A 71,537-nucleotide genomic window follows, 5' to 3' on the forward strand; every position below is an offset into this window, starting at 1 on the left:
TGCCTACGTAAAGTTCTGGGAAAATCATGTCTGAAATATGAAGAAATCGAAACCATTCTAATAGAAGTGGAAGCAGTTGTTAATTCCCGTCCCATCACTTTCACCCACACCAGCAGCGAAGAGCCTGTCCCTCTAACGCCATCCCATTTTCTAATTGGTCAGCGTCTAACAGCGCTCCCATCTGCTGGCAACGTAACCGCAGCGGCCCCCAACACAGACCAACGTCAGTTAAACAAAAGGTGGAAATACAGACAGTGCCTAATCAATACATATTGGACCCGCTGGAAGAAGGAATATCTCCTGGAGCTACGATCTGCACATTGCTCATCTCATGTAAAAAGATGCACAGAGTTAAAGCTCGGAGACGTTATCCTAGTGAATGAAGACAAACTGCCCAAACATCTTTGGAAAATGGGAAGAATCAAAGAAGTTTATATCGGAAGAGATGGAAAGTTACGCTCTTGCCTTGTTATGCTACCTTTAAGGAACCTAATCAGAAGACCAGTACAATTACTGTATCCCCTTGAACTCGATGTGTAATGAGAACCAGAAGAGTCTCATTGGCCGGGAGTCTGTTGCAGCTTTAAAGGTGCTAAAAACAAGCGCACCTTAGTGGTGACGTCATGTCACACACAGACAATCGTGAATTAATTGATTAGCGGGGTGTAAGGTTATATAGGGACGTTGTAAATTGTTTGATTGTTGATTGTTCATGATATGCGACCCAGTGGCATGATGAAAAGAGAGAATAAACGAAAGCTAAAGAGAGATCCAGTTTCTGTCATTCCTGATCGAATTGTCCTGCAATACATTTAATGAAGTCAAGCGTTACCTTGAGCAGGTGCGGACACACTGCAGTCTGAATTCAAAGTTCTGGACGGGGCAGATGTAGCTGGGTGACGTGAAGGTCTCCTGCAGGGTCTCAACTTCCAGCTTCATCTTCATGAGGACGAGGAGCAGGAACTCATGAGCATCCTGTCAGAAACCAGCAGCTCAGTTGAGATTTGTTTACTTCTCAACCACTGCATTATCCAAGAGATAAGGATTCATCAGCTGTACCTGCTCAGAGCAATGCTCTTACTGCTCATTGAACTCTGCCAGACACCTCGTAATAGACCACTGGAGTCGGTGCTTGCCTTTGGGGGAGCCCTCACCCTGCCATGATTTATAGAGCTCCCCCAAGCAGCTGGGGAACAGCATACCAAGACCAAGGGCATTCAGTAAACTTAATATTTTACATTGGAACATTCCATTTGCAAAGGGTCTGGTTCTCTGGAGTGAGGGATAAGGGTCTGGTTCTCTTCCAGTGTGTGGGCAAAGGGTCTAGTTCTCTAGTGTGAGGGCTAAGGGTCTGGTTCTCCACTAGTGTGAGGGCTAAGGGTCTGGTTCTCCACTAGTGTGAAGGCTAAGGGTCTGGTTCTCCTCCAGTGTGAGGGCTAAGGGTCTGGTTCTCCACTAGTGTGAGGGCTAAGGTTCTGGTTCTCCTCCAGTGTGAGGGCTAAGGGTCTGGTTCTCCTCCAGTGTGAGGGCTAAGGGTCTGGTTCTCTAGTGTGAGGGCTAAGGGTCTGGTTCCCCTCCAGTGTGAGGACTAACGGTCTGGTTCTCTAGTGTGAGGGCTAAGGGTCTGATTCTCTTCTAATGTGAGGGCTATGGGTCTGGTTCTCCACTAGTGTGAGGGCTAAGGGTCTGGTTCTCCACCAGTGTGAGGGCTAAGGGTCTGGTTCTCCTCAAGTGTGAGGGCTAAGGGTCCGGTTCTTTAGTGTGAGGGCTAAGTTTCTGGTTCTCCTCCAGTGTGAGAACTAACGGTCTGGTTCTCTAGTGTGAGGGCTAAAGGTCTGGTTCTCTTCTAGTGTGAGGGCTAAGGGTCTGGTTCTCCACTAGTGTGGGGGCTAAGGTTTTGGTTCTCCTCCAGTGTGAGGGCTAAGGGTCTGGTTCTCCACTAGTGTGAGGGCTAAGGGTCTGGTTCTCTTCTAGTGTGAGGGCTAAGGGTCTGGTTCTCTTCCAGTGTGAGGGTAAGGGTCTGGTTCTCTACTGGACCTCAGCAGCTTCAGCGGGGCTCTTCTCCGGGGGCTCCAGAGGTCCTCCTGCCCCATGATGTCCCTGTTGGGCAACCTGGAGAAAACACATCCCTTAGTCAACTTTCCAGCCTGTAGTTTAAGTAGGGAAAATGTGGTTTTACAGAAGATACAACCAATGTGCTAGAAAGCGTAAATCTATAAACTATGGACTGTAAAGGGGTGAAGGTATCAGCGGCCCCGAACAGAGGCTTCTTGTATTCATGTTTATTCTCTAAAGAAGCAGCTTCAGAGATGTCCTTCCTGTATATAACCCGAGGGCCTCCTTGCACTGCTGATTTTTTCTTCTACCAGAGGAAGCCCGCAGCCGGCTGGTCTCGGCCCTATGGGGCTGACTGCACCACACAGGGATGAGGGGAACAGAGAGGGAAACACAGCCATGAGTAATGTCACGTATTAGCAAAATTAAGTAATTCATTCATCGATATCTATCTGATGTCCAAGCCTGTAATGATGGATCTCCTTGATGCGATCAACAAAGGTTGGCTCCTGCTGATGTACCGCTGCATAGATGAGAATCGACAAGGCCGGGAGAACTCTAAATACAGACCACCACAACAGTTAAGACAATTATATTTGGTCTATGAGACATGGAGTCTACTCAATGGAGGTGTTCTTCAAAGTACCAGTTGTCTGGGCAGGAGGCCCACTGGTCAGCTCCCAAGTGAGGATGGGAAGTGATGTTTTAAAGGAAAAATAAAAAGGCAGGAATACAAATTGAAATGTTACAAACATGGATTAGTCATTTTTGGCATCATTGCACCGGTGGTGAACTTAATGCTACTGGTTACCTACATTTTATTCCCCAATACATCCTCATCAGGCAGGGGGGTGTCTGAGTTCCCTGAGCTGCTTTGCTCACTGACATCCGATGACCATCCTGGTGGGGAGGAGACATCACTGCTGCTGGGGGTGATGACATCTGGAAGACCAAGGATTCCTGTTGGAGGGAGAGAGGGGGGGGGGGGAGGGAGAAGGAGACACAGTTGTTGGGGAGATACCAAAGGACAGAAGAACAGGAATAGGGAATAGAAAAGGGAAGGATGTGGCACTGGAAACAGGAGAAGATGGGGACGAGAAGAGAGAGGCGGGGAGATGAGAAAAAGGGGGGGATGTAGTGGGGGAGACACGAGTAGAGGGGAGAGATTTAGTGGGGGAGACAGGAGAAAGGGGAGGGATGTAGTGGGGGAGACAGGAGTAGAGGGGAGAGATGTAGTGGGGGAGACAGGAGAAGAGGGGAGTGAATTAGTGGGGGAGACACAAGATGAGGGGAGACATGTAGTGGGGGGACAAAATAAGAGGGAAGATATGTAGTGGGGGAGACACGAGAAGAAGGGAGAGATTTAGTTTGGGAGACAGGAGAAGAAGGGAGAGATGTAGTGGGGGAGAAAGGAGAAGAGGGGAGGGATGTAGTTGGGGAGACAGTAGAAGATGGGAGGGATGTAGTGGGAGAGACAGGAGAAGGGAGGGATGTAGTGCAGGTGTAATAAGAAGAGGGGAGGGATGTAGTGGGGGCGACAGGAGAAGAAGGGAGGGATGTAGTGGGGGAGACAGAAGTAGAGGGGAGAGATGTAGTGGGGGAGACAGGAGAAGAGGAAAGAGATGTAGTGAGGGAGACAGGAGTAGAGGGGAGAGATGTAGTGGGGGAGACAGGAGAAGAGGGGAGGGATGTAGTGGGGGAGACAGGAGAAGAGGGGAGAGATGAAGTGGGGCAGACAGGAGAAGAAGGGAGGGACGTAGTGGGGGAGACAGGAGAAGAAGGGAGGGATGTAGTGGGGGAGACAGGAGAAGGGAGGGATGTAGTGTGGGTATAATAAGAAGAAGGGAGGGATATAGTGGGGGAGACAGGAGTAGAGGGGAGAGATGTAGTGGGGGAGACAGGAGAAAAAGGGAGGGATGTAGTGGGGGAGACAGGAGTAGAGGGGAGAGATGTAGTGGGGGAGACAGGAGAAGGGAGGGATGTAGTGGGGGAGACAGGAGTAGAGGGGAGAGATGTAGTGGGGGAGACAGGAGAAGAGGGGAGAGATGTAGTGGGGGAGACAGGAGAAGAAGGGAGAGATGTAGTGGGGGAGACAGGAGTAGAGGGGAGGGATGTAGTGGGGGAGACAGGAGAAGAGGGGAGAGATGTAGTGGGGGAGATAGGAGAAGAAGGGAGAGATGTAGTGGGGGAGACAGGAGTAGAGGGGAGGGATGTAGTGGGGGAGACAGGAGTAGAGGGGAGGGATGTAGAGGGGGAGACAGGAGAAGAAGGGAGGGATGTAATGTGGGTGTAATAAGAAGAGGGGAGGGATGTAGTGGGGTATACAGGAGAAGAGGGGAGAGATTTAGTGGGGGAGACAGGAGAAGAGGGGAGGGATGTAGTGGGTGAGACAGGAGAAGAGGGGAGGGATGTAGTGGGGGAGACAGGAGAAGAGGGGAGGGATGTAGTGGGGGATACAGGAGGAGAGGGGAGAGATTTAGTGGGGGAGATAGGAGAAGAAGGGAGAGATGTAGTGGGGGAGACAGGAGTAGAGGGGAGGGATGTAGTGGGGGAGACAGGAGTAGAGGGGAGGGATGTAGAGGGGGAGACAGGAGAAGAAGGGAGGGATGTAGTGTGGGTGTAATAAGAAGAGGGGAGGGATGTAGTGGGGTATACAGGAGAAGAGGGGAGAGATTTAGTGGGGGAGACAGGAGAAGAGGGGAGGGATGTAGTGGGGGAGACAGGAGAAGAGGGGAGGGATGTAGTGGGGGAGACAGGAGAAGAGGGGAGGGATGTAGTGGGGGATACAGGAGGAGAGGGGAGAGATTTAGTGGGGGAGACAGGAGAAGAGGGGAGGGATGTAGTGGGGGAGACAGGAGAAGAGGGGAGAGATGTAGTGGGGGAGACAGGAGAAGGGGGGAGGGATGTAGTGGGGGAGACAGGAGAAGAGGGGAGAGATGTAGTGGGGGAGATAGGAGAAGAAGGGAGAGATGTAGTGGGGGAGACAGGAGTAGAGGGGAGGGATGTAGTGGGGGAGACAGGAGTAGAGGGGAGGGATTTAGTGTGGGTGTAATAAGAAGAGGGGAGGGATGTAGTGGGGTATACAGGAGAAGAGGGGAGAGATTTAGTGGGGGAGACAGGAGAAGAGGGGAGGGATGTAGTGGGGGAGACAGGAGAAGAGGGGAGGGATGTAGTGGGGGAGACAGGAGAAGAGGGGAGGGATGTAGTGGGGGATACAGGAGGAGAGGGGAGAGAATTAGTGGGGGAGACAGGAGAAGAGGGGAGGGATGTAGTGGGGGAGACAGGAGAAGAGGGGAGGGATGTCGTGGGGGAGACATGAGCAGAGGGGAGAGATTTAGTGGGGGAGACAGGAGAAGAGGGGAGGGATGTAGTGGGGGAGACAGGAGAAGAGGGGAGAGATGTAGTGGGGGAGACAGGAGTAGAGGGGAGAGATGTAGTGGGGGAGACAGGAGAAGGGAGGGATATAGTGCAGGTGTAATAAGAAGAAGGGAGAGATGTAGTGGGGGAGACAGGAGAAGAAGGGAGGGATGTAGTGGGGGAGACAGGAGGAGAAGGGAGGGATATAGCGGGGGAGACAGGAGTAGAGGGGAGAGATGTAGTGGGGGAGACAGGAGAAGATTGGAGAGATGTAGTGGGGGAGACAGGAGAAAAAGGGAGGGATGTAGTGGGGGAGACAGGAGTAGAGGGGAGAGATGTAGTGGGGGAGACACAAGAAGAAGGGAGAGATTTAGTGGGAGGGACTCAAGAAGATGGGAGGGATGAAGTGGGGGAGACAGGAGAAGAGGGGAGGGATGTAGTGGGGGTGAAATAAGAAGGGGAGAGGGATGTAGTGGGGGAGACAGGAGTAGAAGGGAGAGATGTAGTGGGGGAGACAGGAGAAGAGGGGAGGGATGTAATGTGGGAGACAGGAGAAGAAGGGAGAGATGTAGTGGGGAGACAGGAGAAGAGGGGAGGGATGTAGTGTGGGAGACAGGAGAAGAGGGGAGGGATGTAGTGGGGGAGACAGGAGAAGGGAGGGATGTAGTGGGGGAGACAGGAGAAGAGGGGAGGGATGTAGTGTGGGAGACAGGAGTAGAGGGGAGGGAGGTAGTGGGGGAGACAGGAGAAGGGAGAGATGTAGTACGGGTGTAATAAGAAGAGGGGAGGGATGTAGTGGGGGAGACAGGAAAAGAAGGGAGGGATGTAGTGGGGGAGACAGGAGAAGAAGGGAGGGATGTAGTGGGGGAGACAGGAGAAGAAGGGAGGGATGTAGTGGGGGAGACAGGAGAAGAGGGGAGGGAAGTAGTGGGGGAGACAGGAGGAGAAGGGAGGGATATAGCGGGGGAGACAGGAGTAGAGGGGAGAGATGTAGTGGGGGAGACAGGAGAAGAGTGGAGAGATGTAGTGGGGGAGACAGGAGAAGAGGGGAGGGATGTAGTGTGGGAGACAGGAGTAGAGGGGAGGGATGTAGTGGGGGAGACAGGAGAAGGGAGAGATGTAGTGCGGGTGTAATAAGAAGAGGGGAGGGATGTAGTGGGGGAGACAGGAAAAGAAGGGAGGGATGTAGTGGGGGAGACAGGAGAAGAAGGGAGGGATGTAGTGGGGGAGACAGGAGAAGAAGGGAGGGATGTAGTGGGGGAGACAGGAGAAGAGGGGAGGGATGTAGTGGGGGAGACAGGAGAAGAGGGGAGAGATGTAGTGGGGGAGACAGGAGTAGAGGGGAGGGATGTAGTGTGGGAGACAGGAGTAGAGGGGAGGGATGTAGTGGGGAGACAGGAGAAGGGAGAGATGTAGTGCGGGTGTAATAAGAAGAGGGGAGGGATGTAGTGGGGGAGACAGGAAAAGAGGGGAGGGATGTAGTGGGGGAGACAGGAGAAGAAGGGAGGGATGTAGTGGGGGAGACAGGAGAAGAAGGGAGGGATGTAGTGGGGGAGACAGGAGAAGAGGGGAGGGATGTAGTGGGGGAGACAGGAGAAGAGGGGAGAGATGTAGTGGGGGAGACAGGAGTAGAGGGGAGGGATGTAGTGGGGGAGACAGGAGTAGAGGGGAGGCATGTAGTGTGGGTGTAATAAGAAGAGGGGAGGGATGTAGTGGGGTATACAGGAGAAGAGGGGAGAGATTTAGTGGGGGAGACAGGAGAAGAGGGGAGGGATGTAGTGGGGGAGACAGGAGAAGAGGGGAGGGATGTAGTGGGGGATACAGGGGGAGAGGGGAGAGATTTAGTGGGGGAGACAGGAGAAGAGGGGAGGGATGTAGTGGGGGAGACAGGAGAAGAGGGGAGGGATGTCATGGCGGAGACATGGGTAGAGGGGAGAGATTTAGTGGGAGAGACAGGAGAAGAGGGGAGGGATGTAGTGGGGGAGACAGGAGAATAGGGGAGGGATGTAGTGGGGGAGACAGGAGTAGAGGGGAGAGATTTAGTGGGGGAGACAGGAGAAGGGAGGGATGTAGTGCGGGTGTAATAAGAAGAAGGGAGAGATGTAGTGGGGGAGACAGGAGAAGAAGGGAGGGATGAAGTGGGGGAGACAGGAGGAGAAGGGAGGGATATAGCGGGGGAGACAGGAGTAGAGGGGAGAGATGTAGTGGGGGAGACAGGAGAAGAGTGGAGAGATGTAGTGGGGGAGACAGGAGAAAAAGGGAGGGATGTAGTGGGGGAGACAGGAGTAGAGGGAAGAGATGTAGTGGGGGAGACACAAGAAGAAGGGAGAGATTTAGTGGGAGAGACTCAAGAAGATGGGAGGGATGTAGTGGGGGAGACAGGAGAAGAGGGGAGGGATGTAGTGGGGGAGACAGGAAAAGAAGGGAGGGATGTAGTGGGGGAGACAGGAGAAGAAGGGAGGGATGTAGTGGGGGAGACAGGAGAAGAAGGGAGGGATGTAGTGGGGGAGACAGGAGAAGAGGGGAGGGATGTAGTGGGGGAGACAGGAGAAGAGGGGAGAGATGTAGTGGGGGAGACAGGAGTAGAGGGGAGGGATGTAGTGTGGGAGACAGGAGTAGAGGGGAGGGATGTAGTGGGGGAGACAGGAGAAGGGAGAGATGTAGTGCGGGTGTAATAAGAAAAGGGGAGGGATGTAGTGGGGGAGACAGGAAAAGAAGGGAGGGATGTAGTGGGGGAGACAGGAGAAGAAGGGAGGGATGTAGTGGGGGAGACAGGAGAAGAGGGGAGGGATGTAGTGGGGGAGACAGGAGAAGAGGGGAGAGATGTAGTGGGGGAGACAGGAGTAGAGGGGAGGGATGTAGTGGGGGAGACAGGAGTAGAGGGGAGGCATGTAGTGTGGGTGTAATAAGAAGAGGGGAGGGATGTAGTGGGGTATACAGGAGAAGAGGGGAGAGATTTAGTGGGGGAGACAGGAGAAGAGGGGAGGGATGTAGTGGGGGAGACAGGAGAAGAGGGGAGGGATGTAGTGGGGGAGACAGGAGAAGAGGGGAGAGATTTAGTGGGGGAGACAGGAGAAGAGGGGAGGGATGTAGTGGGGGAGACAGGAGAAGAGGGGAGGGATGTAGTGGGGGATACAGGGGGAGAGGGGAGAGATTTAGTGGGGGAGACAGGAGAAGAGGGGAGGGATGTAGTGGGGGAGACAGGAGAAGAGGGGAGGGATGTCATGGGGGAGACATGGGTAGAGGGGAGAGATTTAGTGGGAGAGACAGGAGAAGAGGGGAGGGATGTAGTGGGGGAGACAGGAGAATAGGGGAGGGATGTAGTGGGGGAGACAGGAGTAGAGGGGAGAGATTTAGTGGGGGAGACAGGAGAAGGGAGGGATGTAGTGCGGGTGTAATAAGAAGAAGGGAGAGATGTAGTGGGGGAGACAGGAGAAGAAGGGAGGGATGAAGTGGGGGAGACAGGAGGAGAAGGGAGGGATATAGCGGGGGAGACAGGAGTAGAGGGGAGAGATGTAGTGGGGGAGACAGGAGAAGAGTGGAGAGATGTAGTGGGGGAGACAGGAGAAAAAGGGAGGGATGTAGTGGGGGAGACAGGAGTAGAGGGAAGAGATGTAGTGGGGGAGACACAAGAAGAAGGGAGAGATTTAGTGGGAGAGACTCAAGAAGATGGGAGGGATGTAGTGGGGGAGACAGGAGAAGAGGGGAGGGATGTAGTGGGGGTGAAATAAGAAGGGGGGAGGGATGTAGTGGGGGAGACAGGAGTAGAGGGGAGAGATGTAGTGGGGGAGACAGGAGAAGAGGGGAGGGATGTAATGTGGGAGACAGGAGAAGAAGGGAGAGATGTAGTGGGGGAGACAGGAGAAGAGGGGAGGGATGTAGTGTGGGAGACAGGAGAAGAGGGGAGGGATGTAGTGGGGGAGACAGGAGAAGGGAGGGATGTAGTGGGGGAGACAGGAGAAGAGGGGAGGGATGTAGTGTGGGAGACAGGAGTAGAGGGGAGGGATGTAGTGGGGGAGACAGGAGAAGGGAGAGATGTAGTGCGGGTGTAATAAGAAGAGGGGAGGGATGTAGTGGGGGAGACAGGAGAAGAAGGGAGGGATGTAGTGGGGGAGACAGGAGAAGAAGGGAGGGATGTAGTGGGGGAGACAGGAGAAGAGGGGAGGGATGTAGTGGGGGAGACAGGAGAAGAGGGGAGAGATGTAGTGGGGGTGACAGGAGAAGAAGGGAGGGATGAAGTGGGGGAGACAAGAGAAGGGAGGGATGTAGTGCGGGTGTAATAAGAAGAGGGGAGGGATGTAGTGGGGGAGACAGGAGAAGAAGGGAGGGATGTAGTGGGGGAGACAGGAGAAGAGGGGAGAGATGTAGTGGGGGAGACAGGAGAAGAGGGGAGAGATGTAGTGGGGGAGACAGGAGTAGATCGGAGAGATGTAGTGGGGGAGACAGGAGAAGAAGGGAGGGATGTAGTGGGGGAGACAGGAGAAGAAGGGAGGGATGAAGTGGGGGAGACAGGAGAAGGGAGGGATGTAGTGCGGGTGTAATAAGAAGAGGGGAGGGATGTAGTGGGGAGACAGGAGAAGAAGGGAGGGATGTAGTGGGGGAGACAGGAGAAGAGGGGAGAGATGTAGTGGGGGAGACAGGAGAATAGGGGAGAGATGTAGTGGGGCAGACAGGAGAAGAAGGGAGGGATGTAGTGGGGGAGACAGGAGAAGAGGGGAGAGATGTAGTGGGGGAGACAGGAGTAGAGGGGAGGGATGTAGTGGGGGAGACAGGAGAAGAAGGGAGGGATGTAGTGAGGGTGTAATAAGAAGAGGGGAGGGATGTAGTGGGGGAGACATGAGTATAGGGGAGAGATATAGTGGGGGAGACAGGAGAAGAGGGGAGGGATGTAGTGGGGTGTAATAAGAAGAGGGGAGGGATGTAGTGGGGGAGACAGGAGAAGAGGGGAGAGATTTAGTGGGGGAGACAGGAGAAGGGAGGGATGTAGTGCGGGTGTAAGAAGAAGAAGGGAGAGATGTAGTGGGGGAGACAGGAGAAGAAGGGAGGGATGTAGTGGGGGAGACAGGAGAAGAAGGGAGGGATGTAATGGGGGAGACAGGAGTAGAGGGGAGGGATGTAGTGGGGGAGACAGGAGAAGAAGGGAGGGATGTAGTGGGGGAGACAGGAGAAGAGGGGAGGGATGTAGTGGGGGAGACAGGAGAAGAAGGGAGGGATGTAGTGCGGGTGTAATAAGAAGAGGGGAGGGATGTAGTGGGGGAGACAGGAGTAGAGGGGAGAGATGTAGTGGGGGAGACAGGAGAAGAAGGGAGGGATGTAGTGTGGGAGACATGAGAAGAGGGGAGGGACGTAGTGGGGGCGACAGGAGAAGAGGGGAGGGATGTAGTGGGGGAGACAGGAGAAGAGGGGAGAGATGTAGTGGGGGAGACAGGAGAAGAAGGGAGAGATGTAGTGGGGGAGACAGGAGTAGAGGGGAGAGATGTAGTGAGGGAGACAGGAGAAGAGGGGAGGGATGTAGTGGGGGAGACAGGAGAAGAAGGGAGGGATGTAGTGCGGGTGTAATAAGAAGAGGGGAGGGATGTAGTGGGGGAGACAGGAGTAGAGGGGAGAGATGTAGTGGGGGAGACAGGAGAAGAAGGGAGGGATGTAGTGTGGGAGACAGGAGAAGAGGGGAGGGATGTAGTGGGGGAGACAGGAGAAGAGGGGAGGGATGTAGTGGGGGAGACAGGAGAAGACGGGAGAGATGTAGTGGGGGAGACAGGAGAAGAAGGGAGAGATGTAGTGGGGGAGACAGGAGTAGAGGGGAGGGATGTAGTGGGGGAGACAGGAGTAGAGGGGAGGGATGTAGTGGGGGAGACAGGAGAAGAAGGGAGGGATGTAGTGAGGGTGTAATAAGAAGAGGGGAGGGATGTAGTGGGGGAGACAGGAGAAGAGGGGAGGGATGTAGTGGGGGAGACAGGAGTAGAGAGGAGGGATGTAGTGGGGGAGACAGGAGAAGAAGGGAGGGATGTAGTGAGGGTGTAATGAGAAGAGGGGAGGGATGTAGTGGGGGAGACAGGAGAAGAAGGGAGGGATGTAGTGAGGGTGTAATAAGAAGAGGGGAGGGATGTAGTGGGGGAGAACCGAGAAGAGGGGAGGGATGTCCTGGGGGAGACATGAGTACAGGGGAGAGATTTAGTGGGGGAGACAGGAGAAGAGGGGAGGGATGTAGTGGGGTGTAATAAGAAGAGGGGAGGGATGTAGTGGGGGAGACAGGAGTAGAGGGGAGAGATTTAGTGGGGTAGACAGGAGAAGGGAGGGATGTAGTGGGGGAGACAGGAGAAGAAGGGAGGGATGTAGTGGGGGAGACAGGAGAAGAAGGGAGGGATATAGTGGGGAGACAGGAGTAGAGGGGAGAGATGTAGTGGGGGAGACAGGAGAATAGGGGAGAGATGTAGTGGGGGAGACAGGAGAAAAAGGGAGGGATGTAGTGGGGGAGACAGGAGTAGAGGGGAGAGATGTAGTGGGGGAGACACGAGAGGAAGGGAGAGATTTAGTGGGAGAGACTCAAGAAGAGGGGAGGGATGTAGTGGGGGAGACAGGAGAAGAGGGGAGGGATGTAGTGGGGGTGAAATAAGAAGGGGGGAGGGATGTAGTGGGGGAGACAGGAGAAGAGGGGAGAGATGTAGTGGGGGAGACAGGAGAAGAAGGGAGGGATGTAGTGGGGGAGACAGGAGAAAAAGGGAGGGATGTAGTGGGGGAGACAGGAGAAGAAGGGAGAGATGTAGCGGGGGAGACAGGAGAAGGGAGGGATGTAGTGGGGGTGTAATAAGAAGAGGGGAGGGATGTGGTGGGGGACAACTGAGAAGAGGGGAGGGATGTTGTGGGGGAGACATGAGAAGAGGGGAGGGATGTTGTGGGGGAGACATGAGAAGAGGAGAGAGATGGGAAAGTGTGGAAGAACGAGGGTTCCTTCTGTGGCAGCGATACAACCACAGGAGGGGCCGGGCGCTGGTCAGGGGCTCCTCCATCTTCCTCCGTTGCATGCTGTTTGAAGAAAGGTGAGAATCATTTATAATATTACAATATTTTAGTAGAGGGGAAAATAATTATGATGCATGATTAATTAAAGAAATAATTAATAAAAGAAAACACAAGCAGTAATTATACTTATATATATTCACGTTTGAACGGTATATATACCATTATATATATATATATATATATATATATATATATGTAGACAGTGCTTCCCCAATACTGTATGGTTAAGGCGGCCGCGTCAACAATAGGTTCCTGCCTTGACTGCCAATGTATAAAAAAATAAAAAATGTTTAAAAAAAATAAAGAAATATTAATATCTACATATATTTATTTATTTTAAAGATCCCATGGCATGCTACTTGGATGCTTTAATATAGATATTACTGGGCCCCTAACACAGTATTTGAAGACGTTCCCGAAATTCAGCCATGGTGCAGAATTTCAGCACATTGAGCTTTCCCCAAACGCGCCGTTTCGGTGTCTGTAGCTTTAATGCAAATGAGGCGGAGAGAGGCGGGTCAAGGAAGAGGGTGGGGATGGGGCCCTGAGCAGCTTGCTGACAGGGTAACATGCGCTCTGTTTACAGTGGATGCATCGCAATGGCGAGGCCCACAGACTTTGGCCGTGTTCTGTAAATATTCAACAACACTCTGGGTGCTCCGGCGGGAGTTTTGGAGCTCTATATCTCAATAATATCATATTAAAAATAGATATCCATATCATATAATGTATATTATCAAGGCCAAAAGCTGTGTGCGCCTCCAGACGATATTATGAATCTCAAACGACTGCGTCGGGTTCTCCAACGTCTCTGGTTCTTCCACTTCCACATCAATCTGAAGTAGACTGAACCACGGCATGGAGGAGAAAGGGATTGTTGCCCACGATTGTCTCCCGCTGGAGCCCCGCTGTCGAGGCACCACCGCCTCGGAAGCGGGCAGCGTGCCTCGCGGCGGTGGTGCCTCGCGGCGGTGGTGCCTCGCGGCGGTGATGCCTCGCGGCGGTGGTGCCTCGTGGCTTTGGTGCCTGGCTGCCTGCAGGCGGCGGGCAGCCGGGCTCCGGTGGGAGACAATCCCGGGCAACATCCCTTTCTCCTTCATTTAGCGGTTCATGTACTTCGGGGAGGCAAAGCCAAAGTTCCTTTCCCCCAATTCCTTCTCAACCATGGCTGAGATAACCCCCAACATACGAGTGTCGTTGTGGGAATACAAGAGACGTCAGAGAACCCGACGTGTTATGTGCCGTAATACCTACAGCAGAACGCTTATCCATATAACAAAGAAGTGTACAACACTTGCGTTACAGTGTGTGTTATCACACACGAGCACAAATGTGGAGCTCGCACAGTTGTAGCTCATTGTCACATTGGCAGGCCAAATTCTCTGGGCGGACAAGGCAGAGAAAGGGGAGTTAGCTTGGCCCCTTATGACGACATATGGGGCCACATTCCAAATCAGCGCGCCTGAGCGTCCATTTTTTCAAAGGCAAGCAGGATACCTAGTGCTTGTTTTACACCGAAAGCAACTTTTAGCCACTGGGTGACCAAAGGCAGGCTAGGGGAACTCATATTAATGTTAGAAAACCTCATAAAGGGAGAATTTCATGCCATGGGACCTTTAATAAATATTTTTTAATCATTATGGATTAACAAAGTACAAAACTCTCGTAGGGAAAGAGAACATACTTCCATCAGGTATAAAAAATAAAGATAAAATATAACTGCAAGCGGTGATTAACGGGGTCTGAGCAAAATTAAAAGTCAAGAACACACTAATGGAAGATATATAAATGTAACATATAGTTGTCATATTTAAGGAAAGATGTTCCACTTATAAACCTGAACTGCAGCCTCATTCACATGGTCAAAATGTCTATTGATAAGCACACAACATCCAGAAAATTCAAAGCATACATTTCTCAAGTGAATTAAGGGCTTTCTTCAAAGCATATACCTGAAAATTCTTTGAAATTCTGGGGAAATTAAACATTTGTAGCACTGTAACACTAACAGAAGAAATATAAATATGACAGTTGATTATGAAGTAAAAATGGTTAACAGAGATGTCCCCTTAATGCCATACTGTGTCTTGGCAGACCGATTCTTGGAAACTAATGAGCCGGAATGTTGATTGCCTGATGAATTTCAGGTGCTGTTCAATGTTGTGTTTCTTAAATGAGTAGCACTGACAGAATGTCATGTTCAGCTTGTTCATAATGCTCTAATCAGGATTCGAACCCTCAACCTAAGGACCACCAGTACATGGCATTATCCAGTTGAGCCACTGACATTCCTGAACTGCATGAAGCCTCATTCACATTCCGAAAATGTCAATTGATAAGCACACAACATCAAGAAAACTCCAAGCACACATTTCACGAGAATTAAGAGCTTTCTTAAATGAGTACAGAACTGAAAATGTACACTGTTAATGGTATCCACCTAATGATAGCCGTATGGTACAATAACAAAATGGTTACATAGGCAAAATGGGTTGAGACTGTGGACGTTTGGCTTTTCTATGAAATTGTGGGAAAAGTAAACATTTTAACAGCAGAAGACCAAGAGAAAAAGATGCATCTGATTTTAGAGATTAATATGATGAAAGAATTTTGAGACCAGGTCAATCTCGTAAGGAGAAATAAGGCTAGTTCATATTTTTTTTAAATAGCGCCTCCTTTGGGTGCAGTACCACAATTTGGGTTTATTAGTAGTGGGGGTAATTGGTATCCACCCAATAAAATTTGTATGTTTTTTTATACAATAACAAAATGGTCATATAAGAAAAATGGGCTAACTGCTCCAACTTTATCGGCCAATATTTCTCAAATTCTGTTCGATGATTTTTGTGAGGCTTGGTCTAAAGATTTTATGGGGCGATTTTGGTGAATTTTTGATTATTTTTGTAGCCTGTGAATCTTTTTATCATGTTTAGCTTTAATATACATTTTTAGGGCATAAGACCAGGATTTTATAAATGCGTCTGATTATAGAGATTAATATCCTGAAAGAATTTTGAGTCCAGGTCAATCTGGTGAGGAATGGATGAATAAGAATATGAATAAGCCTAATTCATGATTTTTTACAATAGCGCCACCTTTGGGTGCAGGGGGTTATTGGTAACCATACCTGAACATTGGTTGTGACAGTGTTTTCGACTTACGGTATAGGCTGCAGTATGACTTTTACAGAATTTGAGGGAAAAAAAGAAAAGTCACAGAAACAATAGGGGCCAAGCAGCTTCGCTGCTCGGACCCCTAATAATGCATCAGTAATACTGTTCACTACAATAGTCGTAATAGTCGCCATAAAGCTTTTTTAATGGAATTTAAACGGCGGAATCAGGTGGTTGTATATTATTGCAAACTAAAACCCTCACCGAAGATCCAGGGCTACGAGACAAACCTCCCCCCGCTCCTTGACCAGCAGACATTTTCTGGGGGAATACTCGATTCTGATTTGCTGCAGGATGTGCATTAACCCCTGACTTACGGACACCTGATAAGTATTTCCAGTCAAATTGTCTGTTCAGCCTTCAAAACGAGAGCTGTTAAATTGTGAAAAATTAATAAAACTGTAATCAGAAAACGCGGTTATATGCTATAGACCCTATAGTATCTGGTATAAAGTCTGGGACGAATTTCAAATTATAAATATGTACACTTTATGTTGAAAGTATAGGCCGTCGCGATACCCATTGAAACGAATGGTGCTGTGATGCGGTCTTCAAACCGAGAGCTGGTAAATTGTGAAAAATGAATGAAACTGTAATCAGACAATGCGGTTATATGCTATAGACCCTAGACCTAGAGTATCTGTGTTATAAAGGCTGGGACGAATTTCGAATTATAAATATGCATAATGCATAACGTTAGCTCTCTGGCTCATAGCTGGGCGGACTAGAATACCTCCGTTGCCAAGTCGTAGCTAAGGTCCGTCCTATTTACTGGAGGGGTGAACAATGTTTCCGTTGCATAAGAACCTTACGGGAGGGTAATGATTGTTCAAGGTATTAGTCAAACAAACCCTCAGGCGTTACCAGAGAAACAATGGAGTACGCGGAGGCCTTAGAACCATCCGACGCGCAGCGGAGGACATTTATATGAGGGATAATGCATAAAACGCCGGTCATTATCGGGAAAATCGGGGAGAACCGGACACCGAAGCGAAGCGGAGGTGTCTTGCTGTCGGGGCTTATTTTCGATTATGTCGGCGTTCTATACATTATCCCGCTTATTACACGGCTACTTGTCAAGTGGTGGTGATCAGCAGAGAAATAGTTCGCCAAAGACGTTGACGTCGCTTAGCAACCGAATACGCTGGGGTACCAGACTACTTGCGGAGTGGTACGAAAGTCGGAATCAGGCAAAAAGTCCGCTTTCCTTTACAGCGGTCATTATATGCTTAGCAACGTCAATTATCAAAATGTATTTAACCACCGGAAGTCGGGAAGGCCCATTCAAGTAAAATGGAGCATTCTACAGCATTAAGAAGAGCCGTGCAATATATATATATATATATATATATATATATATATATATATATATACACACACACACACACACTACCGTTCAAAAGTTTGGGGTCACTTAGAAAGGGTCAATGCAGCCTGCGGCCATCAGAACGTTCAGGTCGCTTACGCATGGTCAAAGCCCATGGTTCAAAGAACAACAAATAAGAAGTTGGCGGCAAAATGTGTTTTAAGAAAATAATTTATTAAAACAAGGCTTCAGTGTTGGCCGTAAATATCGGATTACTAATCGGGATTATTACATAAATGCCAATAATTGTATTGTTTACGTTTCATAATTTGGTTAAAGGTTTCTATCGCAACCTGAAGGAAAGATAGCAAGGTGTCACATTCAAGAGTTATGATTAAGATTCTATTTTACCTGTCTGGAGCAACAGCCACCCATGTTTTCTTTCCTCTCGAACAAGTAGAGTGAAGTACAAATAATTATAAATTTAAGGAATAATTAGCAACAATTAGCGATTAAAGACTACTTCGTGAAGCGTGTGTCCGCGTAGCGTCTCGGTTGAACGAGGCACTGATGCGGTCGTCAAGGTGACCAGGGTCCTCAGAACCTCTTAAAACAAGCCTTATATGGTAATGTGATGGATGTCGACATCACCGTCTCATCATAGATAATTTTGTCAGTATATCTATCTATGACCGTCTCAGACCATCACATTTAGCATTCAAAATAAATCGAAAGGGATGGATGCAAGCCTATCGTTATTAGTATGCTTTTTATTGTATGATTATCGCTGTACATCAACCATGATTGGCCATGCTATGTCACAGTCTGTCCAAATAACGATAACAAATTGAAAATGATTGAAAAAGAAAGATAGCGTTTGATATGAAACATTGAGGGCCAGATGTCTCACTGTTCTGATCCCAGCAAGGGGGCCCGATCCAACTCATCTGCTCGACTACTAGAATAAGAACCCTTCTTGCTAGGATTATTTAGTTGACCAACAGGGGGCGCTATTGCCATTAAATAATATCCCAGCTAGTTGGGATAGTAGTCCCACATGATTGAACATTTGCAAACATAATCGTGCCGCTCTTTACAATTAATATCAAACTTATTACATTGTATGTTCAAACAAATGTGGAATATCGCTCAATACACACTTGACCGTATGCTACTTTTCATCTAGAAACTTACATTTAGATGCTTTGAATACATAAGATATACATTGAGTATATATTTTTATATCCATGAAAACATTATATATACATTGAGTATGTATCTATATTAAAGAGCCACTGATGGTTACAGTAGTCCTCCGTGAATACATTAGATATACATTGAGTATATATAAGGGCCACTGATGGTTACAGTAGTGCACCATGAATACATTAAATATACATTGAGTATATATATATATTAAAGAGCCACTGATGGTTATAGTCCTCCATGAATACATTAGATATACGTTGAGTATATATCTATATTAAAGAGCCACTGATGGTTACAGTCCACCATGAATACATTAGATATACGTTGAGTATATATCTATATTAAAGAGCCACTGATGGTTACAGTCCACCATGAATACATTAGATATACATTCAGTATATATCTATATTAAAGAGCTACTGATGGTTACAGTAGTGCACCATGAATACATTAAATATACATTGAGCATATATCTATATTAAAGAGTCACTGATGTTTACAGTCCACCATTAATACATTAGTTATACTTTGAGTAATATATCTGGTCGGCTCTGATTGGTCCACAGCACAGCAGCGGCTCCCTGGTTGGCTCTGATTGGTCCACAGTGCAGCAGTTGCGCCCTGCGGAGACATTCAGATCAACCAATTATCAAAGAGGTTTGTAATACTATGCCGACCATTTAGCCGAGGTAAAATGACAGATGTGATTTTTAATAAATGAGCAGTCCATGTTTTTTTTTTTTACCAAAACATATTTCAACCTCACTTTGCACTGCAGCACTCATCGCATTTTCTTCAGGAAATGCAATTTGTAGTTATCTTTTGTCTTTGAGGATAGTTGGACTAGCCACAATTGAATTGTGCAAACATCCAACCGTTGTACCTGTAGATCTATGTATTTCCTCACTTCCTCTGCATTGCAGACTGAAGATGTGAAATAGGTCTACCCAGGGCCCACCCAATACCTAACCAGGGCCTAACCAGGCCCTATGGCCTACCCAGGGCCTACCCTGCAGGGCCCACCCATTGCCTACCCAAGTCTCACTCAGGGCCTACCCAGGGCCTACCTAGGGCCTACCCAGGATTAACCAGGGCCCACCCAGGGCCTACCCAGGGCCTACTCAGGGCCTACCTAGGGCCCACCCAGGGCCCCCCCAGGGCCTACCCAGGGCCTCCCCATGGCCTACCCAGGGCCCACTCAGAGCCCACCCAGGGCCTATTCAGGCCCTCCCTAACAAACATTTATTTACAGAATCCAAGATTCTTGACCTAACAAACTGATACGTTAGAAAAGTAAGGTTAATAATAAGTCAACTCAAATTCATAGGAAGTTCATTCACTGAGGTCCTCATCACCCCAAGCCCTCGTAGGCTACCTGTCCGTCAGCCGCTGCACACCTCAGAATAATCCACTATTCATATCCCAGCTGGGGGTGCAATGGGTGTCGGGTGGGCAGATATCATAGCAAATTAAAAATTCATTAACCGTGTGCTATTAATATGACCAGCCTTTTTGAAACCGAACCCATAGTCAACTCACCAACTTAAAGTTGGTGAAAAGGCTATTTATTTTGTATATCTTATTAGAAATGTAGACTACGTCTTAATGCCTACATGTCTACATTTTTCCCCACCAAGTGGAATACATGAATGGGTAACACTTTACAATAAGTGGTAAATAAATAATTAACTAGCATTAGTTAATGCAGTGATAAACAATAATATAGCATTACCATAGGGGTAGTGGCGGGTTAGGTTCAAGGTTCGGGCTGGTGCGTGTTTAAAATGTCATGGCACTTGGATTGACCGTTTGTGTGTGTGTGAGTGTGTGTGTGTGTGTGTGTGTGTGTGTGTGTGTGTGTGTGTGTGTGTGTGCGTGTGTGCGTGTGTGTGTGTGTGTGTGTGTGTGTGTGTGTGTGTGTGTGTGTCCTTGCTGCTACTGACAACAGTCCGCAAGTCCAAAGGGAAGAGGAAACGTCAGATTTGCCCAACATTTGCCAATCATTAGCAGACCTGACAAACGTGTCCCGCCCATTCGTTGAGAAGCAAAGCGGTAGTAGTAAACCTCCTCCCGGACGGTCACGTCCCTCGACCAAACCCCGGGACGGGAGGCTCACAATGTGCGAATCTAGCGAGAGAGAGGGCGGGATCTACAGTTACATTGGTTTAGTGGCAAGAGGTAGAGAAGGCGGGACTTTTGAAAAAGGGGAATATCCGTTTCCGTTACATGTGTCTGATATTGCCTTCTCAATTTTTTATTAAAAAAACCTCTATATATATTATTTTTGTTGTTGTTATTATTGTCGTGTTGTTATTTTTCTCGTTCCAGCGACTGCTGACGGGCTTACATTGCACATTGGAAGTGTTTAACCGGAAGTTTCATCTAGGCTGACCGGGAAAACGCTACTATTCCCCATCCGCTACTACTTAACCCTCTCACCCTGAATCATGTGTAGACATGACCAGTGTGTCCCGCCCACACGGCTATCAGAGCAGTGGGAGCCGCCGTTGGAGAGGGACGAGCCAGCCAGTAGCATCTCTGCCCGCAGCTAGCTAGCTACTAGCTCCACAGAGCTAGCTACTAGCTCCACAGCAAGGCCACTTCGGGAACATGGCCACGACGGACAAAACCAAACATGAAGGAAGAGTTAAAATCGGTCATTATATCCTCGGAGACACCCTCGGAGTGGGCACATTCGGGAAGGTTAAAGGCAAGTATCTTGAGTATTTTGCGTTGTCCACCTTTTTTAATGCGAATTCAACATATGTCAAGAAGGCAGCATCAGAGCTGTTAGCTGCGCTGCTAGCATGCTAGAGCTAATGTTAGCTTTAACTTGGCACACTCTAGTCTTGGTTGTAACGAGACCCTCTGAATGGAGTGACGTCTGACAACTTTCGGGGTGAAGTTGCGGTCCAGAACCACAGGTGCTTGAGGGCATGTTGTCTTCGGCCCTCTGCACTGGGGATCATTAAAGAGGGGCTTTGCACTGACGCTACCTTCAGTCTATGAGCCCATCAGACGTTATCAGCAAGCAAATCAGTCCAATTAAGTTAAGACTACTAGACACTCCTCGACTGCTTCACCACTGTCATCATAATCCTGTTCATCGGTGGTGTTTCGATCTGTTGTCCGGGTGCACTTTGTGTGTATGTGTGTGTGTGTGTGTGTGTGTGTGTGTGTGTGTGTGTGTGTGTGTGTGTGTAGTCGAATGAAAGGGGGAAAAACACACACCTGTACTGGTTCGGTTTTGTTCCTTCATCAGTATCAAATAGGGTTGCCTGGACAGTTCCACAACGCGCGTGTGGGGGGTGTTACATACGGTCAAGTTCACTTGCGCAAAGTAGGGTGTAGTTTGGCCAGGCAGCAGCTCGCAACTTGTCATTACACGCTGTCAGGGAAGTATCAAGCCAGCCTTGTTTAGGAGCTGCTATGATGTAACACATTGCATTAAGATTTGCATGGTCACTTAAGGCTATTCTCACAATGAACCGTACATTGTAATGTTTTGTCAAGTGTGAATGGACTAGTGTGAAAAAGTTATTGGGACCTAGCCAGTTTGGAACCAAACAGGGCCACACAGGATTTAACTTTTGTAAACCTGGGGGGTCGTCCCATAGTAGTCACTGCTTAGTATAAAAGTAGCGGAAGACCATAGCCCATTAAGGCTTAAGTTCTCAATAACTCATGGCCTTGGCCATGGCGGACTGGACCAAGGCTTCATCCAAACATAAATCAACAGAAGTTTTATCATTCATGTACACAAGGGTAGACTTAGAACATTAAAAGAGAAAATGATCGATATAACTCTAGTTGCTCCTTTTGTTTACTTTGCATTTCTGGGACCGAAATTTGCATTCCCTTTTCACGGCTTCTCTTCCATGCTTCCTAATGAGCCTCTGATTCGCAATCTTATCTTGTCTTCCTTTTCTTGGCCTCACAGTTGGCCAGCATGAGCTGACGAAGCACCAAGTTGCCGTGAAGATCTTGAACAGACAGAAGATCCGGAGTCTGGACGTTGTGGGCAAGATCCGCCGGGAGATCCAGAACCTCAAGCTCTTCAGGCACCCTCACATAATCAAACTGTAAGTCCTCCATTACATCCCCCTGCGCTAACCAATCTTTGTGACCCCCCCCTGCTGCCAGACCGAGTGCCACCCACGGGGCTATTTTGAGGCTTTAATGATATGGTCTGGAAACACATCCCTCTGGAACAGGCTTTGTTTGACCCGGACTCATCTCTTTGTTTATTTATCTTTTGTTTTGTCTATCTTTATTCATCTGAGTCACATGTGGAGATTTGCAGCTTGTTGTGTGGATTTTGTCGTGGTGAGCTTTGTTCAGGAATGAAACAGACGTTTTTCACACTAGTTGGTTCCTTGGTATGCAGCCCAGTTTTGGGGCGGTTAGGTTCATAGTTATACATTACAAGAGTCTTCCGGTGGTCTTGTTTACCGTTTCGGTTCGAGGCTGCTGCAGGTCAGTTTGGAGAGTTGAGTAATAGTTTTAACAGAGGGGTAGCAAAGAAAATTGCTTTTTGTGGTATAGTGAAAAAAACTGCATCCGCGCTTTCTGCCGAGGTAAATAAAAAAATCAGGCAGGTGCTATTATGTAAAATTTGATATACCTTATAATCTGGAGAACAGCGAACCTAATGCTGTTTGCACTTGAACAACATTTGAGCTTGTAGTTGTATGCACACATGGGATTATCTCTACATTATAATTGTAATTTTAAATGTTAGAGACATAAGCTCCCACTTCCAGCAGTTGTCTGCATGCATAGATTTAGGGCTGTAACAAACACACCTTGATATGTGTCTAAGTCCTCCACCTGACACAATTTGTGAAGAAAAAGCCCCACTAAAGGAGGGTTGTGAGATAGTTAATGGTTCGCCCTGGGCCATCAAACTATGACTATTTGAGGTAACTCATCTTTTTCGCTGTATAATGGGGTGACTGACCTCTCCTTTTTCTGGGGACAGTCTCAGGTTCTGATGGCCTGCCCCCATTAAGAGAAACAGGATTTCTAAAGTATGAGTACATTTTGAAATGGCAAAGGTTGTGGCTTACTGATTAATATACATTTTGAGACTCTATGTAATTAGTCTTTTGTCTATAGGATAGGCTATGACGTGACCTCACAGTGCAGCGGTCTATCTATGGACTTTATACCATCATCAGGCATGACCAATCACAAACCGTTGGCTGTCAATATAATATAACGATTCTATATTTGAGGAGCCTACTTTGGGTTGTTTTTGGCTGGTTGACCAAAGCTTAAAACACATCAATGAAACCGTTTGGCATGTTCTGCCCCAGCTAGTTACCTTCATAAGAATAGACTTCATGTAAATGTGTCCCCATTTTCATTCTAGAAATAACAACGTATATTTTTGTTGTTTATATGGACCACTAAACTGCAAATGTCCCCGTATTTCATTTTAGAAATCTGGTCCCCATGCTATATTATGTTCTCCCTGGCCGTACCATTGCTGTCCAGGGGGAGCCACTATGACTGTGTTTAGATGATTTTGATGAATCAATGTTTAACTATAATACACCAGGAATCCACTTTTGAACAACACACCCATTGACTCATTCTCTCTTTAGTTCCCCATAGTGAATAGACATGAATACCATGACTAATAACCATCCATTTGTATTAACAATCTGCTGCAGCCGACTAGGAGACCTGGCAGTTTGGTCAGCACATGTAGTCAAATAGCGTTTAGGGCTTTTATCTGGCCAAGCAAAACATTTGCATTCAGCCAAAGCAAACTTAGATGTCAGGCTGATAATTCATAACACGTCAATGTAAACTATCGTAAAAATGGTTTACAAAGGGAACAAAGGGTTTGAACTTGTTTTCTTCTACTTATCAAACACACATTTCTCCAATGACCGGGACATACAAAAGCTGGTGTATGAATCATGCGTCCCCTAATTTGATTGCTTAACCTGCTGTGCAATAATCAAGCAATCCCAAAACCTCCTTTATTTCTTTTGCAGGTATCAAGTTATCAGCACACCTACAGACATCTTCATGGTGATGGAGTATGTATCAGGAGGGGAGCTATTTGACTACATCTGCAAGAATGGAAAGGTAAATGCATGCAAAGTTTAGGCTGGGGTGGAGTGGGGCTTGGCGTTCTGGCTGTTTTTTGAATGTCAGTGTCAAGCTAGTGGCTCGAGTTGTAGCTACAGTTATAGCTATATCCTTTGGAGGTGAAAGTGAAAAAGAATTAATGATTTATAGAAAAGCATTGCCTGGATGGATTGACTTGTGGTGGAGTTTTATCCTTGAGAACTCTCTAGTTCAAATATTTTTAGGATTAAATAGATGCAGTAGAAATAATGCATTTTGCATACATTGATTAAAGTGTTGTTAAATCCTCACCCATAATAATTTCCTGTTTGATCGACTTATTTAGTCTTTTATAATTTTACCCTGTGATGTTCATTTTTTTGTTCCGAGTGTTCTATGTCTATTTAAACGGTATTGTTTTCTAGCAGAATGTCTGTTCCCAGTCTGACCCCTTGGTTCTGTGCCTCTGACAACACAAGCCCTGAACTCTAACGTACTGTCGTGCTTCTGCGCTAACAGCTGGAGGAGAAGGAGAGCCGGCGGTTGTTCCAGCAGATCATCTCAGCGGTGGACTACTGCCACAGGCACATGGTGGTGCACAGAGACCTCAAGCCAGAGAACGTCCTCCTGGACGCCCAGATGAACGCCAAGATCGCAGACTTTGGTACACATTCCTATCGCTAACTAAGTTTTCTGCCCCTACGTAAACACTGATAACGTGGAGGGCCATGAATGAAAACGCACCGCTTCATACGGCTCGGTAATTCAGTAGATTTTTATCTGCATCCCCATTGCCGCAGGACAATACTTTGTGTGTTGTGTTTTTCAGTTTTTATCCCTCGCATCACTTATGTCCAAGAATAAAACCTTTGTTAGTTTTGCATAAACATTGTGTTGCATAACATGGCTTCTGCTGTGTAAAGCTATTTAGTAAGAGGAAACCATTACTAAACCGATAACGGTTGTTGTGGAAATATCAATCGCAACTATAATATACAATTATATACAAATTATATTTGTATATATTGTTTATAACCTAGTTTATATAATTAATAGGCAATTTAAACTGATATGCCTACATTCTCACTGTACCTAAAGATGGCTCACTTCCTCTCTCTTACTGAGAGATGTTAAGATAGTTTGCATTTGCATTGCCACTGTAGCCACGAAGTCTGATACTAAGGCCATGCTAATCGACTGACTTCTGAGTTGTGTAGATTCATTTAACTGTCTTGCAGCCTTGCTTGCAGACTTGTAGACATAGCCACTTCCCACATAATGTATTGCAGTTTAACTTGGCCTATCCTGCGCCATGGCTGACTTCAACCTTGACCAATCCTAAACTCTCCACGATGGTCACTCACATTCACCTTTGTTACCTTTTCTATTCACTACCCACAATGAAAACGCTTCCCTATAAAAATCTTGTTCACCCATTGTCTGACTGAATGTAGCCTTGGTAACTTTGCTGCCTGTACTTTCCCATGATGATGCCCTATAATATTTTGCTGGCCGATGTGTCCTAAAATTAATTCTTCCTTCATCAACGGGTCTCTACCTCAAAGTCATACTGGTTGAATTGTTTGAAATTCTTGAGACATTTTTTAACGTATAACTGGATAGCTTGGTTGGTACAGGCACTAACCGTTTCCATTAGCACATTTGTTTCTGTAGGGTTGCTGTTCTAATGGATTGTTGTGGTCTGCATGTGCAGGTTTGTCGAACATGATGTCAGACGGAGAGTTCCTGAGAACCAGCTGTGGTTCTCCAAACTACGCGGCCCCAGAGGTCATCTCAGGGAGGTGAGGTCGACCACCCACTCTGAATCATTCTTCTGTGCTGACAGTCGAAGCAGCAATAGTCCTTTTTTCACGGAGGCATCATCGCAAGACAACGACAGGTGTCGTCATGACACTTGTTGCTTTTATGAATAGCCATTTGTCCATAGACGCCACATTGCCTGCCTTGACACATTGCTGCCATACCTCAACACACCGGCGTATTGGAGAGGCCAAGTCTGGCCTGTTAACCAGTTTGAGTAAACTGATGAGCTGTGGTCTTTCCGGATATAAAGCCTTATCACGATTACATCTCATCGGATTACAGTCATTTTTATATTCCTATTAAATCAGATGTGGGCTTATCTTCACTAGTTCAGGCGACGCTCCGCACCCTGTACACAAAAGGAGCTGTGTTGTGTTACCCAGCTGCGTTTGTCCTAGGATTACACACTATTGGCTGCTTGTCTATGAAACTATCTGAACAAAATAAACACGCACGCACACCTGACAATCATTGTCGACCTTTCAAAACCTCCCTTCTCGTCCCTTCTCTAACAGCCTGGCTTCAGCTTATACCTCAGAGCATTAACATTCAGTTTTGCAGACATCTGGTCTTTCTCTGTGTGTTCTGACCCTCTGTCGTCCGTCCCCCCCCTCCTCCCCCCAGGCTGTACGCGGGCCCCGAGGTGGACATCTGGAGCAGTGGGGTGATCTTGTACGCCCTGCTGTGCGGGACGCTGCCCTTCGACGACGACCACGTGCCAACACTCTTCAAGAAGATCTGCGACGGGGTCTTCTTCACGCCCCAGTACCTGAACCCTGCGGTCATCAGCCTCCTCAAACACATGCTGCAGGTGGACCCCATGAAGAGAGCCACCATCAAGGAGATCCGGTGAGCCTCTAGTTCCCGTGTCATCGGCCCCAGATCCTGGGCTACGAGGGCACGGTCTGGATCAAACCTTTACTGCCTGGGCTGGTTTTAACCACTCCTAAAAATAAGATATAGTTTAGTAATCCTAGACAGGGAACTTGAGTGTTTCAGCACTAGAACAGGCCAGCAGTGACAATTATAAAGGATAAAAATAACACAAAAGTTAAGAGAGATCTACTTTTAAACAAAATTAGGACACAATTCTTATGTTGGCTTCATTACAGGCTAAGAATAGCAGTGTTAAGCAGTGTTGACTATCAAATAGATGGGTATAAATATAGAAGCATTTATCTTTTAGATGAGTTTAAGGACATGGATTTATCTTTTGTCTTGTTAGAGGCTCAGAACAACAGTCACCGGCAACTACCTATTGAGGGCATAATGTGCAAAATGGATCCAATATTCTAAATATCAAAAAATCTTAAGTCTGTCAAAATAAATATCAGACTGCTGACTTCCCTAATCGACCAATCAGACTCACGTATGTACCAAAGATAAGTGTAGCAGAAGCCTGACGGGCATGGCCTCTCTTGTGTCCTCAGGGAGGACGAGTGGTTCAAGGAGGAGCTGCCCAAGTACCTTTTCCCCGAGGACCCGTCCTACAGCAACAACATGATCGACGACGACGCGCTGAAGGAGGTGTGTGAGAAGCTCAAGTGCACCGAGGAGGAGGTGCTGACCTGTCTGTACAGCCGCGACCACCAGGACCCCCTGGCCGTGGCCTACCACCTCATCATCGACAACCGCCGCATCATGAGCGAGGCCAAGGACTTCTACCTGGCCTCCAGCCCCCCGGACTCCTTCCTGGACGACCAGCACCTGACGTCCTCCGGGGCCCTGGCCTCCTCCTCTTACTACTCCTCCTCCACCTCCTCCTCCGCGGCCGCCGCCTCCCCCGGCGCCCCCATCCTCAAGCCCCACCCCGAACGCGTGCCTTTCCTGCTGGCGGAGACGCCGCCGCGGCCCCGCCACACACTGGACGAGCTGAACCCCCAGAAGTCCAAGCACCAGGGCGTGCGGCGGGCCAAGTGGCACCTGGGCATCCGCAGCCAGAGCCGGCCCAACGACATCATGTCGGAGGTCTGCCGCGCCATGAAGCAGCTGGACTACGAGTGGAAGGTAAGGAGCACTCTAGCCGACGCAATGCTCGTGAAGGAGGCCTGGGCTGGCCACGCCCAGGCGTGGCATCGGTAGTCGCCGCTCTGCCGGGATGATGCTGCGGCGGGCGACGCCCAGTTATTGGCTGTGCGACACACGATGCATCGCCTGAATCGTGCACAAGGCCCGTATATGACATTTGTTTTGCCGGAATGTGCTTTTCACACACAGCGACTATAAATTAGGCTTGAGGAGAGAGAGTATATGTTCAAGTGTAAATTACTTTGTTGGTACTCATCCAGATTGTTCATGGTTTTGGAAGTAAGAGGACTTGTCTCATCATCATTGTCATCCAGAATGATTGTCTAAAAGGTTGAGGGAATGTGAAGATGTCCTGAATGTAATGGTCAGCATCATTGTAGTACTACCGCACTAATTACAACGGTACCCGATGACCCTCACTGTTTATGTGATTGTGGAAAAAAGAATTATGCATTGTTTTGACTTCTTGTTGTTGTTTTCCTCACATCAAGGATCCCGAAAGGCTTAACATATAGATTGCATTGAGAGCGTGTATCCTCCATCCCCATCCATGTGGCCTCTTCACAGGTGGTGAACCCCTACTACCTGAGAGTGAAGCGGAAGAACCCTGTCACGTCCATGCAAACCAAGATGAGCCTTCAGCTCTACCAGGTGGACAGCAGAACCTACCTCCTCGACTTCCGTAGCATAGACGGTAGGCTGGGCTCCACACCTGCATATAACAGTTGTTCACGTACATATGACCTATTTCATAACTATGACATCATATGTTGATCTGACTTATCCAATGTCGTATTTGATTTATTTGATGTTTACTGATCTGTAAACAAGAAATGTATAAAGACCTAGCAAAATCTAATATATTTTAATGCTTGTTATGCTCCATGTGTCAGTTTGAGTATCCTCTTAACAGAATGCCTCTAAGTAATGCCAGGTATATCCAATATCAATATGTATTCTGAAATGATCTTGCGGTAAGATTACTAACCATATTTGATGTTGATATTTTAGCAAGTACATTCAATTCGAAAAGAGCTTTATTAGCTTGGAAAAATAAACATTTAAATAGCCAAAGCATTTAAGAAACCATACAATGGAAAAGTAGCAAAGTGCTAGAAAAAGGTGAAAAGCTATGTTGCCCTGTAGGAGGCGATGGCGAGTGAGTAACCTCTCTTCCCCTGTTTGATGTTCCCAGACGACATGCTGGAGACTAAATCCGGGACCACCACGCCCCACCGCTCAGGCTCCGTGGGAAACTGCCGCACCACCCTGAAGAGCGAGGGCGACGGGGCCGAAGGGAAGGGGGAAGCCCCTCCCACCACCCCGGTCACCACAACCACCTCTTCCACCACCAGGCCCCCTGTGGACGGGTCGCTGGCGACCTCATCGCTGACCTCGTCGGTGGACTCCGTGGGCGGCGGTGATGCCACAACGTACCCGCGGCCCGGAAGCCACACCATAGAGTTCTTTGAGATGTGCGCCAACCTTATCAAACTGCTCGCGCGATAGCCACGCTAACTATCGCTAGCCTTTTTTTTTTTTTCTTGCTATTGTGTCTGTTTCTTTGTTTTTCTTTCTCTCGTTCTTTCTTTCTCCGCTCTTTCTAGTTGTCTCTCGTTTCTCTCTCTCTTCCCCCCTCCCCCTCCTCTGAGTGTCTTTAAAGCAATAAGCATGCAACTGAGCCATGGCTGGGTCCGTCCCCCCTGCTCTGGATGAACTAGTTGTACCATGGCACTGATGCTGGTTCCCCAACACCCTGAACCCATGGAATGTTAATCAAGCTGGAGTAGTAAGGGGAAGGGGTGTGTGAGGAAGGGGGCACGCAGGAAGAGGAAGTGACATGCGACTCAATAGTCACGGCCTAGTCAACGTTTTAAGAGATGTTTTTTACATATTCATGATCAATTTTATTGGCACACAACCTCTTGTCTGTTGAGCGCACAAAAGAAAGGTATAGCCTGCAGAGGTAGGGCGGGGGGGGGGGGGTGTTGTAGTCGCCATGGGAAAGGAAGCAGGAAGCACTTTTGCACAGTTCTGTCCCTCTTGCTGCTCCACTGCTTGCTCTCTTTTTATACATGGAGACCAGAGATGCGGGGTGCAGAAGTTTCAGGGGCGCTGCTCATCCTAGCACTAAACTTGTCATGCCAACCGGCTCATTGGACTACAGATGTGAAATGACCCCCCCTTGGTGACCTCTCATGGAAGAGGGGCTGGAGGAGCAGAGGAGCGCGTCATCATGTTGGCTTGATTTTGTTTTTACCTTTTCTTCAGTTTTTTTTGTTTGTTTCCAAAACTATATTTCCATGGTTTTGTCCTTGTAAAGATACCTGTATGAATATGTATGTCCCTTGCATTTTTTATATATAAAGAATTGAATATATTTATCAGTGCTTTAAGTGGAGGAGTGTAGGTTATATATATATTAAAAAAAAACATTTATTAACAGAATTTCTCTGCATTAAGGACTGTTGCTGGATGGTTATTATTGGTTGTTTTTTTTTGGTTTTCTGAAACAATATTAGAGTCTGGTTTATCGTCAATCACCATAGAATGGAGACCCATGGTGGTCGTTCCATATAAATGTCCATATATTGTTTTGTTGCTACACGAGTAAGTACTCCTTGCAATGATCAATTCTAGAAAATCCTATTTAATTGACAAAAAAAATATCCCATTTTTTTGTTAGCGATTTAAGGTGAGCAGTATTACCGAATGATCCGCCTTTTGCCTACATTCAGTTTTACCGTGTTCTGCACAGGCTGACTCTGGGCACTTCTGTACATTCTGACAATCTCTTCAACAACGCTATTGGGCTCAGGGCTCAATTTGAAAACGTGAATTGTAGCAGTTACATGCAGTGCATGACCAATGTTTGATGGCAGGTGAACACGTACAGCAATGTCGACGTATATCGTGTATGCTTCGTAGACTTGTATCTCGCAGGCCAACATGTTCCCAGAGTGGTGACCGTTGTTTTGAGTTTTCATTTTCATTTTGAAACCTTTAAAAATCTCTGTAGAAAGGTTTGGCTTTGTGTGATCACACCCACCAGATTTTACTAGACTTTGGTCTAGCAAAGTCTTCCGCCTTTTTGGTTTTGTTTTTGGCTGCCTTATGTTTATCATTACTGTTAAATTTCATCAGTATAAGAGAGACCATTGGCATTAGAAATATTGGCATCCCATGTAATGATCACAAATTGATTACTCTTAAAAGTACTCAACATTACATAGCAGCAATTTTAAACATAAAATCTCTATGCAATCGTCATTCTAAAAAAGTGCTGCAAGTGCAAAGTATTCTCCACCAGGGGAATGTGATATTATCGTGCTAGGAATGGGAATCCAAATGATCTAATAACCAAGACCTTCTCAACTACAGCCTTCAGTGATTTAAGGTCTATAGATAAAGCTGAATGATGTTCGATGGCTTGGAATTTTGCCAGTGTGTGAACAGTTGACTTGAAAAACAAAGAAATAGTTAATATGGTTGGATTTTAGCATATCAAAAAAAGTTAATTCAAAGGCTTTGATCAATTGACAAAATCACATTTAATCAAAGTAGCCTTTTTAACAAATAGGCTGATATCCAAATGTTTGGGGGGGAACTTGACTGAATGTAAAGGTGACTGCAGAAAGTGAATAGTGATCCCATGATGATTCTAACACTATTGCACTTAACCAGTGTCAATTCCTAAGCTGTATTTTGTACTTTCACATCGGACCTAACTGCACTCGATCACTTAACCAGTGAAATGGTCCTCAACTATAAACTATACCACGGCCAATGAATGTTTCCACAGCATGGAAGGTAGAAAGACGAATGACAACGTTGCACACAGGTGGAGCTGTGTAGTCTTAGGTTGAAGCTCCCTCAGTATAAAGTGATCATTTTGGTTTACATAAATACAGATTGTTACATGCCAAGCCAAATTATTAGGATGTAACTATAATGAAAAAGTAAGATAGGGGTGCCAATTATTCTCAATGTGTCTGTTTCCTTCTTAGTACAGGTTTGGATGGAAATCTGAACAGTTGACGAGAGTAATTTGGTCACTGTTTTAAACATTATTCCAACTAATTATTACACCAAATGGTCTTCAGAATACTTGTTACTCACCCATGTTTAGTTTTGAGAGGCAGTTGCAAGAAAATATTTGATTTTGTGCCTAAAGTTTAATCATAGTTTGATGAGCAAACATGACAGTGTGTAACTACTTTTGTTGGATGGATCATGTAAAGAGTGGTTAGTCCCTATACTGGACTTTATTCAGGAGATTCCATTTGTCTGTACTTCTTTAATCAAATCTTGTTCATTGTTTTGTTATTTGTTTGGCTGCGTATAGGGACCCTGCCAGAATGACCAATGTAAATCGTAATGGACAGTGTTGAAATCATTTGCATACACAACTGCCTAATAAACAGCTAAATTGCACACATTTCCATTCAGCCCATTTGTTTTTTTTTGTCAGGGAGAGGACATGGGAGGGGAAAGCGCTCTATTATTCAGAATCACAGGACGCAGAGGATATTCTTTACGTCCTCCGGTGGATCTCTGGTGTCATGGAAAAACTAACCAAAAAATTTGTACCAAAGTTCGGAATAATTATTTATTATGAATTATAGTTCATTATTAATAATATATTTTGTACTATGCCAAAGCTTATACATTTAAACTACATTTGTATACTATCAGTAGTTGTCTATTAAAGGAGGTCCAGGAGGAAAGGAAAGTGTCGATGAGTAACATATGGCATTATTTTATTTAGTGAACTCCATGAGGAATAACATTAGTGATAACATTAGTGGTATGATTTATTTTGTTATTTGGTTGAAGATCCCATATCACGTTTTATTAGGGTTAATAATTGCATTTGGGGGTACAACTAGAATAGGGTTAAATGCCTGTATGTTAGAAATACCCCTTATTATTCTCATTTCTGCAAAACCAATTTCAGATCTTTCAAAAACGGTCTGATTGTGTCATCTCGCATTAGGCCCCCCTCCCGGGTAGCCCAGTCTACACGCCCACTCCCCCCCCCCCCCCCCCCCCCCCCCCATAGTTTGAGCGCATTTATTGAGGGGCGTTCTTGGACGGCACGAACTCGCCCTGGCTCAGACTTAGATTGTTCCAGTTTAGCAGACGTAACACATGTATACATACGGCATATAACTGTCTAAAGCAAAGTGAAAAGTCGAACAAGCATGATGTCACCCCTTGAATGTGTATTTATGAAGTGGTTCCTAAAATACGTACTATCTCTTTAACTGTCCAGGACAACACGGTTCTTCTTCCGGGGCAGGATTTGAAGGCTCAAAACATGGCCGTAGTACCTGTAGTATAACTAAAGCTTCAGATTTTGGTGTCGCTGTAGATGTATGTTAATAATTTAATACTTTCTGAGTCATCCGAACACCCCTTCTGCCTTTAGTGTCGGACATGGATGCTTTCCATTAAGCTGTAGCGCTATGCCCAGGACTGCAGAAGACTAGCATAAAGGTTACCGAGCCACACAGTCACAACCGTATGGTTTATAAAGTTTTAATAACCATGAGGGCTGCAGTGAACTAAAGGTAGAACTACAAGTGAGTCTATCAAGTTGCCCCCACTGTCAGCAGCTACTTAATCCTTTAGTCTCTCAAAATGGCTTCGTTTGGCTGGAAGAGGAAGGTTGGGGAAAGGGTGTCCAAGTCCACGTTACAGCAGTTTGAGTCCGAGGCAGAAAAGGCAGGGGACAGACCCCGTAAAGAGGACGGCGTGGACTGGATGCACGCCATCAAGAGACGCCGGGAGGTCTTGCTGGAGGACTGCGAGACCAAGAGCGAGAGGCTGAAGGGTGAAGGTGCTTTGCTGGCCGAGGAAGGCAGGTAAAATCAAAATGAGGATGATATAATCCCCTGTGTGTGTGTGTGTGTGTGTGTGTGTGTGTGTGTGTGTGTGTGTGTGTGTGTGTGTGTGTGTGTGTGTGTGTGTGTGTGTGTGTGTGTGTGTGTTCTCGGACAGGCATTGGAAACTTGCAGGCATTTGTCATGTGTCCCCTTCACAGAGCAGAATCGGTCACTACAAGAGGATACGATATATATCTATATGCGCGAGTAGCTTTCACTGCGTTTACAGATGATGTTAAGTCATCGTCAACAGCGGGTCACTTCGCCTACCTGAAAGGGAAGTTTCACCGTGGTCACTGACCCTGCCTATAAATCAAATGAAATTAATTATAGGATACTAAACTAATTCAGAAAGGGTTTCCTTTTGTACTTTATGTTTTACTTAATCTTTAAGGAACTTCCCTATGCAGCATCATAGCGTTACAGAGAGGGGGTACTATTATTGCAACGGTTACTCCTCATGTAGTTTACTAATGTTAGTCCTCATGCAGTTCACTAATGTTAGTCCTCATGCAGTTCACTAATGTTAGTCCTCATGTAGTCCACTAATAGTCCTCATGTAGTTCATCAATGTTAGTCCTCATGTAGTTCACTAATGTTATTCCTCATGTAGTTCAGAAATGTGAGTCCTCATGTAGTTCACTAATGTTTGCCCTTTTTTTAGTTCACTAATGTTAGTCCTCATGTAGTTCACCAATGTTAGTCCTCACGTAGTTCACTAATGTTAGTCCTCATTTAGTTCACTAATGTGAGTTCTCAAGTAGTTCACCAATGTGAGTCCTTAAGTAGTTCACTAATGTTAGTCCTCATGTAGTTCACTAATGTTAGTCCTCATGTAGTCCACTATTATTAGTATGAGATCTGAAAATTACGTTAAAGTTAATCTTCTTTTAGTTTGTGGTTATGGTTTGCGGTTTTACTCAGATGTTGTTGTACTGTTCTGTTACTTATGGCGTGTTCTAGTTAATAAATAGGTTTATTTATTATTTCCTTTGCACAGATGGATGCATAGGACATAATAAATAATTTACACACAGAGATTTACCTTTTAGAAATTAAACATACTGTGATTTATACGGACGAAAAATCCACTGTTTATGTTTCAGCTTTATTAGTCACACGTAGGTTAACAAAGGGTCAATGGTAAAATGAAAATTGCTGAGCCATGAATTGTGCTCAACTGTCCAGCAGTTAGAGCACTAGTTGCAATAATAGCACTAGTCGTTTAAAGATACAAACTTTGTAAGTATATTAAAATGAGAATTGTGTGTATAAGTGTATTCAGAAGTATTGCACCTTATGTGTGTAGCGGTCCTGAATCAATGTTACCTGAAAGCCGTTTAGGAACAACCATGCGCCGTACCCCGTTTCTCGTCATAGTTTCTAGTACCTCCTTGTGATGAAGAGCGACGCATCCAAGGCTCGCATTTCTGTTTGCCATGAAGACAAAAGGTTTCAGGGGGCTGAAATGGTTAGACATCAGCCACGCTTTGACATTTGATATTTCCTCCAGTGTAAAAGACCTTTTCAGATGTATTTTAGGTCCACTCTTCATGAAAGTCATCGCCCAGTGGACGTAATGTCGTTGCCCCCATTAAGGGGCCCCTAATAGGGTTTTGTGTGATCTAAGTGGATACCGATGTGGAAATGATGTTTCTCTGGTCCTGATGCTTAGACCTGGATAATGTGCTTGGATCAGGATAATGTCCTGAACCCTCCTCAGCCACCAATGTATCGGCTATGTAGATGCATGAATGTAATCAACCGTAACTTGTTGAATGAAACAGGTTATTTTAATAGTGGGGACTGCTGCTGAAACCCTGACACTATTTCAAAGGTCAATTGGTTTTGCAATTGGATGGTCCCTCATCCTCTGAGGAAGAGGTGTAAGAGATGGTCTCTTTCTTACCGTAGATGGGACATGATTGGGACATGAAAGGAAGACAGAGAATATTGCCCACAATATGTGGATGGACTTGATGTGGAAGATTAGTTATTATGTTGTGTAAAGTAGGCCCCCTGGTGCGTTGAATACGTAACAACATGCATAAATCATTTTTGTTTTGATATAAATGGAGCGTAAAGAACTGTCTTTTAGTTTTTAGGAAATACAATTGTCTTATAAATTGTAATACATTAAGTGATATAAACGTGTTTTTTATTTTTTTAACATTACCTAAACTGCAGCCACTGCTTTTAAAAATAAAATAAAAATCTTTTTATCAGGATTTGGATTTCTGAGAACCCCAACTGCCATTTACAGCCGGTTAACTTTTGCATAACTTAACTTAACGCTTTCCGGCAGACCTGGATGCCTGTTCTGTTGGCAATAAAGAGTAACCCTCATGTACCCTATTCTTTCTAGGTCAATGCCTGTGTTTCTTCATTATTTGATTAGCTAAGGCTGAATGCAAACGCAGCACTAATTGTCAAGCACCTTTATGAGCCGGTAATCAATCTAGCAGGGTTATCTCATGTTGTTCTTCTGTCAATATTGACCTGAGGAGGTCTGTGCAGAGGAGCATGTCGCTCTCGGATGTCACCACCTCGGAGAGAAAACTCAACAAGTCTTCTGAGTAGACTGACCCATCGCATGCTGACAAGTTATTCTGATGAAAACATTTACGGCAATGCATTTTTACCAATTATAATATTGGTAACTGTTGAGGGTTCAAAGGTCAAAAGATAACTTGCTGAAACAGCTTATAGCTTCTTTCTCAGTATATGTTAAAATGTTGTAGATCAGAACTGTGCAAGGCAGTTTAGAAGTCGGTAGAGCCACAGTTGACATGCAAAAAGTTGGAATCAGTATTCATTGCACACACACACACACACACCCCTTTGTGTTGCATGAAAAAGCTAGGCCAATATGAAGGTGTGTCTCTATTTAAAGGCATCTAGCCGGTCTTTCTCACAAACTACGGTCAAATGGTTTTTATTCATGGGAAGAGAAAGACATGGATCTGGTGTCAAACGTCCACAGCCGAGCTGTGACATGTCGCTTTTATGTCAGGGAAATGCGTTATGTTAAGTCTTGTTATGTACCAACTGATTAGTCTTGTGAGCTTTAACGGTACAAAAGATACAGAATAAAGGTCACTGATTTACGAGACATCTCTAACAACACAGGGTTTTCCCCTGCTTTGACAATTAGAACTTGATTCTGGTGTCTGTTACATAAATGATTTTGCTAACACTATGCATTAAGGTTAAATAGTTTTAACCAAAAATTAAGCATTGCTAACGGTTTGTTACCTAATGTGTTAGTAATCATTTAATAATGGTGTTCATGTTACTAAGGTATTTATTTCTACATTATTGAAAAGGCTTCCACTAAACCTAATCCCTTCCCTTAAGCTAATACTATGTAACAATACTTTTGAGTCGATTAATTAATGTTAATTAGGTGTGTGTGTGTGTGTGTGTGTGTGTGTGTGTGTGTGTGTGTGTGTGTGTGTGTGTGTGTGTGTGTGTGTGTGTGTGTGTGTGTGTGTGTGTGTGCGTGTGCTCTCTCTCTCTCTCTCCACAGGCATTGGGAAGCCATTAAGAAATGGGACGAGGCCATTCAGCTCACTCCAGAAAACCATCTGCTGTATGAAATGAAATCTCAGGTACAACCGTCACCCCATGATGGGCCTGGTCGTTTTAACCCTGAGCCTCTCATTGAAGGTGCCTGGCCCTGACTGTGGGAGGCGTGGTGTGTTGGTGTTCTGAGAGGTCTTCTCTCCATACACTGTGTTTGTGTGTAACTTTCCCTCACTGTCCTTCACTTTCCCTGTTCCCTGTCGCTCCGGCGTAATCAAATCCCCCTCTCCCACATCCCCCGTCTCCTCACATGCTCCTAATGCACCGCGTTTCTGCCCATTATCCGACATTTGAGAAGGAAATCGCCTTCCGGGAACCAGGCCCACCGATTCTTTTATTTTCTGTTCCCAATGTCCAGTGTCACAGTTTAACGAGAAGACTTCACAACTGTGAGCACTATATTTAATGTTTTTAATGTCAGCCCTGTGTCTGACACGTCGACGTCCGTTGCTGTGAATGTATGTAGCTCTTGAGTTCATTAAATCGTCATGGGAAATTCTGGTGTGAGCTGATATCCTGCTCATACCAGATTGTGCGTCGATTTTATGTTTGAGTTCCTCTTCACTCAATTGAACCCTTGATCTCTTACCACTCAACGACCAACGTAATTCTCCTTTTTTACAATTTGTTCATTGTCATTTTAAAATTAATGAAATGCACAGCCACACAACAGTTTGAGGACAGAAATACCTACATTACATGGACACACACTCCTACATGCAAACGCACTGTGCACAGATATTGAATAGAATACAAATAAAACTTAATCTTTCCCTTTTTTTTACTTTACTTTTAATGTTGTATTATTGATGTCAATCAGTAATTTGTTTGCTGCCAAACGATCCATCATCAATATCTAATAAATTAAGAAACTCAAGATATTTTTGTGTGCCTCAAAGCTATATATATATATATATATATATATATATATATACATACATGCACACGTGGACAAAATTGTTGGTACCCCTCTGTTAATGAAAGAAAAATCCACAATGGTCACTGAAATAACTTGAAACTGACAAAAGGAATAATAAATAAAAATTTACTGAAAATTAACCAATGAAAATCAGTCATTGCTTTTGAATTGTGGTTCAACAGAATCATTTTAAAAAACAAACTAATGAAACAGGCCTGGACAAAAATGATGGTACCCTTAACTTAATATTTTGTTGCACAACCTTTTGAGGCAATAACTGCAATCAAACGATTTTTGTAACTGTCAATGAGACTTTTGCACCTGTCAACAGGTATTTTGGCCCACTCTTCATTAGCAAACTGCTCCAGTTGTCTCAGGTGTGAAGGGTGCCTTCTCCAAATGGCATGTTTCAGCTCCTTCCACAGATGTTCAATAGGATTTATATCAGGCCTCATAGAAGGCCACTTCAGAATAGTCCAATGTCTTGCTCTTAGCTATTCTTGGGTGTTTTTAGCTGTGTGTTTTGGGTCATTATCTTGTTGGAGGACCCATGACCTGCGACTGAGACCAAGCTTTCAGACACTAGGCAGCACATTTCTCTCCAGAATGCCTTGATAGTCTTGAGATTTCATTGTACCCTGCACAGATTCATGACACCCTGTGCCAGATGCAGCAAAGCAGCCCCAGAACATAACTGAGCCTCCTCCATGTTTCACAGTAGGGACAGTGTTCTTTTCTTGGTATGCTTCATTTTTGCGTCTGTGAACATAGAGCTGATGTGCCTTGCCAAAAACCTCCAGTTTTGTCTCATCTGTCCATAGGACATTCTCCCAGAAGCTTTGTGGCTTGTCAATATGCATTTTGGCAAATTCCAGTCTCGCTTTTTTATGATTTGCTTTCAACAGTGGTGTCCTCCTTGGTCGTCTCCCATGAAGTCCACTTTGGCTCAAACAACGACGGATGGTGCGATCTGACACTGATGTACCTTGACCTTGGAGTTCACCTTTAATTTCTTTGGAGGTTGTTCTGGGCTCTTTGGTTACCATTCTTATTATCCGTCTATTCATTTTGCCATCAATTTTCCTCCTGCGGCCACGTCCAGGGAGGTTGGCTACAGTCCCATGGACCTTAAACTTTTGAATAATATGTGCAACTTTAGTCCAGGAACATCAAGCTGCTTGGAGATGGTCTTATAGCCTTTACCTTTTACATGCTTGTCTATAATTTTCTTTCTTATCTCCTGAGACAACTCTCTCCTTCGGTTCCTGTGGTCCAGGTTCAGTGTGGTACACACCATGTCACCAAACAGCACAGTGACTACTTTTCACCCTTTAAATAGGCAGACTGACTGATTACAAGTTTGAAGACACCTGTGATGCTAATTAGAGGACACACCTTAGTTTAACATTTCCCTATGGTCAAATTATTTTCAATCTTTTCTAGGGGTACCATCATTTTTGTCCAGGCCTGTTTCATTAGTTTGTTTTTTAAAATGATTCTGTTGAACCACAATTCAAAAGCAATGTCTGATTTTCATTGGTTAATTTTCAGTAAATTTTTATTTATTATTACTTTTGTCAGTTTCAAGTTATTTCAGTGACCATTGTGGGTTTTTCTTTCATTAACAGAGGGGTACCAACAATTTTGTCCACGTGTGTATATAACATGATCCATAAACATCAGCCCAACTTTGCTGCTCTACAGTTATGCAAATAATAAGAGAAACACGGACACCCTGTTGGCAGTAATCCCCATGCAGTCCCGCTGCCAGCACTGGTTATTAGGTTGAATCCAGTCTTAATATGTGCTTCCTTGTACTGCATTTCAAGCCGATTTTGGATTGGTGGTTGCAGGTGAATCCTGGGTGTTGTGTTCGCTAAAACCAGATTACACTTTCTGGACAATAGAGAGTTTAACATAACATAATGAACAGCCAGTGTCAACTCTTTATTGTTTCTAATTCTTCAATATCATGGGTCACTGAATCAGCAATAATTATGAGGATTTGAAAGTGTGTGCTTTTTCTGCTTGCTTTACATTTACGGTTAAAGTTGCATGAGCAAAGCAAACTATTGTTCAACAACGTCTACACAGAAACCTTTCGTCAGCTTCATGTACCACACAGACACCATTGTGTAGTCCTGTGTGCATATATTGATATTGTAGTTAGTTATTGTGCACTACGCCCCATACTGAGGGTCATATTAAGTTAATCCTGAAGCCGAGCCCTGTACACTACTGTAGACGGTTGGGTTAGCGGTTGAAGCTACTTTATGGCTAAGGCTGGCCTAATTAATTTTTGTTTGACATCAACAATCGAACGATCAAACGAAGAATAGCATCATCTGTCTTGTGATCATCCGATGCTGGCACATGGAGGTGTGCAGCATCTAAAGATCAGGATTAAAGTTTTCTTATAATGTTAAGGAAAAGCAAGTGCACAAACTCGTGGGTGTTACTATCCTTTGACCTGTGCCATAATCCTAATTCTCATGACCAGGCAGCTGCCATGAAAAGGCTGGACAACAATGAAAATATGGGAAACATTTTGCCCTGAGAGATCATGGCTTGTTGAGATCCTCTCTGTCTGTCAAAAACAACGATGAATGGTGAAATAATCACTTGACCCTTTGGATTTTAAATACACATAGAATTTCCAATCCAATTGTCATTGTATGTACCTTTAGGATTGACCGATTGATTATTATCACTAGACGCAAAAAAATCTATGTTGTTGTTTTTTTGTTGGTATTTTCCCTTTAAATTTAAAGTATCCTTAATATAAACCCCTTAAATCACTGTCAAGTAGCCTCAATATGAACCCCCTTAAAGCAGTGGTTTTCAACTGATCCAGCCTCATTACCCCCATGTTTCATTAGTCATTAAGTCACCCAAAAATAAGACGATGCTTTCATGTACTGTTAAAACACACTTAAACCTCATTCATTGTCACCGGCGTGAGTGGAATACGTGAGCCGGCGCAAACCTAAAAGGGCAGCCCTCACTCTGCACAGTCCATTGGGCGATCCATTGTAAATGGACTGTATTTATACAGCGCTTTTCTAACTGTTTGCCACTCAAAGTGCTTCACAGCATTCACCCATTCATTCACAGATTCACACACTGACGGCGGTGTCAACCATTCAAGGTGCCAGCCAGCTCGTCAGGAGCAGTCAGGGTGAGGTGTCTTGCTCAGGGACACCTCGACACTCGGCTAGGAGGAGCCGGTGATCAAACTAGCAACCTTCCAGTTACCAGCTAACCTGCTCTACCTCCTGAGCCACATGCCGCCCATATTGCAGAACTGCACGTTTGTTGTCGAACTGCACATCCACACCAATGTTATGGTGAAACAGCCACTACAAACATCCGGGCCGTTTAGCATGTACACCTTGACATGAACCCCTGTTACCTTATTATGAAGCCTTTGAACCTCTGTCCAGTGACCTGATGTGCCCTGTGGAAGGTGCATGGATGTGAATGGCTTGTGTTGTGTCGTGGCCGTGCAGGTGCTGTCCATCCTGCAGGAGCTTTTCCCGGCGGTGAAGGCGGCGGAGATGGTGGTGAAGCTGAAGCCCATGTGGTGGGAGGGGTGGCAGACCCTGGGCCGGGCCCAGCTCAGCCTGGGCGAGGTGGACCTGGTACGTACGCCTACCCACCGCTACCACCTAGCCTTCCATACCATCTGCCACTCTAGTCCAACCACAGCCCAACCAGTAGTGGTTCCTGCCCTCCTCGGAGCATGTCCTCTTAGAAAGAGAGTCTGTTGTGGAATCGTTAACCGCAGAGTTTGCAAGGACATGTCTTGTGTATGTGTGTGTGTGTGTGTGTTGTTATCGGGGCTTATTACTTCATATGAAAGCCTCAAGACGAACAAGCCGCTGTGGAAGCGCTACCGAGGGGCCCGCGGCATTGGAACACGGAGTAGAGGAGCTCAGAAACAGGCCAGGACCTGAGAAAACAACAAAACCATCCCGCTACCGCACCGCCCCGCATCCCAGGCAGGCCGGGGTGAAGCCAGCCAGCGGGCCGGGACTCGCATAGCATATAGCTGAGGATATATGTAGAACCCGAGGGGCCACGGAGGGGCGGTGCTGTCGGAGTGCCCTACATCAACAATAGGACGTGTTGAAAGTCACTAAACCCTAAGCCAGATGTAGCCACACCCCCCCAATATAAAGGAGCTACGGGAAGAAGAGGTCGAACCAGAAGAGGATAACCGAGTCTATTTTTAGCGGGGCATGTCGAGGCACACCTGGGGACGTCTGTGCACAGACATGTTGTCGGGTAACGCAATAGGCTGAGAACAGAGGTGCAGGCTTTTGTGACGCTTTACCGGGCAGGTTATCGCCAGGCAGGGAACGCTGGGTAAACAAGGACTCTGTCCCTCCGACACGCTCGCACCCCGTTGAGCGATGGTGCTTGTTTAGGGCATTCTTTGTGAAACAAGTCAAGGGTATTTCTTCAACTGACATTCGTCTGTGGATAATGTCCATCGGGACAATGTTTGTTTTTTTGTTCAGCTGCCAAGTGTGAAACCAGTTCTGTGGTGCTGCTGACTGCAGTGGGCCTGGTGCTGCTGTTCTGGTTTGGCCTGATGTCTTTTCCCTGTTCTATGAACAGTTGTACACCGGTGGAGGAAAAGGAAATAAACTTGTAAAGAGAACGGGGGAGGGGGGGAAAGGTGATCTGAAATGTTCTGATGGAGCAAGAATTAGCAGGCTTTGTTTTTAACGGTGTGTTAAATGCTCTCATGACACATGACTAATCCTGGCTACAGGCTGATCAGAGGAGAACTGCCAAGGGCACCGCTCATGACCTCTGGTTCAGCCTAGAAATAATATCTCCCTGTCTAGACTACTTGGTTCTAAGCGGTTTTATTCTGTGTTTCTAATAGAACATTATTGGATGCTTCATTACATCAAGTCATTAACCATACACTTGTATAGTACCAGTGTTTCCGCTAGAAAAAATTGGTGCCGGTCATGTGACCTGGAAGGTTTTATTTTAACGTTTTTAGATCGGCCCCAGAAAATCAAGCCCGACCCGACCCGAGCCCGTGCACGTTCTGTCCGACCCGGCCCGGCCCGACACATTAACTGTAATTATGAGCCCGAGCTCGATTTTAACCCGACATTTGTTTTAATACATGTGTAACTTTTTACACATTTGTTTCTTAGGCCTACTCTGCTAAATATATATGTATGGAATAATGTATAGAACGCCGGTCATTATCGGGAAAATAAGCCCCGACAGGGCGAACAGGCGCGTCGTTGTCTTCCTTCGCCCTGAAGGGGCTTATTTTCGATAATGACCGGCGACGTTCTACACATCATCCCGCTTATTACACAGCTACTTACCAAAACGAAAAAATAGCTTCACATGGTGTGTCTTTTTACAATAATATTTCTGTTTATGGCATAGATTTCTCCTCAGATTAGGCCAATAAAGCAATGATTAAAAAAAAAAACACAAACACTCGATTAAAGGCCCGGCCCGACCTGGCTCGAGGATAGTGGTGGGAAATATCGGCCCGACCCGGCCTGCGGGTCGGGTCAATCAAAACCCTAATTGTTTTACATGAATTGGCTAAACAAATGACCACTGTAGCATATTCAAACACAATTCAAATTGTGCAGAGAGAATTATTTCCATTGGTCATTCTCGGGGAAGGGGGGGGGGAGCCTCTTTTTATATATTAGGTAAAAACATATAATTGCCGAAATTGAGTGATAGGTTATGCAATTAAGAAAAAACAACGGTGGGCCTCTTCATAACTCATTTATATATTTTTTTAATTCAATAATGTAATAATTATTTTTATTTTTTTATTTTTTTTACAAACCATAATTTTTGGTGCCCCCCCCCAGGTACTTTGTGCCCTACGCACTCTGCGTACTCTGCGTATAGGGAGCGGCGGGCCTGGTCATTCTGACAGGAGACATTTAGAATTTTCGGTCCTCCTCATTTTTTTCCGGTCGATGACCGGTAATTACCGGACAACGGAAACTGTATAGTACACCGCCTACATTTGTCAGGATAGAAAATGCGGGGTTGGTACAGAGAATTGATGGCCGTTTATAACAATATGTCCCCATAACAGCAAATATAATACGCAGCTAGCTGCGTCACTGGCATTGGCATCGGAGGAACCACTTTGATTTGAACGTATCGTGGTAGAGGAGGTGGTCTATACTCATCGCCTGTTTAATTATTCAGCCCCGATTTGTAATTTGCACCCAACTACGGTATCACTTTCTGTTGCTTTTGTCATCCAACTTGTCTTTGTCCGTTCAATCCCTTATTCATCCTTTGTCATGTCGATACTGCTCTGTGGGAGGATTGATTTCACTCTGTCGCTGGCAGGAAATGATTGGATCCAAGGCCTGATATATGATCCTATTACTCTTTGGAAGCAATTTGTGCGCTGAATATTGCAACTGGCGCTGAAGCGCCAGGCGGACTGAGTGATAATGGCAGATTAAATCTGATTCATGGCATTGTTTGTGCCCTGTATGGGTAGTCCCTGTTCTATACCATCCCTCCGTAAATGGAATGTGTTATACCGTGATGTTCGCATTTGTTGAATGGACACACACTAAATCATATTTTCCCCCAGTTATTAATCTCAGTGAAATGGAGAGAGAGGACTTTGTGAGAAAGCCTACTGCGATGAATGTCCACCATCATTTAACAGCAGGAGGAAACGCTCCTCAAGGCAAGACACTACATTAGTTACGGCAGAAAGCAGAGACCTGGGAAAGGCCATCCCGAATCTCAAAGTCTGATCTTATTTCAACAGCATCACCTCGTGAACACGTAGCGGTCATCACCCGGTGATGAACAGCTTCATAAAAAGGAGGTTGGATTCAGTGCTAAAACGCATCTCTGACCACGTGATCCCTCCCCCAGGCGGTGCGCTCCTTCCAGGTGGCGGTGCACCTGAGTCCGTCGGACCCGGCACTGCGGGAGCAGGACCTGGCCTGGGCCCAGAAGCTCCAGCGGCAGCAGCGGGCCGCCCAGGAGAGGACCCTGCAGGAGGACGAAGCCCAGCGGCTGGTGCTGGACGCGCCCGAGCTGCGGCGCGACTACGACGACTTTGAGTCGGACGAGGTGCTGGAGGCGTGCACCGCGGTGGCAGAGCGCCAGCGGCGTCTGGAGGAGCTGAGGCGGACCACGGTGGTGCTGGACGCCGACGGGAACGTCAGGAGCATCGTGGCGGGGGCAGAAGGCGCTGAGACGTCCCAGGCGCCGCTGGTCAAAGCGCGGGGGCTCTGAGGCGGTCCGCCGGCGGAGGTGGTAGTACGTAGCAGGGACAACACGAGCAGGGTCGACTTTATTTAACGTAGTGCTCTAGATGTTTATTTTCTTTGCAGGTGGGACCCGGTCGCCCCTCCACTCGCTCAGTCCCAACGCAAGGGTTAATTAGCTGCGGCACTGCAAAGAAAGATTTAAGTGTCATTGTATGTACATATTTGGGCTTCTGCAGCGAGCGACACAAAGGCCGCGGATGCAACACAGGGACTACTTGATATGTTGAAGAAAAGCAGAACGAGAATAATCGTAGAGGCCATAGGTTGTCACATTTCTAATTGTTATTATGCAAAATATGGGAAGTGAAATGAAAAACATTCTTATCTGAAGAAAGACCAAGGCACTTAACATCTTAACATGCTGTATATTCACTGTGAGGCTTCTGCTACCCTAACATCCTACAATAAAATAAAAAACCTCAAAAATATGAATAACTTTGTTTTTGCCACGATCCTATACACCACCTTACTCATTGCCTTCTGTATCATTGCTCCCTTCTCGTCGCATGCCTGTTCAGGGTCAGCAGGGCTTGGTGTCAACCACGCAAGGTGACAGCCAGCTCGTCGGGAGCAGTTAGGGTGAAGGGTCTTGCTCAAGGACACCTCAAAACTCAGTTAGGAGCAGCCGGGGATTGAGCTAGCAACCTTCCGCTACCAGCTACCAGCTCAATTTCCTGAGCCACATACCGCCCCTTATTACTGCATACTACCACACCATTTTGAACTGTTCCCTTGATCCACAACAGTTTCTGTAGTTCCTGTTTCTGGAATGACCTCTGGGTCACTGGAATCTGGCTCAGTAGGCCTTCTGCAGCTTCCCAGTTTGAACAGGAAACCATTTCTTCTTTAGAATCAGGGAAGTTCCTAAATGTAGATTTCACAATAATAGTCGCCCCCCCCTCCCCCCACGATGTTGCTTTGGATAAAGTCTACTTATAAACTTTCTGATAACAGTTACAATATATTAATGGGGGGAGTGTTAGGTCAGGAATCTGCCACTAACCAAAAGCAGGTGACTTGGCATGATTTTATCCCCAGACCGTATGGGACAATAGTCTGGGCGTGGTTCCTCCCAGGGTTTCTACACGCACTGTTAAAACAAGAACTATATTTCAGTCCGCCCAAAGTCCTAAAATAATTTATGTAACCATAGGGAGCACATTCCTGTGTGCTCACCGATATGCTGAAGAGTGTCAATAGTTAGTCATCATTCTGGGATCTCTGCTAACTTGTTGGAGCAATTATTTAGCTTGGCCCTGCATATCCATAATATGTCATGAACCTTCAGAAGATTTTTCAAACTTTACTTTTGTCAGAGAATACTACTAACAGACTAGTAACCACTATATTAAAATAATATTTATTTTGGCTCAAACCAAAGTTTTTTGTGTTTTTCATTTTATACTTAATTTTAAATGCTGATGTTTGACATGAGATGAAGAGATGAGTCACCTCACTAAATTATGCTATCATACAGCAGTTATCTAATGCGATGTGTATGTAGACCTATTGGATTCTTTCTGATTTGGTTATTAGGAAGAAATGTTTGGCAATCCGCGAGCAGCGATCAGAGGGCAGACGATAACAAATAGAACGCAACATCTTTCAATCGTTCTCGCTTCTCTCCAATCCACGAGGTTGCGTGGGTGATCTGACCCCAGACGTGTTGATCAATAGTCAATCTGGCTCATGTCTGGGTCGTTATTCTCTGGATGCTGTCCGCTGCTCGGGACAATTATTTGTCCACTGAGCAACAAGCTGCTCTTCTATTTTATTCTGTTAGAGGAACTCAAATTAAAAGTCACGTCCAAGCGTAACATTTATAGTGGTTTTAAAGGCAATGAACAGACAAGTGCATAATGAAAAGTTGAAGGTGTAGCCTAAGTCTGGTAACGCGGTCTCCTAGTACATGGAGAGGAATTTACACTTAGGACAACGTTTTTAAATGTGATTTAGGCTTTTATTTTATTTTATTTTGGCACAACACAGTTCACTGGAAATGGATAGGCCTATTATAATTTGAAGTGGTCATAAAATAGACAGATTTATATTTGCATGTGTGATCTAACAAGAAGTCAGCAGCAGTTCATGACGTTAATTCGGGAAAAAATATAACGTTGATAAATAGGAAAATATTCACAATGGGATGGAAACAATGGAAACTTTCAAGAAACCAAATGATTTATACTTAAATCAAAGTCTTAGTTAAAATAGCGTTTCATTGAGCGATCATTTAGGAAATACACATTATTTATTAAAATATTATCTCCTTGAAATCATAGATGAAGCCTATAGGCCTAGTTTAAGTTGTATTATGTATGTCTGTCTAGAAGTTACAGTATTAGCTGCCTTAGGAAATGTCGAAGTGAGCTGTTTCCATAGCTTGGGTTGGACTGCATGCTGCCATGACAACCAGTATGGTTTAATAGAAAAATGTGAATGCATGGTCTCAAATTGATGGAAACCTTATGGATCTTCTCACAGAGAAGACAATGTGAAATGCTAAAAAGTTAACATCATGAGACACACATCGACGGTAGTGCAAAGCCAGTCAGAAGAATCAGCCAATGCACTCCGCAAAAGTTAATTTCCCTCCATTCTTTTGGTTTGTAAAAATACAAAGTTCACTATACACAAAGAAAGCAAATATGAAAGTAAATTTAGGCCTAGGCCTAGTTGGTTTTTGAGATTACATTTTTTGGGCGGGGGGGGGGGGGCGGGTATTTTGTAGGAGGCTATTTGCAGGCTATTTGAGATAAAATGCGATAATGATAACTTTGAGTAAAACATTCAGTCTTGCATTTCTCATATAGGCCTAGGCCTGCATCTCAGTAGTCCGATCGCAGCAGTCTAGTCTCCATCCGTAATATTCACTACATCTCAGTAGTTTCATCACACAGTCTAGTATCCATCAGTAATATTCACTACATCAGTAGTCCCATCACACAGTCTAGTATCCATCAGTAATATTCACTACATCTCAGTATACCCATCACACAGTCTGGTAATAGTCACTACATCTCAGTAGTCACATGACACCGTCTAGTATCCATCAGTCATGTGCCCGGTGGATTTGCTCCGTGTTCCCGGTTCAGATGCATTTCTCCCGCGCGCTCTGCGCCACGTCGGTAAAGGTCACGTTAAGCGCGTGGTCCTTAGCGCCCATCACAAGTCCTCCCGCCGATGACATGCCGTTCCCGGTGCGCAGCCCGCTTAGTTCCGATGGCTCCAACACGGACCCGGACTCTGTCCCCTCCGCCGTGCACCCCTCCGCTGTACTTCGCTGCCCCTCAAACAAAAAGCTCTCCGTCGTCATCGATGGAGAGCCGGAGTGGCCGGTGTTAATCCCTGCCGACTGGCCGGCGTGCGAGAAGCTCCCGTCGAGGCTGCTCTCCGACGGGCACTTGATGGACTTGGAGATCCCGCGGACGCGCATCAGCGTGTTGGACGCCAGCGACGGCGAGTCATGCGAGACGATGGACGAGGTCATGTGACCGTCCATGCAGAGGAAGCCACCGCCGCCTGGCCGCCGCGCGCCCATCTTGCAGAACAGGCACTTGATCTTCTCCACCACCTTGAGGACCACTGTCTTCCGGAGGAGGATGTAGATCCAGGGGTCAAGGATGGGGTTGACCGATGCCATGCGGATGGCCAGCAGGTCGGGGTTGATCTTCTGGTCGGTCGCCTCCGGTGTGTACAGCTGGTTCACGAAGATCCTCAGCTGCGTGCAGTGAGACACTAGGTTAGGTTTCTGTAGATTAGTGTTATAATAGTTGAGTTCAAATAGTTTGCATTCATTTCCTTGGTATGGGTTTGGCTGTGGCTGATGTGAAATGTTCACAAGCCTGCTCTGTGACCACAGTCACGCCTGGCCCGGAGCCAACAGCAGTACCAGGCCAAGCGCCTGGTAAGCAAGCTGTTGTTTGCTGATCGAGCGACCTCAACTACATACAAGTTCCAAATGGTGGCATTTTTTTTAATTTAAAGTTTAAGATGACTTTGACTAGAATATTATATTCTAGATTATTGTAAATGCTGTGAAAACAAATGTTGTGCCTATCGAACAACAATATTGCGCCACCTCCTAAAATGAACGAAACTTAACTCCTTACACTTACAGCTGCATATTACGAGGTCCTACTCACCACTAAAGGTATGGAGCAGATGATCACCACGGCGGAGGTGGCGATCAGCAGGATCACCATTTGGAACTCCGCTCCGGCCAAACGCCCGAAACTCCGCCGGCGTCCGAGCTCTGCTACGCGCCTCGGGTCTGCTCCCAGCGACGTGCGCCGGAGGAAGCGCTTGTGCATCAACACCAGCGCTCCGCACACCATCACGTTGCATATGACCGTGGCCAGCACCAGCGCGGAGTTCACGCCCGCGTACATCAGGTTATACGCGGCGACGCTCGTGTCGTTGGTCCGCCAGTCGATGAAGCACCACGTCGGCGGCTTCTGCAGCGCCACCTTCCCGAGCCCCATGCTGGGCAGCGCGCAGAAGAAAGCGTTGGAGATGTAGATGGCCAACAGAGTGAGCGCGGCGAGCCTCTGGTTGACGTGCCGGTTGTAGAAATACGCGTGGTTTATGGCCAGGTATCTCTCCAAGGACATGGCGAAAACGATGCTGAGCTGCACCAGGAAGAAGAAGAGGAGGATGAAGCCAGAGTACTGGCACAGCGGGTCCCCCCCGGGCCATGCGCCCTTCATGTAGGTGCAGATGGTGACGGGGCTGGCCAGCAGGGTGCCCAGGAGGTCCGTCACCGCCAGCCCGCAGATGAGCGTGTAGAAAGTGGTCTCCTTCTGTTCCTTTCGGGATACTCGGAGGACCACGATGGCGGTGACGTTGCCCACCACCCCGAAGATGAACATAATGACGGGAATGGTGAGCTGCCTAGGTGCCGCCGCTCCCAACGTGTTGTTCATCGCTCTGCGTTACCCCTTCAGTCCCCGATCTTCTACACGGAAAATTTGCAACATTCAGATGTCCGCCCGGTTCGCACTTGGTTGCTTGCCACCGTTCAGAAGCATTCTTCTCCAAAGTTATCCAATTACGCACGAGTCTTTTATAGTTCCTACTTTACGCGCGCGGTCATTTCAATCCACAACACATAAACAACCCGTAAGGTGTCTCTCACGACTTGGAGCGGTGCGGTGTGTGTTCTGGGCTTCCTATTTGGCAACTGACAGCATGTATTGGAAGTAAGTCCTGGAGACACTAAGCGCCACTCCTCCTCTGCAGTGCCGTCAGACGCTGAGTGGAAGAACGCGCAAAGACGCATGTGGGTCTTTCTTATGACAGGCAATCATTTCCTGAATACCCCGTCCTAGAGGCTTGCCGTAACAAAAGGTAATATAACGCTTTAAAAACAATTAATCTACAGTGTGTTTAAATTAAGCTTTTGCACACTTTGATTTAAACAAACATTTTGTTTCCTTTTAATCATCTTAGGTTTTGTTTCCTATTCCTTGCATTGTCTTGCCACCCTACATTTCCCCAGTGTCATCTAAATGTTGATATTTATACCTGGGGTAAACGGGCACAGCGGAGAGGCCGTCCCCTTATGCACTCTTCTGCCTGATGAGAACAAAGCCAACTCTGTGTCTTGGGTAAACATTCCCTGATTTGATTATTGACATCTGCAATGTGAGGAGGATGTGCAAATGTTTGAATCACTCTGTCTAACTATATTCTGGACTCACTCTGCTAGAAAATAGTCTAATGTATGCATACATTAAAATAGGTTAATTGTTTACAACCATTGTGAGCTTGTTGCATTTAGAAATCTCATCTGTCCTAGATGCAAAATCTCCGGAGAAATTGCCACGACAACACACAAATGTATTATAATAATTAAATGGACCTCATGGTGCGAGTGAATATCAGCCAACATATAAGTAAGAAGCTGCAGTGTAGGACTCTATTGATATAATGAATGATTAATCATAATTATGTATGAGTGCATCAATTTGAACTATTAAAGAGAAATACGTTTGTTCATGATATCGGTCAAATTAATGATAATCGGCTATCATGAGGAATCCAGAAATTGTGTTCTGAGTGAGACACATCTTTTTACCATCGGATGACTTTCCTCATTCTGGTGACGGTAAACTTGCAAGGTTCATGTCCATATGAAATTCACTGGTCATGTTGTCTCTTTTCATTGGCTGTTGAACCTTCTCCTGAACTTGTTTCTCTCACCAAACCTTTTCAAATAAATCAATATGTGAAACCAAACATCTCCCAACCACACAACTTCAAAAAGTTGCCTTTTTCAAAGAAGTGTTCATAACATGTGCTCTTAAAAAATACATATTTGAAGTATTTATGTAAATAAGTTTATAGTCCAGCAAATATAAATTACAAATATATAAAATATACACATATACTTAAGAACCCCCCCCCCCCCCCCCCCGCCCCCTTTTCTTTAATTCATACTTTGAATGTTCATCATATGGTAAATCCACCGAGGTCATGTTAATCCATTGTGATGAGTGTGGTCCCTGTGTGGTGCTGTAAGCACTGAGCTCAGGTGATGAGTCATGTTGGGTAACCTGGACATCAGTCCTCACATGCACACAGGGGGATGCAGTGTGTGCTGTACCAGCAGCCCGCGTATTGTGAATGGAAACAGCTGTATGGTAGAAATAAGTTGTTGTGTACATCCAGCCGCCAGTTTCGGTTCAGTATTTCTCCACACAAATAAAGTCCAACTTTGCTGGGAGATATTTCCCCATGGGAGGATGTTTATGCTGACCAGGCAAGTTTGTGACGTAAAACCATATTTGTCCCGAAAGGCAATAAAGGTATCACCCTGAGGGTAAGACGTATAATGGAAATATGAAACCCTAAACCTACCAAACCAACTGGATATTGTTTTGATTTGTTTGCGTTTTTGATGTTTATTTGACCAGGAAACAACCAATCCTTTCTCACTAGGAGCAATATGTTGAAACACATGAAATTAATGGTCCAATCCTTTTATTTCATACAAACTAAATAAACAGGACTGCAAATGATGGGTTTGGCCCTCATTATCCATTACTCTCTGACTGGTAATCCACCTCTGTATTTACCTTATGCTCAACAGTGAATAGTGCACAGCGCACATCCTGTTCAGCCTTGCATCGTCTTAAGCTTGAGAGACCCTGATCTGCTCTGGTCGTTAAAGAACCGACCAGCAGCCCCCAAACTCATCCATCCACGCTGTATGTGGGGCAGCCTCGATGTTGCATGACTTTGTTTGTCAGAGTCCATGTTAAACCCTGCCTGGTATTAAGGTGGGCCCTAACATATAAGGTTTTGTGACAGGAGTCCATGTTAAAACTGGTAGTAGGTTGGGCCCTAACATATGACGTTGTGTGTCAGGTAGGTAGGTCGGTATTAGGGTGGGCCCTAAAATATGACGTTGTGTGTCAGGTAGGTAGGTCGGTATTAGGGTGGGCCCTAACATATGACGTTATGTGTCAGGTAGGTAGGTAGGTATTAGGCTGGGCCCTAACATATGAGGAATGTGATATAATAGTGGGAGTAGGCCCTACCTAGAATGCCTCATATCAACCTCCCTAGGCAGTATTGGCGTGGATGGTCCTACTATTATCATTAATAGAGATTTGATTTAAACTTTGGGGACATTTATATATTTTTTAATATATGTATATATTTCTCTTCCATTAATAATAGTAGGACAAAAGTGAAAAATCTGAGAATGGTCAAAGATTCTCATTAAAGTGAATCATTTGAATAGTTAAATGAAAAAAAGAACAATAAAACAATACAATACACATACAATACAATTTTCTTAGCATGTATTTGACTTGCAAAGCTATTTTCTCCTATGACCAAAACAATGCAGCAAACACTGTACATTTCAGCTGCTGTGATCACTGATACTATCTTCACAGTGTTGCTTATACAGACCCAACGATGCAGTCCAGCTGGAAATTAGCATGTTAGCATTCCATATTAGCCTGCTCGCATTCTTGATCAACATCGAAGGCCTTCCACTTGGAGAAGAATGCTAACATGCTAATGAGCATGCTGATATGGAGGTAATGCTAGCAAACTTATAAGCAAGCTGTCACAGTGACACAGGAAGGAATGCTGACGTGCTAATATGGAATGCTAAAATACTAATGCTAATATGGGCAACAACAAGTTTTCCCTGCCTGGGAAAACCATAGAAAATGCACTGGGTTCTCCAGAGAGGGGGGGGGGGGTTTCTGCCAACTCCCCCATTCCATCCTCATGGGTCCAGTTGCTGTGACGAAAGTCCTCCAGACATGTCTGTGACCCGTAGATTCCTTTCCTGGTGGAATCCCTCCCACACATAACTTTGACTTGACTTGGCACATCAAAAATGAGGGTGAATTATTGTTTTTATTTCCCCTCACATCAATACTGCAATATCTGGTTGTGTTGCTTTTGATATCGTCAATGCTCATCCGAAGGCTACTATTGATATAATGGATCATCATCTGTGCTGGAGTCTGTTGTCCTACAGAATAACGTGTGTATACATAGGGGTCTAGTATATGATGATGGGCTCAGGTTGAATAAGTCACAGATACATAACTATTGGCCATTAATTTTACAACCAATCTGTGGTTGTTTAGGGTGCACATAGGCGTCTGTGTGTCAGTGTTTTTTGTGTGTGTGTGTAGGTTTGTGCGTGCGTCCAGGCGGGGGAGGGGAAGAGGGCTCTGGGGGCCGGTGTGTGTGTGTGTGTGTGTCTGTCTCTCTCTCTCTCTCTCTCTCTCTCTCTCTCTCTCTCTCTCACACACTCTCTCTCTTTCTCTGCCCCCCCCTCTCCGCCCCTCCGAGAGGCAGTTGATTGTGTCATTTAGTTGCTGCAGATTTACACTTTCGGCTGGTCTTTTAATATAAGCTTTAGAGGAACAAGTCTGAACAACCGGCAACTATTTCCCCTCCAGCCATCCAGCAGAACAAACAGCAGACTGTTCACCTTGCCTTGTCTTTTTATACTTAAGACACTAAATATACACACAGGATCTGTCATGACCCGAGACACATAATCACTAAACATATGGGCAACTAAATGTCTTGTGTCTGTGATCACAATAGGGAACTAGAGAAGGCTACTTATGTATATACATAGGGAGGAGGAGGGTGAGGTATATTTCATGTATTTGTCCAGACATTCCACATCACATCTCATGCTTAAAATAAGTGCACACGGCCTTTGATGCCTGATCCCAGAATGCAATCTGTTGCAGTCGATGCATACTGTTGTGCAACAGCTGGATAAATACATAGTCATAGTCAACGGCTACAGACAAAAGCAGGCAGCACTTGGCGCTGACCAGGTGTTATTGAAAGCGTGTCCCGTCAGAATAACTAAAAGCTTGTCATTGATTCCAAATAAGTGTAAAGTAAGGTTTTGGGTTCGCCCCTACCTATCTTTCTTTTCATCACGAGATCACCCCAAATGAAGGTTGATTTGTTTGTGCTGGTATTTTTTAACGGCGCTGCAAGACCATAACCTGTTTCCCGTCGCTCTGTCACGTTCTGACGGGCTCTAATGTGGATGATTGATGCGCTCAAATCACCAGGGGCACACATGCCAATTATGTTTACAAACGTGTGTGTTTCTTTGGTGTGTTTGTGAGTGTCTGTTCATTCCATATAGGCTGCGCCTTAAGATAATTAGATGAGGTTAAGATAAACTTCAAAACCTTGTACTTTCCGATCCAGAACCTTGACACACACAAACACACACACAGAACAGTTACGCCACACACTTAAAAAGTATTGTGTGACTGCCAACTGCTGTCCTAAAAGATTCATTTGAACTATGCCTGCATTCCTGACCGAGGCAAATAAAGAACAGTTATTAGGGAAAAGATCTTTTGTTGACTAATACACTTTTGCCGTTTTCTTATCACCGAAGGAGTGTGGTTAGACGTGAACCAGATAGAGCCCAGATAAGAATGGTTGTTAATTCCCATTGGATGAATCTGTATAATTACCTCTTTCTTATAGCAACACAATCATTTACAAGACAGCAATAAAACGTAAAGAAACTTATGCACAAGGTCAAACTGTGTTTTATTTTCCTCTGGTAAGCGAGGGTTCTCAGTGGAAACATTGTATATCAGACACTGAATCCTAGCAGGCCACAGTAAGCAGGGTACTGGATGTAGGGCTGTGTGTCGCCTGAGGTACTGTCACTCTATGATAAACACAAGGTAAAAAATGAGGTAACAACACTCAATGTACTATAAACAACAGTTTATAGCACATTCTGCCCATTAATTAGATTGCGTATCTGCTGTGTGTTTCAAAAACAGAGAGAGTGAGAGAGCGAACAAGAGAGTGTATCTGTGTCTTTGTGTGTGTGTGTGTGTGTTAGTGCGTGTGTGTTTGTGTGTGTGTGTGTGTGTGTGTGTGTGTGTGTGTGTGTGTGTGTGTGCGTGTGTCTGCATATGTGCATGCATGTCTCTGCATGTGAGTGTTCATGTTAGTGCAGGATGTATTTGTATGATGGATGTTTCCCTGTTTCCATGAAGCTTAAAGCTAACTTGACCTGGACAGCGAGAGCCTAGTCCGTGCATCACACTGTAACCTCACTTCCTGTGCTCCAGGTTCTGGCTCCTGTACACCTGTCTCGAGCCACACATTAATCCAGCTGTACCCTCACACTACTTTACAAGCACCTGCTTTTATAACCCTTACACTTATATGATAAAAAAAACAATAATCATTTCAAGCCTTGGCACCAGGTCACCCGACCTCCAAAACGTAGACTGAATGGAACATAAAGCATGAACACATGTGGGCCCTGTATGCCGAGTGGTGAAATATTTACAGAGAACAATAAATCACTTCCTGTTGGAGCTGAGAAGCCCGGACTGGCAGCTTCCTGTGCATGTGAACTGCTTGACCAGGCTGGGGAATGAGGTGACAGACTTACAGGGTTTCACTCTCCATACCGCACCGCAAAGCCAAGCCTGCAGAGCACGTCAGCATTTGTTCCATCATCCACATGGCTGTTCATGATGAAAACAATAGATTAATAAAGTGTTCATCTGGGTAACTGAGTTTGGCTGCAGCCTATTCACACATCATATCTCACATTCAGCCATCTTTCAGCCAGCCGGGGAAGCGACGGGCTCAGTGGGGGGGGGGGGCAGTTTAGGGTGACATCTTGTTGTTAAGGGGACCATTGTGGCTTCTGACAGGAGATGGCCAAAGGTCGAACCAGCTTCCAGACCAGATGTCAGCTAACCTGCCGAGTCACGGATGGCATAGACTTTATAAAAGATGCCCGTGTGGCGATTTTTTCGTTTGGGGCACTATCGCAGAAAGCTACCTAGCCAGGGCAGTTAGCATGTGCTAGCTTGTGTTGGAAAAACAGCAATCCAGTCATGGTAGCTGCTTTGTACTTGTTTGGTATGTAATAGATCTCAATGACTCCCCACGGCCCAAGGTCAGATGGGGCCTCCACCAGAGGGGTTGGGAGTTGAAAAAGAATCCTGGCCAATTTACATTTAAACTAAGACAATGTCACCCATTGATCTAGGGGTCTCACCACACCGGCCAAGGTTATTTAAATAAGATAGTATGTAGTATGTAAGATAGCCTGTATGACCTTTTACTAAAACATCATAGCAATGTTGTGTGTAGTCTCCATTTCCTCCAGACATTGTTTTCCAACTCTTAGACAGGAAACAGCATGTTCTAATTGTTTTGAGGTGTCTCGTCAAGCGTCTTTTGATTCTGTGTTAGCGTCATCAGCGGAAAGAGTACAAATGTAAGGGGTTTCTGTGGTTTTCTGTAGGTAGGCTTGCTTGCTCATTTCTTCTTACCATAGAGGACGAGAGTGCACTGCAGTATTCTGTATGTGTTATTTGCATTATTATATCTGCATTATTTGAAATCTTAGTTCAATGGAACATCATCATAAGCTCCTACGGAGCTTGGTGTATCACCGGATCGCACTCTCTCCTATAAGGTCAAAAACACCAAACTGAAAGTTAACTCCCGAATAACTCCCTCCCGAAGCTGACCACAAATGGGGAGCCACAGCACACACATTAAGATCTACTGCTCTGGCCCTGTGCTTCTCCTCTGAGGAGTTTGCGTGTCCTGTTTGGGAGAAACCAAGAAGCTAGACCCAGCGTTGAATAACGCCTGCCGCTCAATCATTGGCTGCTTGAACCCCACCAACATAAACAACCTGCACCTCCTCGCTGGCATTGCTCCTGCTGATGTGAGACGCGAAGTCACCAGCCGAGTAGAGATGGCCAAGGCCTCAGTGATGAATGCCAACTCCTCTACGGACATGTACCACTGGCCCAACGGCTGAAGTCCAGGAGAAGCTTTCTCAGCCATGTCCAGCTCCCAGTTGAAGCTTTCAACTGATGGATTTGGTTTGGTTGAAACCCCCAGCCACAAATTAACTTCCAGGCAGCGCTCTTTAAAAACATAGATGGGAAAGGTTTGCTTGGATGTGTTTGGTCTGTTGTTCCTGCTCCAAATCGCCGTCCATCTATTGACGCTGTTCCGACTGAGCCAAGAGCGAGCGATTACAGGAGAAACAGAATTCTATACATTGATCTGGTGTTTCAAAGGTTCTCAATAGAACACTAGTTTATAAAATATATATACAGTAGTACATGAATTCATATTTGGTTGATTTCTTATAGTTTATTTATTAGATCTGTACTTTGAATTGATAATTAACATTAATTATAATCTGGATAAACCATATGCAATTCCTTTTCAGACCAATTTCTTATATAATTGCACTATTGCAATGAATTACAAAAACAAAAGCCAGGGTTTAGCAGTTTGTGCATCAACCCCGCCCGGAGCCCCGAGCGAGGCCCACCTCAAACTATTCCCAGGGCCGTCTGTCCCCAGCCTCTTTAGGCTGACCTTACTTGGTTCTGTAAACAAGGCTAAGTTGAGTTCTGGAAGAAGCTTCGGAAGGCAGGTCGCTGACTAGCTGGCATCCATGTTGGCAGTGGACCGTAACACTGACCAGGCCCGGCTCCCCGCTCTCCTCCTCCATCCCCGCGCCGCCGCGCTGCAGTTTGTCTCCGCTGCTGAGCCCGTTCACCAATGAGGCACAATTCAAAATGAAAGATGGTAAGATGAAAATTAAGAAAGTAGGAATTATAAATAAAGAAGATGGAGTGGATGTAGTGACAGGGATTAATGCCTGTGCTCAGCCTCGTCTAAACCGGAATCATCCATCCAGTTCAACCAAGGCTTGGAGCGGTTCCAGGGTTTCATATTGGGGGGAAAAAGCACATAAAAACAGAAGCTTTATCACACAGAGACACCGGGGAGAGATAACGTCTAGGCCAGTGCTACACATTAATTTGGTTGTAAAGTATTCTGAAGACGTTAGAATACTGAGCTTAGGCAAAGTCGGACAAAAAGTCAGTTAATCCAAATAAATTTAGTTTATACTTCTATAATGTTGTAAGGTAGGTGAAGCAAAATACTTCCTGTTGGAGTTGCACTAAGGAAGGCGACCTCACTCATTCACACATGATGATGAGGGTCAACCATACATGAAGTTAATACACTTGACTCATCTCACACCAGGAAACTTTATAGAATGCTGTGCTGGGGTGTGATGTGATGGTGGTGAAGTGTGTGTGAATGTGTGTGTGTGTGTGTGTGTGTGAGAGTGTTTGTGTATGTGTGCGTGTGTGTGTGCGTGTGTGTGTGTACAACTAACCAGTATGGGTGGGTGGGTAGGGTGGGACAGCGTATGGCTCTCTGCCATCAGTGTGCAGATAAGCTGAGGACTCTGATAAGATAAGTCGCAGAACATCAGAGTGCCAGAGTGCAGAACCAGGGGTCCAGCCGCACTTCATCAGAACCAGACCAGAGACGTTATGTATAAACTACATTGGGTTAAAGGTTTCGGTAGCACTAGGTTGGAAAACAATACAAAAAGGATCCCATCATTCACCAGTAGAACTCGACAATACATTAATACATCAAACCGGACCTTGTAGTTAAAAGAGGAGGAATATACATAAGGAGCAATGTTAATATAGCGTTACTAACTGAAGATGTAAGTAACAATGAGATAACCTAGATACATACTGTGGAAATTGAATTAAATGAAGGATACAATTTCGCACGTTGAGCACACAGTTGTGTGACTCGTTTATTTAGTTTTAGAAAAACAGGAATCAAAACGTGCTGCAATTGAACATATGCGGCATCGGGCTCCGCGTCATGAGAAGCTCGTAATCCTTAAAGGGACAGCGATCCCTGAAACACAGAGACAGTAAACGAGTGGGTAATAGAGTTGGTTCGGTCGCGAACTGATTCGTTCGAACGAACGAATCGTTAGAACGAACGATCCGAACTGGTTCTTCTCTCTCGTTCGCGTCGGTCGTCTCGTTCGCGTCGGTCGTCTCGTTCGCGACTCAGAATTGACTCCTCCCAGACCCACGACTCGCAGACAGTTCGTTCAGGAAGTCGAGGGACCGAGGCGACTCACGGCACACACTGTTGCTTGCACTGCACCAGGAGCAGGTTATAGTTATAACTAGGGTTTACTTAGTTAGCTTCAACGATACATGAAGTAAACATACTTGGAACGTCCATGTAGGCCTACGCAGCAGCACTATGCGCAGGTGATGCCGCATGATATGCCGCAAGGCATATCATTATTAACTAACGCATTATCTCTGAGGTGAAGTAAAGCCTCAGGTGGTCCGTTACATTTTCTTGTCAAGTAGCCTGGTGTTTACATTTTAGGGTTAGGGTTTCACATTGTTCCTTTATCTCGGGTATTTTTTTAATATATAAAATTAACGATATTGACTCAACTTTCAGGATAAAGTGATTCGATTCGCCATTCGATTCACCGGAAACTCGACTGAACCAGTTCAGTCGAGTTTCCGGTAGCACTGAGTCTGACTGACTCAGCTGAGAACCATGCAATGGGTGCATTGCATGATGCGATTCACCGCTACCGGAAACGGAAACTGGACTGAACCGGAAACTGGGCTGAACGAACGAACGAACGATTCGCGAACGACTCATCTTGGCGAACTGACTGACGCGAACTGGTTCACGTAAACGAATCATTGAATCCACCTCTAGTGGGTAACGGCTGCGGCCTGCTGCAATACAATCGTCTGCAGCGGGAGGCGGGGCTTGACCGTCCAGCAGGTCAAGCCCCGCCCATGACACACGCGTCACACGCCAAGCTCTGCGTAGAAGTTCAGGGACAGTCGGGATTTCGGAAACTCAGTAGAAACAGCGCCTGGGGAGGATTTTCCCCTACTACTACCCTATAAAAACTGTCTTTGCAATGTCTTTTGCAGCGACATATTGTGTTTTTGCTATTAATAGATAGGTTTGTCATTAACGGAAACCCGAGAACAGCAAAATGCAGAGAAGTGAGTGATTATTTTATAGGCTACATCAATTATATAGGCTATAAAAATTAGACTGTACAACAATCAAAGAAAGCATTATATAATTTTTCTATAATTTTACTATCTTCCAATGATGTAGGTCTGCATCAGTCTAAAAAACATACCTTGAAAAACTTTTTTTCACCCCTTCTCACCTATACAGCATCATGACCTGTATTGATGTGTCACTGCCTTTGTTACTGTATGTGCCCGTTTATGTGGAGTGTATTTTGGGACTTGTCCAGGTAATCAAGGGCAGTGGTTCTCAGTTGACTGGTTAAGTAAAAAAGTGCAACCCTTTTCATGGAATATCATAATGATAGATGATTGGAAAAAGCCAGTGATAGCAAATAATGCAAATCATTACCAAAAGAAATGTTTCAGTAGGTCAGGCAAAAAAAATAAAATATACATCTATATATATATATGTATACACACATATAATATTGGTGCAGCATTCATGCAGACCAAGTTATTTCAATGCCTTTTTTCTTGATCCATAAAGATGTGATGAAGTGGATGATCCTGGTGGTTGTTCTGAATGGCCTCTCATCTTCAGTGTACATCTCTCCACCACCAAGTAGTTTTCCCAGTTTTTTTGCCTTGCATCCTTGTGTCTGATGCCACCTCACCAGCAGAATGAGAATAGAAAAAAACAATCTTGCCACCACAGACTGAAAAATCATCTGCAGCATCTAACTACAGATAAAATGACTCAAGGACTCAAGAAAATTATTTTCATTTATTGGCCTGTTAAACATATCAACATATAACTGACCAATATAAGCAGTAGAAAACAAATAAATGAAGCATGAATGATGAGAGAGGGTCATGTCCTGTCATCTCTGTCCCTCCTGAAAGGAAAGCATAACATGTTACTCGATTTGCCGTAGCATATTCTTGAGCATGGTTGCACAGCACAGGCATCCTTGAGCATAGCTGCAGCAGGTTTGGCGACAGGCTCTGCCTTGGTTATTCGTTCCTTTAATGATCTGCTTTGCAGACCCATCCATCGGGAAACATAAAAACAGAGCCCACAGGTGGATGCTAGGTAGGAGGTGGGTTTCCAAAACCCCATAGGAGCAGCAGCAGCAAGATCTAAGCAGCAGCAGCATAGCCTGGGATGAGCAGGTAAGCTGGGGGGGGTTTAAATAGCACGCCTTATTTGAATGAGGAGAGCATGTGACTGATCAGTTCATCACGATGGGCGCAGCATGAGTCGTCTGCCTGAACTAGCCTTGCAGGCTTCGTATCATGAAGGATGAAAAAAATCAAATATTGTCAGAGCTTTGAAAAATGTTTTGAGATAAGACACACTCACCGATAAATTCACAACTCTACTCAGGGAAGCACATCTGGCAGAAGTTGGGGCAGAAGGCCGGGTGTGAGCTCTCGCTGTAAATCCCCTGCAGCTCCCCTCTCTTCCCCCTCCCTGCGTAGCCTGTGGGTAAATAAAAGATTTATTAATTTATTAAGAGTTATTTTTTGAGTCCCCACTTAATTTTTAGAATTTGGTGCTTATCTTGAATATCATTACTGACAATTTAATAAGATTAAATTTAAACTAATCAATTAACCGTTATGTCTTTATGGGGTTAATTAAGCTTCAAATTAACTAGGTAAAATATGAACTAAAGAAAATGGTTACCAGATCTGCCACCCCATGTTAAGGAAAAGAGAGAGTAAAAGGGGTGCTGTCTTGAGTGTAGGTGTGTTAAATCAAAAAATCTAAGGGTGAAACAACCAACCAACCAGAGAGAAAGAAAGAAAATAGGAAGTGATGTGGGGAAAAAGGAAGTGGATAAGCAGAAAAATCTTCACAGCATACTTACTTGGCACCAGTCCACGACTGACCATTTCCAGGGACACTGACTCCCAGAACTCCTTCACATTTACTTTTCCATCATAATCAGGGGGCGGTTGCTCAATGCTGCTTACTAGAAATAAAAACCAGAACAACAAATTCCAGGTGTAATAAATAGTTATAGGCAAACAGTGTCCATGAAGTTCAAGTTTAAACAACTTTATTAGCCCCCAGGGGGCAATCTGTTCTGATGTAAAAAAAAAGCCTCAGATGACAGACAGGAGTACAAACTTCATTAAAATGTCGGGAATGAAAAATAAAGACGAGGATGTAAAGTGTTTGCTTACCAGGCATACTGAAAACCCCTTTCTTATGAAGATCCATGACAACTGTGACAGGATGGTAACCACATGACACACATGAATAGGTATATGTGTGATCTGTCATGGCTTCATAATGGAGGTATGCATTCAAAATCCTCTGTTTGGACGGGAAGGATTTTCCACAGGTCCTTTCCAGCACATCTACTGCGCTTCCAATGGACTGGTGGGTCTATAAAAAGTAATTTCAAATGTAAAACAAATCAGTCTTTTATTAGTTTGTTAAGGCTTCTGAAATAATTTTACTTTGTACAAATGTTTTCTACCTGGAGAGAGTTTTGAAGGAATACACAAACATGCAATGACAGAATAGTATGGTCATCAAAGTTATGCACTCCATCCCTCCACTCCTGGTAGCGGTAGACCATACCACAGGTAGAGCAATGCTTGCAGTATGTGGATATTCCTAGATAGAAAAACAAAACACACAAGCATAAAAAATGTGAATCTGTCAGCATAGTTTCAATCAGTTTGAATTATACATGTTTGCTGCATGCTGTGGACAACATGTAATATTAAAATTCATTACTATAAATGTTTCAGGCTGTTTCAGCCAATTTGTACATTTTTCACAAAACTGTAATATACACCTATTTGCGCTGCTTTTAACATCACACAGGGTTATGTAAGCCACAACCGTCAAATATGCATTGGTTTATGAAAAACAAGGAAGAGGAGAATAAAACCTTCTATTATTTCAGTCAGTCACAATTCTGGCTTGGGAGGTGATAAGTTGCGGTTCTCCAAGTTGTGGCAGGCCTGTGCACTCTGTGCAGTTGTTCTCATTTGGAATCAAATGTTGTGGAAAGTCATTTTTTGACTTTAGAAGATCGGGAGGCAGATCAGCAGGGATTTTCTTCCGGAAGATGTATCTGACCATTTTGGTCAACACTGGATCCTCAGGTGGATACTGCGCTTGTTCCTGTGTCAGTTGTTCCACATCCTCGGTAGCATTTTCGATTGATTCATTGGCTTCAACATCAGGGATATTCTTAAAAAGGTTTGGGGTTATTTGAAACAAATGCCACTTGGCAATGCATTTATGGGTGCATGTCTGCCTTGGCTTTGCACATGGGCAGCACCATTCAACTTTGTTGCTGTCATATGACACCATCACACGTCCTAATCTACTATAGTAAGAAATGCGCGGCTCATATACAGAAACGAAGATTTTGCTGCATGGTCCTCCAATATTAACCAGACACGACAGAGGCACTCCCTTATTGTTTGCTTCTGTTTGTAGTTGCTGGCATGTTTGTTTTTTGGCCACACCAAACCACCTTTCCTTGACCATTTGGTTTAAAATGTTTTCCTCAAGTGCAATGGTGTCACTAACAGGTGGGCAATATGTGAGTGACTGCAGGTGATCACATTCAAATGCCAAACAATTGCTTCTTTCAGCAAACTCAGCATTGGCCTTGCACAAGTCCAATTCACACCTAACTTGTAGGTTTGTGCCAGATGTTTTTTTAATTACATGAATTGGATTGCTTGGACCAGTGAATGTTTTTTTAACAGCAAAAATACCATTTTGTGGGTCAATACACTGACAGCTTAAATGGCGTTCAGCGGTGAGGTCTTTTTTCCCAGGGTGTTTCCTCTTAATATGCACCCTCAAATTGCGTCTGTTGAGTTGAAGGCCACAGTGTACACACTTGATCTTAAACTGCTTTTGTCCACGCACATGTATTTGTGGCTGATCAGCGGGAGCTGGGGCTGCTACAGGGCTCTCAGTGACAGTGGCTGCTATTGGGCTCTGAGCAACAGTGGCTGAACTCTCAGTAAAGGTGGCTGCTTCAGCAGTGATGTCTTTTTTTTGCCCAGAGTGTTTCCTCTTAATATGCACCCTCAAATTGCGTCTGTTGAGTTGAAGGCCACAGTGTACACACTTGATCTTAAACTGCTTTTGTCCACGCACATGTATTTGTGGCTGATCAGCGGGAGCTGGGGCTGCTACGGGGCTCTCAGTGACAGTGGCTGCTATTGGGCTCTGAGCAACAGTGGCTGCTATTGGGCTCTCAGTGACAGTGGCTGCTATTGGGCTCTCCGTGACAGTGGCTGCTACGGGGCTCACGGTGGATGTTTTTTGGCTCTTGGGAACAGATCTTACAGAACAGACTTTCAAGTGAGCAATGAAATGGTTCCTTCTTATGATAGTTGTCTCACAGGTGAGGCAGTGAAAATGGTGAGTGTCTCTGCATTTAAAGCTGAATTTGCAGATACGGTATTCTGCAAAACAAAATATTTATTACATAAGAGTTATTGACAGCCTAACACAAGTACAGTATGTGCTTCTGTAGACCACACAAAGAGTGACAAAGAGTGACAATACCTCCGTGGCGGACTGCTGCATCTAAATGGTTTTTCATATGGTTTTTCATACTGTGATGCTGTCTTGTCTTAAAGGAACAACAAAGACAGTTATATGATTCCCCTGAGGGAAAAACTGGCTCCTCGCTGGCTCGGAAATGGGTCGGATGCTGAACAAAAACAGAAGACCAAGTGACCATTAGATTCAAGATACACAAGGCATATTAGCATTAATATTATTATAAGTCTCAAGTCTTTAAAAGTATATCTATAAAAGTCATATGTCTCTTCTAGTTGTAATGAGCCTTCTCTCATATGCCTTTTTTCCTAAGAATACTGCACAGCTATATCTTAAGAAAAATTCAAAGCATTTACTGTGGTATTGTCACTCCTTTATCTATTAGCATATAGTATCAGTGCTGATTAGTTGTTTGCTGCATATATGATCGCTTTAAACAGGCTATTGCAATGCAATATGAAGAAAACACACAATGAATGTTTCCTTTAAAGGAAACTGTATTATTGATCATGAACATACAGTTACAGAATAGCTTGCCCCCTATTGTACAGGCTTAGTGGGAAAGAACAAATAAAGAAAATGGTGCACCTCACCCAGTCAAATATATTGTAATTAACATCATTGCAACAGGGTATCTGCAAGGTTTCAGCAAGTCAAATGTAAGACTTTTTAAGACCTTTTTAATACCACCTTGAATGAAATTTAAGACCTAAAACACGCGATGGTGGGGGTTGGCAACAGACGCGAGCCAACTCCGGAAACGGACGTCTTCCAGCCAACTGTCCTTGAATTTGCACCTACCCATTGTCGCAGACTAGCTAGCAAGCACGCAGATAATCGTTTATATATGCAGCTAGCAAGAAAGAAGCCTCTCTACATGTCCTTCCTGAAAAGTCCCACGAGAAAAATAAAAAAATATAGTCCTGCCCCGACAAATTTAAGACCTTGAGCAACAGTATTTAAGACCAGCATATGACATTTGTAACAAATTTAAGACTTTTTAAGGATGCGCGGACACCCTGTGCAATTAGTGCAAAACATCCCACTAGAGACATTTCACTGCATGTCAGACGTTTCAAATGAAAACATAGTGATTGTTCACGAGTCGAGTCGAGAGATGTGAATAAAGTTTTTCATTTAATGCATTTATTGTAGCAACGTAATTTCACTCACCGACATCATTTCTCCTTGATGAAATCTACCTATTTAATACTTGCAAAAACACAATATCCTCCATCCTGAGTTTCCGAAATCCCGACTGTCCCTGAACTTCTACGCAGAGCTTGGCATGTGACGCGTGTGTCATGGGCGGGGCAAGCGTGTGTCATGGGCGGGGCTTGACCTGCTGGACGGTCAAGCCCCGCCTCCCATTGCATTGCAGCAGGCCGCAGCCGTTAGTACTTGCAGTAAACGACATGCCTAACACAGTGTAAAGAACAACACATAACAAAATACTGTAGGTGAATTATGTTACACTCACTACAATACAATCAATGTTGAAATAAACCCTAAACTGCATTTTTATAATAAGATATAAGGAAAAAAGATGGTTTCTTAACATGTCCCATATTTCGATGACCAACAAACCTCATAGCTATAATTCATGGCCCGTGATCTCCAAGACCCCATTTACAGTTTTCTCCTCATAAACTATGGCTTTTTTGAGATGACTTGTTATAAAGCAACACAGCATGGTTCTGCTGTAGGCCTGCATGGTGTGTATGCATCGTGGGTAGCACTTGGTCTCTCTGATTGGCTAGTTTATCTCACCTCAGAGGGGGGGGGGGGGGGGGGGGGGTAGGGGGGGGGTGACCTGCTTGTGACCTGCTTATACGTTATAAATGTCATGGTGACTAATGTATGATAGTAAGCATTATTGGCCCACTAATATTCAGAAACAACACTGCCTCAAAAGCCTATTGGCTTAAGCAACACCAGTAGAGGCATATACTTTCCCCTGAACTTTTAAACGTTGCAAACGTGCAAAAACATAATTATATATTTATGTGGAATTCAGTGCAATGCTTAAAATATATCTGTGGCATTAAGTAGGCCAATGCCGTGGTAAAGTGTGTAAAGTATGACCAAGTGTTTCTTTCTGTTCAATATATAGAACTTTATCAATCCCCTGTAGGAGAAATTTGTTAATGTTTGTCCCTATAAAACAATAATGGAAAAAAAAAAAAATACATGACGGCAAGGGCGTAGGAACCGGGGGGGATGGAGGGGACGTGTCCCCTCCAATATCGGAGACAGGCGCATTTGTCCCACCTAAAAATTATACCGGATCTGTCAGGTTTCCGATATGTGTCCCCCCCAATGTTAAACTCATTCCTACGCCCCTGCATGACGGTAACTAAGTAAGTCAAACCGTCCAATCTGAAGGCTCTACTTAACCACTCCCCCTACTCACTTCCACCAATGCAAAGCGAACAGAACTGAGTAGGGGAGGGCGTAGCCTAACAAGTTTGTGAACGACCCAGAGAAACGCAACGCAAATTCAATGTGAACATGTATGAGGCTTTAATAAAATCCCGGACGATTTTCGAAATTCCGCCACACATTTTTTTTAAAGTGTCTCAAAAAGTAACCCTAACCCTAACCCAAAATAGGACGTCTGGTTACCCTACGTACGGGAAACCCATTTGATGTACCTGTTCCGCTGTTAAATAGCGGCCCAAATTGGTGGGCGCTATCCTTGTAATTTCACTGCGTGAGAAATATGAAGCGTGGCGTGTGAGCGTGTGCATGGGTTGAATTGCGTCTGTCTCACGCCGAATGCGTGAGACTTGAGAGCCCTGCATTTCAGACCGATTCGTTCTTCTATGCATGGCTAATTGCGCCCTCCGGTGGTTTAACTCCAGAAAACCTGACATTCTCTCTTTCCCCTTTTCCCTGTGGGATCACTAAGTGCTTTCATCTTGATGACGTTGTTTCTTCTGTCTGCTGATCTCGTTGTTTTTGACAATGGTCTCTCCTCTGGCCAGTGTTGATAATATTGAGAGTTGCTGATGTTTCCAACTGACAGTGATATATATATATATATATATATATATATATATATTTGTTTTGTAAATATAACTATTTAACTTTGGTATCGTATAATTTCTTATTTGTGTTCATTCTCATAACCATTCAAAGTTTAGTTGGTTTATGACTGGATAACATATTTTGTCGAGCTGTTTACACATATAACCACTAGAGGGTGCTGGCGGTCAAATGATGAACCACACGTATATCGTTCTACACGTATATCGTTCTCGTTCTAAAATACTCATACACCCAGCAAATAAGATAATCTGGAAGCAAACCGTGCATGATTCAAATTGTATGTGAATCATGAATACTTTCAGATCTGAAAATAACCTGTGTTATTTTCAGAGTAGATCACTTTGATATTACACAGAAGAAATGGATTGAACAGAGGACTACTCAATGTTAATGGCTTTTGGGGCTGCTCCAGAAAAGCTTTTTTCCCCTAAGATCCATCCAACGTGAAAGCTTTTAGCCAATGTGCCCTTGTCTGTTGTGCTCTGCAGGTGATCATTCCAGTTAAGTACTTACCGATCAAAGCAAATAAAAGCAGTTGCATTCACATTTCTACTGAGCAACAAAAGAAAGATAGAAAATCACTTAACAAGTTTAAATACATATAGTTTGCTATACCTGCCAATCCACTCAAATGTTATATCACAAGGTCAATTTAAACAAATGTGATTACTCACACAAATGTGATGTGATGTGGATGAATGCGGTTGGCATGGAGATAATCAGATATTTACAGATATTCATGCACAAACACACACACACGCACAAATTGACAAATTTAATATTCCTTACCATACCAAACATACAGAAACAACCAAGGAAACCGATACACGTGGACATCTGCACACACACGCACAGACTAGGGTGATGGATTAGCGTTGTCAGTACAGCACGTTGCTGTCTGGCTGAGAGAAATACCGCACAGAGAGCAGACACCCACCTGCCCCGCCCCAATCTCCATCCTTTATGATTGGAATTCATCACAGCAGAACACCTGCAGAGGGGCTGAATCCATGGAGGAGCTATAGCTCCTCCTGGAGCTTCAGAACCAGATCTATTCTCAAAGATCAAGTTGACAAATGTGGTGAAGGTACATTTATCTTAAAGATTAGAGTAAAATTAAACATACAATTTGTCTTTGTAAAACAAACACCAACACAGCTAAGGCAGGACAAAGCAAATCAAGGACAAAGCCAAGAAAAAAAAAGGAATAATATTTCCTAAGCTCAGTATTTTGAACCTGGTTTAGATTTAAACCGCTAGTTTGGGGCCCCTAGCATCTTGCCCGGGGTTCCACATGTCCCAATGATGACCTCAGGACAGGGGCCCATGGCTACAGGCCTTCGCTGGCCTGCACCTGTCCTCTGTCCTCCATGACCTCTGAAGGTTGGCTGCACCAACTGCCTAAATGAGGAGATGCTTCTGTTGCTATAGCAACATAGTGTTATGGGAACAGAACGTGGGGACCCAAATGCTGAACATAGGGAGGCAGAGGCGGGGTAAGTGGAATGGGATTTATTGGTAGGCAGGCGGGTAGTCAAGCAGGCAGGGGTCCGGTAACGGGCAGACAGTCAGGCAGAAAGGGGTTAGACGAAAGGCGGGTAGTCAGGCAGGCAGGGGTTTGATAGCAGGTAGGCAGTCAGGCAGGCGAGGATGAGACAGTATGCGGGTAGTCAGGCAGGCAGGGGTCCGGTGTCAGGTGGAGAACTACGGAAGAGGAGAGGTGGTTACCACAGGGGCAGGCTATGAAACAGAGGTTCAAGAATGCTGGTAGGACCGATACTGACTGGGTAGACGTAACGACGAAGTGGCGCCGGCTGATAGGAAATCCCCGGCTGAAGTAGGGAATGGTGATTGCAGACTGGTGTGTCGGGAGAAGGACCACTGGCGTCAAGTAGTCGCTAGGTGGAGGTATTGGACCGTGTAGCAGGACGCGGCTTGACAGTACCCCCCCCTCTACGGACGCCTCTCGGCGGACGCACAACACCAGACGGATGGTCTCGATGGAAGTCCCGGACGAGCGAGGAATCCAGGATACTACTCCGGGGAACCGAGGAGCGCTCCTCAGGACCGTACCCCTCCCAGTCAAGGTACTGGTGACACCGGCCGCGGCGTCGTACCTCCAGGAGGGGACGGACTGTCCACGCCGGGTGGTTGTCGATGACCCTGGGTGGAGGTGGGGGCGGAGCCAACAGGCTGGTGGAGACGGGCTTGACCTGGGAGACGTGGAAGGTCGGATGTACACGGAGGGATGGGGGGGTCGGAGACGAAGGGCGCAGGGGGTTAATAATAGTCTCAATTTCAAAAGGTCCAATGAAACGGGGGGAGATCTTGGGCGAAGTACCCTTCAAGGGAAGGTCCTTAGCCCGAAGCCACACCCTCTGTCCGGGAGCGTACTGGGGGGCAGGTAGACGGCGCCTATTGGCCTGCAGTTTGGAGTAGGAGGATGCGCGGAGCAGTGCAGTGCGTTTGCGCTTCCAAGTGTGCCGGCACCTGCGCATGTGGGCCTGAACCGATGGGACCGAGATCTCCTCCAACTCGGGGAACAGGGGTGGTTGGTAGCCCAGTGAGGCCATGAACGGAGATAAGCCGGAGGAGGCGTTGACCAGCGTGTTGTGGGCATACTCGACCCAGGGAAGCTGAGAGCTCCAGGAGGAGGGACTGGCGTGGGAGATACAGCGGAGCGCTGCCTCCATCTCCTGGTTGGCCCGCTCCGATTGTCCATTGGACTGGGGGTGGAACCCGGAGGAGAGGCTGGGTGTGGTCCCTCGGACCGCGCAGAATGCGCGCCACACC

The 71,537-nt window shown here is 45.5% G+C and overlaps 3 protein-coding genes across 3 annotated transcripts; 2 read left to right on the top strand and 1 right to left on the bottom strand.

Annotated features, from left to right (window-relative positions):
• Window positions 1–20,625: 20,625 nt before the first annotated feature.
• On the top strand, window positions 20,626–32,485 carry prkaa1 (protein kinase, AMP-activated, alpha 1 catalytic subunit). Its single transcript, XM_079735909.1, has 9 exons — window positions 20,626–20,830; window positions 22,061–22,202; window positions 24,129–24,222; window positions 24,724–24,868; window positions 25,919–26,006; window positions 26,653–26,877; window positions 27,459–28,035; window positions 28,624–28,750; window positions 29,252–32,485. The coding sequence occupies exons 1-9, from the start codon at window positions 20,731–20,733 to the stop codon at window positions 29,563–29,565; spliced, it is 1,812 nt and encodes a 603-aa protein (XP_079592035.1). The 5' UTR covers window positions 20,626–20,730; the 3' UTR covers window positions 29,566–32,485.
• An 881-nt stretch (window positions 32,486–33,366) lies between these two features.
• ttc33 (tetratricopeptide repeat domain 33) lies at window positions 33,367–46,171 on the top strand. The gene is made up of 4 exons (XM_079734151.1): window positions 33,367–33,923; window positions 37,474–37,555; window positions 41,958–42,089; window positions 45,361–46,171. Exons 1-4 carry the CDS (start codon window positions 33,700–33,702, stop codon window positions 45,724–45,726), a joined length of 804 nt encoding a protein of 267 aa, XP_079590277.1. The 5' UTR covers window positions 33,367–33,699; the 3' UTR covers window positions 45,727–46,171.
• Window positions 46,172–47,725: 1,554 nt separating this feature from the next.
• On the bottom strand, window positions 47,726–50,927 carry ptger4b (prostaglandin E receptor 4 (subtype EP4) b). The gene is made up of 2 exons (XM_079735272.1): window positions 49,907–50,927; window positions 47,726–49,482 (listed from the first exon to the last, which is right to left on the bottom strand). Exons 1-2 carry the CDS (start codon window positions 50,684–50,686, stop codon window positions 48,853–48,855), a joined length of 1,410 nt encoding a protein of 469 aa, XP_079591398.1. The 5' UTR covers window positions 50,687–50,927; the 3' UTR covers window positions 47,726–48,852.
• Window positions 50,928–71,537: the final 20,610 nt, after the last annotated feature.

This window comes from Pollachius pollachius (assembly GCF_949987615.1).
Source record: "Pollachius pollachius genome assembly, chromosome: 4".
Taxonomy (NCBI): Eukaryota; Metazoa; Chordata; class Actinopteri; order Gadiformes; family Gadidae; genus Pollachius; species Pollachius pollachius.

What these genes read in the sequence shown, in the direction of transcription:
- ptger4b (XM_079735272.1), bottom strand. Translation starts at nt 50,686, where the DNA reads ATGAACAACACGTTGGGAGCGGCGGCACCTAGGCAGCTCACCATTCCC. An exon ending in TCTGCTCCATACCTTTAGTG is followed by an intron (nt 49,483 to 49,906) that starts GTGAGTAGGACC and finishes CACTGCACGCAG; the next exon opens with CTGAGGATCTTCGTGAACCA.
- prkaa1 (XM_079735909.1), top strand. Translation starts at nt 20,731, where the DNA reads ATGGCCACGACGGACAAAACCAAACATGAAGGAAGAGTTAAAATCGGT. An exon ending in CACCCTCACATAATCAAACT is followed by an intron (nt 22,203 to 24,128) that starts GTAAGTCCTCCA and finishes TTTCTTTTGCAG; the next exon opens with GTATCAAGTTATCAGCACAC. An exon ending in CGCCAAGATCGCAGACTTTG is followed by an intron (nt 24,869 to 25,918) that starts GTACACATTCCT and finishes CTGCATGTGCAG; the next exon opens with GTTTGTCGAACATGATGTCA.
- ttc33 (XM_079734151.1), top strand. Translation starts at nt 33,700, where the DNA reads ATGGCTTCGTTTGGCTGGAAGAGGAAGGTTGGGGAAAGGGTGTCCAAG. An exon ending in TTGCTGGCCGAGGAAGGCAG is followed by an intron (nt 33,924 to 37,473) that starts GTAAAATCAAAA and finishes CTCTCTCCACAG; the next exon opens with GCATTGGGAAGCCATTAAGA. An exon ending in TGTATGAAATGAAATCTCAG is followed by an intron (nt 37,556 to 41,957) that starts GTACAACCGTCA and finishes GTGGCCGTGCAG; the next exon opens with GTGCTGTCCATCCTGCAGGA.